Source organism: Fundulus heteroclitus, chromosome 13 (genome assembly GCF_011125445.2).
Source record: "Fundulus heteroclitus isolate FHET01 chromosome 13, MU-UCD_Fhet_4.1, whole genome shotgun sequence".
Lineage (NCBI taxonomy): Eukaryota > Metazoa > Chordata > Actinopteri > Cyprinodontiformes > Fundulidae > Fundulus > Fundulus heteroclitus.
The window spans coordinates 35882189-35954277 of record NC_046373.1 but is presented as its reverse complement, the minus strand read 5'-3'; the positions used below and the strand labels follow the sequence as shown (position 1 = coordinate 35954277).

At 40.7% G+C, this 72089-nt stretch overlaps 2 protein-coding genes and 2 long non-coding RNA genes across 5 annotated transcripts; 1 reads left to right on the top strand and 3 right to left on the bottom strand.

The window, feature by feature from the left end:
* Positions 1-350: 350 nt before the first annotated feature.
* LOC118565353 lies at positions 351-1085 on the bottom strand. Its single transcript, XR_004932329.1, has 2 exons — positions 629-1085; positions 351-530 (listed from the first exon to the last, which is right to left on the bottom strand). It is a non-coding gene; the product is annotated as an uncharacterized LOC118565353 (long non-coding RNA).
* A 4569-nt stretch (positions 1086-5654) lies between these two features.
* On the bottom strand, positions 5655-6421 carry LOC118565352. Its single transcript, XR_004932328.1, has 2 exons — positions 5933-6421; positions 5655-5834 (listed from the first exon to the last, which is right to left on the bottom strand). It is a non-coding gene; the product is annotated as an uncharacterized LOC118565352 (long non-coding RNA).
* A 14690-nt stretch (positions 6422-21111) lies between these two features.
* On the bottom strand, positions 21112-28285 carry LOC118565350. Its single transcript, XM_036145621.1, has 2 exons — positions 21358-28285; positions 21112-21282 (listed from the first exon to the last, which is right to left on the bottom strand). The coding sequence occupies exon 1, from the start codon at positions 27474-27476 to the stop codon at positions 22545-22547; it is 4932 nt and encodes a 1643-aa protein (XP_036001514.1). The 5' UTR covers positions 27477-28285; the 3' UTR covers positions 21112-21282; positions 21358-22544.
* Positions 28286-29756: 1471 nt separating this feature from the next.
* On the top strand, positions 29757-66173 carry ilf2 (interleukin enhancer binding factor 2). 2 transcript variants are annotated; one of them, XM_036145623.1, is made up of 16 exons: positions 29757-29899; positions 30392-30451; positions 39508-39550; positions 39817-39921; positions 40015-40092; positions 40197-40299; positions 43018-43083; positions 50705-50821; positions 51368-51446; positions 51560-51647; positions 52775-52836; positions 60188-60302; positions 60504-60594; positions 61068-61223; positions 61848-61890; positions 65692-66173. In XM_036145623.1, the coding sequence occupies exons 1-14, from the start codon at positions 29805-29807 to the stop codon at positions 61217-61219; spliced, it is 1254 nt and encodes a 417-aa protein (XP_036001516.1). In that variant the 5' UTR covers positions 29757-29804; the 3' UTR covers positions 61220-61223; positions 61848-61890; positions 65692-66173. The 2 variants fall into 2 exon arrangements, with proteins under 2 accessions (XP_036001516.1, XP_036001517.1); XM_036145624.1 differs by lacking the exon at positions 61848-61890.
* The last annotated feature ends 5916 nt before the right edge of the window (positions 66174-72089 follow it).

Genomic DNA, 72089 nt, shown 5'->3' with positions numbered 1-72089 from the left:
CTTGTTACATTATGTGAGAAATGAGCACAATTATTCAACCAGGCAGGCAGCTTCTGGTCATTTGACTCGACCCATTCCAAGAACAGAAGCAGTGTGCAGGTCTGTGCTGTTCAGAGCTGTAACTCTGTGGAACAAACTGCCACATAACATCTTGACTGCTACTACGAAAGGCGCATTTAAAACACTTAAAAAAAAAAAAAAACTTTGTTGAAAGCCTTAATATTTGAATAATTGTGTAACAGATTGTACTGTAATGTGAAATAAGTTGAAATGTATAGTTGTTCTTATGATATGATCATTTGATATTGTAACAAACAGCCGTTTGTTACATCTAAGAATGAACATTTAACTTTGTATTTAAGCACTTTATTTAGCACTTTAGATAGCATACAGCACTTTATGGATGCATATTTGCACATTTAAGAAATAATTGCACACAGTTATTTGTATAAATGTTTATTGAATGCATTTCCTTTTCCTGGTTTTAGATCCAGTGGCACTGCAGCACTTTATAGTAGAGTGGTTGGGCCCTGGAGAAGAGGGTGACAAATTAGAATGTCAACATGTGTGCAATATCTATTTTATCCTTAGTGTTGTATGTGGAAGTGAAATGTTGGTTTGTACTCACCTTGTCCTTGTGTCCAGGTCCGTCCCCTAAAAGAGGCCGGGGCGGAAACGACTGCCTTAAGAAGGTTCCGGGCTGGACCAAGGCAGGGAAATGTGTAGGGGAGCCAAGTTTAGCTTTTTATATGGTTATGAGGTTTCTATTTATCTTTGGTGTTTGGTTTAGGATTTTATGTAGATAGCTTGGTGTTTTACATGGTTTATGGTTGTTGTTATGGTTTATAGAGGGTTTTAGATAGTTTTTAGGAAGTCATCTTTAAATGTACACCCCTGGGAGAGTTTTATGGTTTTAACCAGTTAGTCAGACAGTATTTAAAGGCGCCTGTTTCATCATTTACTGTGCTGCTGCTGGAGAAGACACATTGCTCCCTCAACCTCCTTTGCACCTTGTAAATAGGTATTAGAAAAACAAGTAATTAAAAATTGTGGACCACGACATCTCTGCCTCTGCATCCATCCATCCTTCCACACCCCACGTACTCCAACCTCTTAAGGCCAGCCGCGTGACAATTGGTGTCAGGAGTGCTCCCTTGCTGTGGAGAGAAGAAGATGAAGAGAGGTGGACGAAGGACCCCGGAAGAGCCAGACGATGGAGTGTTGGCCGAACCCGAAGGAGCAAGTGCAAGTGGTCCCAAAGACAAATTGGAGGAGCTGACAAGCATGATGAGGTCGCTAATTGACTCCCAGGCTGCAAGGGACAAAGTGGTGGAAAAAGACAGGTCCACGCAAGAACAGCGCTGGAAGAGCATGCAAAACAAAGTCCAGCAGATCCAGCAGCAGGTAATGGAGATGCAGTCAGACCGATCAGCACATCGAGAGGACAGGCCATTGGAGCCGGAGGTTCCGTGTGATGGTGACATAGAGTCTGAGCCGGAGTACCAGTACAGGCCCCGGAGGGAGCCCAAGCTGCATCCACTGTCCCCTGATGATGACATCGAACACTTCCTCACTACCTTTGAAAGAATGGCCCAGTTGTGTCGATGGCCATGGACTGAGTGGGCGGTTCGTTTGGTCCCTCTGCTTACAGGCAAAGCCAGAAGTGCCTACGTTCAGATGGACATGAGAGACTCTGATGACTACGACAAGGTCAAAGAAGCCATCTTGGCCAGGTACGAGATCACAGAGGAAACTTATCGTCGTCGATTCAGATCACTGAAGATTGAGCCTGATGAGACGCCGCGAGAGCTGTATGTTCGTCTGAAGGACCTCGTCACCAGATGGATCAAGCCAGAAAGAAGTACAGTGAAAGAAATCTGTGAGAAGTTGATACTGGAACAGTTCCTGCGGATGGTCAGCCCCGAGCTGGAGATCTGGATCCGGGAACACGACCCCAATTCTGCTGAAGAAGCCGCTCGCCTTGCTGAGACCTTTACATCCGCACGGAGGGGGACAAGAACTACCTACTACGGCCGAGAACCTCGCCAAACCCTACCAAGTAAGTCTGTTGGGGGTCATAAGGTGTGTGGTCTGGGTCAGAGTAACAGCGGTAGTAAGACTTCTCCATATCCCCATCATTTTCGCCCAGCTAAAAAGCCTGCTAGAATGGCACAAGAGGTCAGGTGCTATAACTGTAATAGGTTTGGTCACACCCAACACTTTTGCCCCGCTTTGAAAACCAATCAGTCTTTACTTTGTTCTGTGCCTAGGCCAGCAACCAGACAGAGTGTTCAGAAGTCAGTGCGTACAACACCAGTGCTTATTAATGGCCATAGTACGGAAGCACTATTAGACTCTGGTTGTTGTCAGACAGTAATCTTGTCTAATTTGGTTCCATCTGAGCGTCAGTCCTTAGACAAGACCCCATTAGTCTGCATTCATGGAGATGAACATTCTTACCCGACAGCTGAGAGTTATTTGACTGTTGGAGGACAAACCTATTTGCTCACAGTTGCTCTAGCCAAAAGCTTACCTTATCCAGTCATTCTTGGTAATGACATTCCCACACTGTCAGATCTCATTATCCAGGCAGAAGGAAACCAGCTTGAGGTGTTGGAGCCCAATGTAATTTCCAATCCTACAGAATCCACACATGTTCCGGTAAAACATTGCAATGTCCTTACTAGAGACCAAATTGCCAGGGGTGTGTTGGAGGAACTACCATTTTTTGATGTGGAGTTAGATTCCAAGCCAGGCAAGACGAGAAAGTCCAAGGCCCAAAAGAGAAGGGATAAATTTGTTGGAACGCAACAAGAGAAAGAGGAGCTCTCCAAACCGCTAAATCCTGTGGAGTTCTGCATCCCTGCAGATTTAGGGGCTCTGCAGAAACAGGACCCCACTCTTAAGCCCTGGTTTGACAAAGTCCCTCAGCAGGTGGAAGTCAAGAGAATTAGCTGTTGGGAGGATGCCAGCTACATCATAGAAAATGGTCTCCTTTATCAAATTAAAGACAAAAACAAAGCGCTGGCTTTACCAGAGAAGTATAGAGTGAAAGTTATGGAGCTTGGTCACTCTATTCCCTGGGCAGGCCATATGGCTTTTCAAAAAACATTGAGAAGAATTGGTAGCCGGTTTGTTTGGCCTGGCATGTATGCTCAGATCTCAAAATTTTGTAGTTCTTGCAAAACCTGCCAGCTAACCTCGGGAAAGGGCGTAGCACAGGCCCAGTTGCAGCCTTTGCCAATTATCGGCACTCCTTTTGAAAGAATCGGTATGGACATTGTTGGCCCCCTAGAGAAAAGCTCCATGGGCAATCGTTACATCTTGGTGATTTGTGATTATGCTACACGGTATCCTGAAGCCTTCCCACTTAGGTCCATAAAAGCTAAGCAAATTGCAAACTGTCTGCTTCAGCTCTTCTCACGGGTGGGGATTGTCAAAGAAATACTCACTGATTGTGGTACAAATTTTTTGTCCAAACTTCTGCAACAAGTATATTTGCTTTTGGGGGTAAAGGGAATTAGGACCACCCCTTATCATCCCCAAACAGACGGGTTAGTTGAGCGTTACAACCAGACACTCAAAAGTATGCTGCGCAAGTTTGTGTCTTCAACAGGAAAAGACTGGGACCAGTGGCTGCCCTATCTATTGTTTGCATACAGGGAGGTCCCGCAGTCATCAACGGGTTTCTCACCGTTTGAACTGTTATATGGACGCCAGGTGAGAGGGCCTCTGGACTTGCTAAAAGACCACTGGGAGCAAACTGAGTCCAAAGGAGACAACATTGTGGCATATGTTCTCAAAATGAGAGAGAGGCTGGAGGCGATGACAACTCTGGCACAGGCAAACCTGAAGGCAGCACAGAGACAGCAGAAAACCTGGTACGACCAGAAGGCAAAGGACCGAGCCTTTACCCCAGGTCAAAAGGTACTGTTACTTTTACCAACCAGTGACAATAAATTGCTTGCTAAATGGCATGGGCCATATGCGATTACAAAAAAGCTTAGTAATGTTACATATCAATTATACATGCCTGAAAGAAACAAGAAACACCAGGTTTTCCATATAAATCTACTAAAAGAGTTTCAAGCCCACCAGGAGCCTTTACAGCAGTTGTTGGTACGAGCTGTACAGGATGAGGAGGTGACCGAAAAGTTTTTTCCCACCCCTGTTGTGGAGTCTGTTGCCATTGACCTGTCTCATCTCTCTCCCCCTCAGCAGGAGGAAATAAAACCTCTGCTTGATCCAGAGTTGTTTCAGGAAACCCCTGGTTTCACTTCAATGGTACAGCACAGGATCCGACTAAAAAAGGATGCTCCAGTGAGACAGAGAAGCTATCGCATTCCTGAGCGGTTGGGGCCACTGCTGAAGAAAGAAATTGAATTAATGCTGGAGCTTGGAATTATTGAGGTCTCTAAAAGTGAGTGGTGTAGTCCTGTTGTTCTGGTCCCCAAAAAGGATGGCTCGCTACGGTTCTGCATTGATTTTAGGTACCTGAATGCAGTATCGAACTTCGACCCTTACCCGATGCCCCGCATTGATGATTTGTTGGAGCGAGTCGGGAGTGCAACCTTCATAACCACGCTGGATCTCTCGAGAGGCTACTGGCAAGTGGCACTGGCACCAGAAGCAAGAGATCTGACTGCTTTCCGAACCCCTTTTGGCTTCTACCAATTCCGGGTGATGCCGTTCGGCCTGCAGGGGGCCCCAGCTACTTTTCAGAGACTCATGGACTATGTGTTGAGAGATGTCTCTGAATTTTCTGCTGCCTACCTGGATGATGTGGTTGTCTATAGTCAATCCTGGAAAGAACATCTTCACCACCTCCAGGAGGTCCTGCAGAGAATTCGTGAAGCTGGACTCACCATTAACCCCCGTAAAGTTGCAGTGGCCTACAGGGAAGTCGAGTACCTGGGATACACCATTGGTTTTGGCAGGATCAAGCCGCAGGTGGAGAAGATGGAGGCCATCAGAGCGTTTCCAATTCCCACCACCAAAAGGAAGGTCAGAGGATTCATTGGCTTGGTCGGGTGGTACAGGAAGTTTATCCCGCAGTTTGCGGAGAGAACAGCTGTCCTGAATGACCTGACTAAAAACTCAGCCCCCAACAAAGTTTGCTGGACTGACAAGTGTGATAAGGCTTTCAGAGATCTGAAGGAGGCCATTTGCACTCGGCCTGTCCTCCACAGCCCTGATTTTGACCAGCCCTTCATCCTTCAGACCGATGCTTCGGGGAGGGGGCTAGGAGCGGTCCTCCTACAGGAGAAGGATGGAGAAAGAAGACCGGTTGTGTTCCTCAGTCGTCGCTTGCTGGACCGAGAGACAAGATACTCAACTATAGAGAAGGAGTGTCTTGCAATGAAGTGGGCCATTGATTCACTGCGGTACTACCTCCTTGGGCGTCCCTTCATCCTTGAGACTGACCATCGGGCACTTCAATGGTTGCACCGCATGAGAGATGCCAACACCCGCATTGCAGGATGGTACCTGTCCCTGCAGCCCTATAACTTCACCGTGCAGTACCAACCTGGCAAGACTAACACTGTGGCAGACTGTCTGCCCCGAGTTGCTGAAGACTGAGGCTTCGTCTTCCCGAGAAGAGGGGGGAAATGTAACAAACAGCCGTTTGTTACATCTAAGAATGAACATTTAACTTTGTATTTAAGCACTTTATTTAGCACTTTAGATAGCATACAGCACTTTATGGATGCATATTTGCACATTTAAGAAATAATTGCACACAGTTATTTGTATAAATGTTTATTGAATGCATTTCCTTTTCCTGGTTTTAGATCCAGTGGCACTGCAGCACTTTATAGTAGAGTGGTTGGGCCCTGGAGAAGAGGGTGACAAATTAGAATGTCAACATGTGTGCAATATCTATTTTATCCTTAGTGTTGTATGTGGAAGTGAAATGTTGGTTTGTACTCACCTTGTCCTTGTGTCCAGGTCCGTCCCCTAAAAGAGGCCGGGGCGGAAACGACTGCCTTAAGAAGGTTCCGGGCTGGACCAAGGCAGGGAAATGTGTAGGGGAGCCAAGTTTAGCTTTTTATATGGTTATGAGGTTTCTATTTATCTTTGGTGTTTGGTTTAGGATTTTATGTAGATAGCTTGGTGTTTTACATGGTTTATGGTTGTTGTTATGGTTTATAGAGGGTTTTAGATAGTTTTTAGGAAGTCATCTTTAAATGTACACCCCTGGGAGAGTTTTATGGTTTTAACCAGTTAGTCAGACAGTATTTAAAGGCGCCTGTTTCATCATTTACTGTGCTGCTGCTGGAGAAGACACATTGCTCCCTCAACCTCCTTTGCACCTTGTAAATAGGTATTAGAAAAACAAGTAATTAAAAATTGTGGACCACGACATCTCTGCCTCTGCATCCATCCATCCTTCCACACCCCACGTACTCCAACCTCTTAAGGCCAGCCGCGTGACAGATATGTTTTGTGTATCTGTATAATTTTAAAACGACCCCAGGAAGAGTAGCTGTCAAATTACTGACAGCTAATGGGGATCCAAATAAATAAACAATAAACAATATACTAGCACATCAACTACTACCATACACATTACACATAATGTAGTTATACACACTTTATGTAAGTTTATACATGCTCATGCTGCACTACACACACAATCATTTGCATTCATGTTAAGGGGATTTCCAAGTCTGTGCTTTTTTGAACATGTTTAACACCTTTTCACCTCACATCAACAAAACCCATTTTATTATCCCAAACAGCTTTTATGCACAGCTCCTTTGTTTCCTGCCTTTCATTTCTGGACAGACTGATTAATCCAGGTGTGTCTGACCTCATTAACCAGCCAGACACACCTGGATTAATCATCTTGTCCAGTAATGAAAGACAGGAAACAAAGGAGATACTGAAGTTCAGGAAGTAGTGGAGCTGTGCTTATAGCCCATTAGTGGGAGTAATTAATCTGCTTCTTTAAGATGCACAGGCTCCTGATGCGGCCAGTTGACAGTAAGAAACATATCATCCTTTACCTGCGAGCTTGACCGCTACTTCTTTTTGATGTTAACGCAGAAAAAAAACTATTTCTCATAGGTATGTAGATATGAACAGAATGAGTATTTGTTGCACTTTTTTGAAAAGGTGGGTGAACTCTGTCTCCACAGACAGCCACAGGCTAAATGTTTGTATTTACTGGTTTTTCTTTTCCTTTCACTCTCTCCTTAGGGGGCGACAGAGCTCTTTGGGCCCCACAAAATTGGAAAACCCTGCTAACCACCCTTGACCCCCCCCACTCCCACCACGTTGCCCCAACCCAGAGACACAGTTCTAGTTTTCTATTAATAACACTATTGATTTATTCATTTTATTAATCTTAGGTTATACTAAGAGTGTGGAGAGGCACATTCCTGGCTGTTATGCCATAATATGCCATGATGAATAATTGATCTCAGATTAAATTCTGAACAGTGGTATGGAGGAGGTAACAGGAATTCTGTCCTGCTGCAACATGAGACCCTCAAGGTTTGGATGGCACTTCTTCTCTCAGCAGGAGGTCAGCTGTGACCCCTCCTTACAGATAAAAGTCACAGACATAGACAAAGAGCTCTCTTCTCCTGACTCCAAGCTGCTGAGACACACACCTCCAAACCCTCTGACGACCATCACACAAGGAAAGAGGGTGGTTGGGTCTCTCTTTCCTCAGGAGCCATGTGACTGAAGGCCTCCAGGAACCATCCATGGGGCCTGGAAGAGGCCGCGAGCTGAGTGAGAATGAGCCTTTCTGAAACTCAGTTCCTCCCTGGCATAGGGAGAAACTGCCAGCCGATTCAAAGATAAGTCTCTCACTTCTGCTTAAAACAGATGCCGAAGTGAAGGAATCCGTCTATGCCAGCTTTGTCTTGCTTTCTCAGCGCACCACAGACGGAGCTGGTTCCAGGCAACGCAGAGCTAAAAATCCGGCACAGAAGCCACCTCCCATGCCAAGGAAAACCCCTGCTGAAATCGGACTGAATCCTGTTCAAAGAACGTGGCCTCGAAGCTACCCAGACCACGCCGTTAGCCACATGCTGCCGCAAGGCTAACGCTAGCCTGCCAAGAGACAAACCAACAACTGCCCTCCTTCAACGCTCCTTCCGCGAATGGCCAAACTGGACAGAACTGACACGAGACAAAGGACAGGTTTGGAAAGGGAGCTGAGGGTGAAGTAAAAGGTTTATTGGGAAATGTCTTGTAAACCGTGTACACCTGGTGTTTTGAACAAAAGGCTAACAATATAGCATTGCTTGCATTTGGTACCATAGACATTATATACGTAGACGCGTCATTGGGCGGGTTCTGCCTATGGGGCGATGCGTCAGAGCGTCCGCCATCTTAAATGTGGCAAATCTGCAGTTACTCAGTCACTTAAACAGTATCAGAGGGACTTTAATCTCTGAATATACTTTGTATTCGTAGTATTTTTGTTTTTGTAATAATACAAGTTTATTTTCGTATCCCTTTAGCTTCATTCTCCTGAATTTATTCTCGTAAAGAATAAAAATTAAAATAATCTAACCTGGCCCTATTGCTCCAGGAGTGAAATAATTCTGCAAACTGTGACTATTCTGGAAATGTTCCCTCTTAATTCTCATAATATGACGTTTTTCTCATAACATTATCACTTTTGTGTTTCTTTGTTTTGTTTTTTTTACTTTTTTGACCTAGGACTTTTTTTCCCTCATATTTGTTGTGCAATTATACACTGTTTAAAGTTATTTAATGTTTCATAAATAACTCTCTGTTAAGTATTGTCTTAACAGAGAGTGACAACTTCTTTTCAAGTTCAAGAATTTAATAACAGAAATAAAATGAACAACACTATGTAATGTTGTTTACCTGAATTAGCACAATATTTCGATTAATAAATCCTCTCTACTGGGCTAGTGAAACTTAACTAAACTACTAAGCAAAATGAAGATAAAAAGAAGCTAAGCTAAGGAACTATTCACAAGCAAAAGCAAACAAAAGACAAAACAAAAATGGTTGGTCATAATCAGAATACTTCAGTGAATCCTGGTTCACTGCAGATCTGATTAACAAAAACATGGAATGGATTTAAAACATTTGGCATGTATTTCAATCCATTCACAATGCAAAGCCCAAGTTAAACAAAACATTATTTGTTGAAATAATGTTCTGAGGACCGGTTTGTCCTGTAAAATCATTTAAACCCTTATGACTGAGTTTGTCAATGCGATTCTCCCTCCGGGCGCATGGGGTCGCCGTGGCAACTCGGTGGCTAAGAGGTTACAACATAATGTTGCCAAAATTGCCTTGAAAAATGGCATTAATATACCATATTGATGTGGGAATAAGGCAGATAACACCATCGAAGGATGGCAGAGCAGAACAGTTACGCTTTATGCTTTAAAACAAACTCCTGTTGAAATGTCCGAAACCGGATGTTAGCAAGGCTAATAGCAGTTTGGCTAGCGTGAGCTACCGGTCAGCCCTTTGTTCTGAACACAATGGGTCACAAAGGTTTACAAATTGTTTCCCAATAAACCTTTTAACTTCACCCTCATCTCGCTGCCCAACCTGTTGATGCCTCATGTGTGAGTTTTGTCCACTTTGGCCGTTCCAGGAAGAAGCGTTGAAGGAGGAAGTGGTTGGCTAGCGTTAGCGGGCTAACGCTTGGCTCTTGGCAGGCTAGCGTTAGCCTTGCAGCAGCATGTGGCTAACGGCGTGGTCTGGGTTGGAGGCCTGGTCCTCCAGGCAGACTCTGACCCCGGTTGCAGTCACGATTTAAGCAGATTTCTCCTCGGCGGGGAAGGCTCCGCTAACGGCGTTTCAGCTCTGCGCTGCCTGGAAACCAGCTCCGTCAGGGGTCCGCTGAGGAAGCAAAACAAAGCTGGCATAGACGGATTCCTTCACTTCGGCATCTGTTTTAAGCAGAAGTGAGAGACTTATATTTGAATCGGCTGGCAGTTTCTCCCTATGCCGGGGAGGAACTGAGTTTCAGAAGGGTTCATTCGTACTTAGCTCGCGGCCTCTTACAGGCCCCATCGATGGTTCCTGGAGGCCTTCAGTCACATGGCTCCCCCCTCTCCTTGAGTGCTGGTCCTCAGAGGGTTTGGAGGTGTGTGTCTCAGCAGCTTGGAGTCAGGAGAAGAGAAAGAGAAGAGGTGTGCTGTGGCTTTTATCTGTAGGGAGTGGTCACAGCTGACCTCCTGCTGAGAGAGGATAGAGGCCATCCATCCGGCCATGTCTGCAGCAGGACAGAATTATTTTTGTCACCTCTTCCTTACTGTTCAGGATCCAATCTGAGATCAACCATTTATCATAGCATAACATATTATTAATTTTACCTCTTTAATACTCCCCCAAAAAGTCTGTTCCTAAAGGTTCACATGTGACACGGTTTTATAAAATAATGACGACCACAATGTTTAGATTTAACAAATTGATCCTTATACACACACATTATATATATATATATATATATATATATATATATATATATATATATATATATATATATATATATATATATATATATACACACACATATACATATATACATATACACAAGGCACTTTACAAAATCAAGTTCAATCATTTTATACAGATTGGGTCAGATTATACAGATTGGTCAAAAATGTCCTATATAAGGAAACCAGTTGATTGCATCAAAGTCCCAACAAGCAGCATTCACTCCTGGGGAACAGTAGAGCCACAGGGAGAGTCGTCTGCATTGTACATGGCTTTGCTGCAATCCCTCATACTGAGCAAGCATGAAGCGACAGTGGGAAGAAAAACTCCCCATTAATGGGAAGGAAAACCTCCGGCAGAACCGGGCTCAGTATGAACGGTCATCTGCCTCGACCGACTGGGGTTACGGAAGACAGAGCAGAGACACAACAAGAGAGACAAACAAGCACAGAAGCACACATTGATCTAGTAATCTGTTCTACATTAGATGGTAGTAGTGGGTGAGCCGTCTTCTCTGGATGATGTCACAGTTAACAGAACGCCAGACCAGGTGTACCTACTACGAAGAAAAAGAGAGAGAGCAAAAAGTTAAAAGCTGAAATGACGACAGTCATTTCAATGTAATACAATGCAAAACTGGAGAACAGTAGACTGAAGAACAGTAGAAATCAGTAGAGTGAGAAAATTAGACCCTGGTGTCATCCAGCAGCCTAGGCCTATCACAGCACAACTATAGAGATAGCTCAGGGTATGAGCCACTCTAACTATAAGCTTTGTCAAAAAGGAAAGTTTTAACATTAGTCTTAAAAATAGATAGGGTGTCTGCCTCACGGACCAAAACTGGGAGTTGGTTCCACAGGAGAGGAGCCTGATAGCTAAAGGATCTGCCTCCCATTCTACTTTTAGAGACTCTAGGAACCACCAGCAGACCTGCTGTCTGAGAGCGAAGTGCTCTGTTAGGAACATACGGGGTAATCAGAGCTCTGATATATGATGGGGCTTGATTATTAAGGGCTTTATACGTTAGAAGGAGAATTTTAAATTCTATTCTTGATTTAACAGGAAGCCAATGAAGGGAGTCTAAAATTGGAGAAATATGATCCCTCTTGTTGATTTTCATCAGAACTCTTGCCGCAGCATTTTGAATCAGCTGAAGACTTCGAACTGCATTTTGTGGACTTCCTGATAGTAAAGAATTACAATAGTCCAGCCTTGAAGTAACAAATGCATGGACTAGTTTTTCAGCATCACTCCTGGACAGAATGTTTCTAATTTTGGCGATATTCCGGAGGTGAAAAAAGGAAACTCTGGAAATCTGTTTAATATGGGATTTAAATGACATGTCTTGGTCGAAAACAACACCAAGATTTTTAACTTTATTACCAGAGGCCAAGTTAATGCCACCCAGATTAAGTGATTGATTAAGAACTTTATTTTTTGAAGACTCTGGCCCAAAGATTACAACTTCGGTCTTGTCAGAATTTAAATGCAGGAAATTTAAAGTCATACAGCTTTTGATGTCATCAAGACATGACTGCAGTCGAAGTAACTGATTGGATTCATCAGGATTTATGGATAAATATAGCTGAGTGTCATCAGCATAACAGTGGAAATTAATCCCATGCTGTCTGATAATTTTGCCAATCGGAAGCATATATATAGTAAATAGAATTGGTCCAAGGACTGAACCCTGTGGTACTCCACAAGTGACCCTAGAGTTTGAGGAAGATTTATTATTAACATGAACAAACTGGAATCTGTCCGACAGATAAGATTTAAACCAGCCTAATGCTTTTCCCTTAATCCCTACAGTATGCTCAAGTCTTTGTAGGAGAAAATTGTGATCAACTGTATCAAATGCAGCACTGAGATCTAACAGGACAAGTATAGACACAAGTCCATTATCTGAGGCCATGAGAATATCATTGGTGACCTTCACCAGAGCTGTTTCAGTGCTATGATGAGCTCTGAAGCCTGACTGAAACTCCTCAAGTAGGTCATTACTTTGTAAATGTTCACATAGTTGATTAGCAACTACTTTCTCTAGAATTTTAGATAAGAAAAGAAGATTAGATATGTCTATAATTTACTAACTCATCTTGATCAAGAGATGGTTTCTTAAGTAAAGGTTTAATAACAGCTACTTTAAAAGCCTGTGGTACATATCCATTTACCAAGGATAGATTAATCATGTCTAAAATAGGACCACTGATCAGAGGGAATACCTCCTTAAACAACTTGGTTGGGATTGGGTCTAACATACAGGTAGAAGGTTTAGATGAAGCTAAAATTTTAGATAGCTCAGAAAGCTCTACTGCTTTTAAACAGTTCAGACACTGCGCAGGTTCTAAGGATTCCTCCAATGCTGCCTCACTTACTGAGGACGAGGTAATCATGTTTGGGAGGATGCCAATTATTTTATTTTTAATGGAATCAATTTTATTTATGAAGAATCCCATAAAATCATTACTGCTAAGAGCTAAGGGAATGGATGGATCAACAGAGCTGTGGCTCTGGGTAAGTTTGGCAACTGTACTGAAGAGAAATCTAGGATTATTCTTATTCTCCTCAATTAATGATGAAAAATATGCTGCTCTAACTCTGTGAAGGGTCTTGTTATACAACAATAGACTGTTCTTCCAAATTAGGTAGGATTCCTCTTGGTGTGTAGAGCACCATTTTCTCTCCAATTTCCTAACATTGTGCTTCAAGGAACGCAGCTCTGAATTAAACCAAGGAGCCAGCTTCCTGTGAATAATCACCTTCGTTTTCAAGGGAGCTACATTGTCTAATGCAGAACGCAATGACGAAGTCATACCGTTTACAAAGACATCTATTTGTGAATTGGAAGAAACAACATTGCTGCCATCTACAGGGCATTTCTGCAATACGGAGGATATTAAAAAGGGGACAGACTCTTTAAGTTTTGATACAGCATTATCCGATAAAAATCTACTATAATGGAACCCTCTTTTGGGGGTGGAGAACTCAGTTAGATTAAACTCAAATGTTATTAAAAAATGATCAGATAGGACAGGGTTGTGAGGAAATACTGTTAATTCTTCACAATCAATGCCATATGTCAGCACAAGGTCTAAAGTATGGAGCCAAGAGTGCGTCGGTTTATGCACATTTTGAGCAAAACCAATTGAATCTAGGATAGTTTTAAAGGCTACACTAAGGTTATCACATTCTGTGTCAACATGAATGTTAAAATCACCCACTATAATAGCCTTATCAGTATTTAACACCAAATCAGATAAGAAATCTGACAACTCATCCAAAAACTGAGTGTAAGGGCCTGGTGGACGATACAAAACAACAAACAGAAGAGGTTTTATTGCTTTGCAGTTTAGATGAGGGAAACTGAGGGTTAAATGTTCAAAAGAACTGTAGTTATTAATTGGCCTGGGACTAATTAATAAATCAGACTGAAAGATGGTTGCCACTCCTCCTCCTCTTCCCACAGATCTGGGAATGTGGAAATTTGAATAATTGGAGGGAGTTGACTCATTGATACTAACGTAGTCCTCTTGTAGCCAGGTTTCTGTGAGACAAAACAAATCAATCTGTTTATCAGAAATCAATTCGTTAACTAACAAAGTCTTTGGAGGGAGAGACCTTATATTTAATAGACCACATTTAATTGTTTTATTTTTAGGTTCAAGGTGAACCGTATTGATTTTTATTAGGTTTTTATGATTTGTTCCTTTTAGATAAGTTTTTGATCTGTTAAGTTTTGGCCGTGGGAATATATATACACACATACATACATACATACATACATACATACACATATATATATATATATATATATATATATATATATATATATATATATATATATATATATATATATATATATATATATATATATATATATCTCACTTTGGGCATCCAGTTGGAAGCAGTCTCGAGTCAGCTTTCCTGCAAAAGCTGAGAAAAGGTCTATGCTTTGAAACTAGATTGAATTAGCAGATTTCTTTGCTGGAAAATCCACAATAAGTCAAAACGTGTATGATTATCGTTTTTAAAATTAACTGAAGTCCTTTGTTTTATAATGACTCCATTCAGGAAAAAGTGTGACAATAATCAGTGGATGTAAACTTTTGACTGCAACAGTATAAACTAGTTTCATCAACTGTATTTCTACTATAGATGGTGAAGAAGTCACCAGTGGAAAGATCTGCCAGAGCTTGGACTTCTTCTGTGTTGAAAGAAACTCTTCTCATAATTTCTATATTTTTGATAGATCTGACCAGTTTACGTGGTAGTGAGGAAACCCATGAGGATTTGTCAGCTGATGACCAAGAGACCCATGATGATATTGGTGAGCTAAGCCATTTTCACCTAGTATTATGTGGGCTGTAGTTATGTCTGTAAATTAGTTTTCAGTGTAATAAAACTGCAGTTTTTTTTCTTGAAATAATTTATTTTAATTTCCGAACAGAATGATGCCAGTAATATTTAATTTTAAATCCTCTTTTTTTAAACCTCAAAATAGACACTTTAACGATGACAACATATTTCCTACATTACATCTTTATCAAACATTATAACTTGTCTTTTTTCAAAAGGCAAGCCAACATTTGTGGCTCTGAACAAGTTTAATTCAAGTGGACTGTAGGCAAAATGGCTCTTTTGCCTACAGAATATTTCTAATTTTGGCAATATAACACAGGAGGTGAAAAAAGGAAACTCTGGAAGCGTCATGATTTGGTGGTTATGTTAAGAACCAACGGTGCAGAAGAAGCAGTGAGGAAACGTCGGTATGCAGGTAAGTGATTTAATCCAGAAAACTCACCAGGATGGTAACAAAGGCAGGGCACAAACTGGGATGGAATAACAACGAGAGCCCTGACTGACATGGATGGTTACAGCCTAAGGATCCAGCAACAACTGAACAGAAACCCGGAACTTAAATACACAGGAGATAATTTAATTAAACAGGACACAGGTGTGGAGTAATCAAAGGTCACAGAAACGGCTGGAAGGTAATTTAGGAAGAAGCGTGAACAACAGAGAATGAAAAACACACATAAACCCCAAGGATTACACTCATAAATAATCAAAACTGTTTTGGGATCGTGACAGGAAGCCTGTTTAATATGGGATTTAAATGACATGTCTTGGTCAAAAATAACACCACGATTTTTTACTTTATTACCAGAGGCCAAGTCTCTGGTAATAAATCCCTGTGTGTCCATTTTTTTAGACACATTTTGCATTTCTGTAGTTTTACCCAAATCTTAAGATTTTCTGCTTCTGTTTTATTGTTATCTATAAAAAGACCTAAATATTTAATATGGGATTTAATAGGAATATTAAAGGCAGACGTTATATGACATCCCTTTAATGGTAAAATATCCCATTTATTTAAATTTTGTTTAAGTCCTGTGGCCTCAATTAGCTGAAGAATCTTAGGAATTTCTTTTGGATCATTTAAGAAGATGGTGGTGTCATCAACTAACTGACTGACAGAGAAATCTCTGCCTAGAATATTTAATGAACCAAATTCTGCATTTTTGATTAATGTAGAAAGCATTTCTGTGGCTGCTATGAACAAAAGCAGTGAGATTGAACATCCTTGCTTTATACCTTTGTTTATTCTAAATCTTGGTGAGGTGCCATGTGGTAGACACACTGAGCTGTTTGTATCTTTGTCAAGTAATTTGATTACATTAATAAATTTATCTCCAAAACCAAATAAGTCTAATGCTTGAAATATAAAGTCATGCTCTATCATATCGAAAGCTTTGTAAAAGTCTAGGAATAATACAAACCTTCATTTTTTATTAAGTAGCTGTAGTTAATTAGGTCAAGGATTGGCCGAATATTATTAGGTATAGAACAGTCTTTGAGAAATCCACATAGAGTGTCAGCAATTATTTGGGATAGATGTGAGTGAGAAGCTTGTAATCATTGTTTAACATTATAGGTCTTAAATTATCAAGAAGTATTGGATTTTTTGTAGGTATAGGAATGAGTGTGATTATGCCTTGTTTCATAGTGTGTGTTAGAGAGCCATTTTCCAATATTTCTGTTAGCATTCCAAAGACAAAGGTTCTGTTGTGGATCCAGAAATGTCTGTAAAAATTCCCTGTAAGGCCATCACAGCCTAGAACCTTATCTTTGGACAAAGCACCTAGAGCTTTATCCAGTCGTTCTATGGTAATTTTGCTCTCACATCTAGTAACCTCTATTATGGAATTTTTCCTGTTGAGTTGTTATAAGACAGTGATCTGATAAAGATGAGATACCAGTAGCCACACTATTTGCATTATATTGTCGGAGACTATAGCCAAAAGTCAAGACGTGATTTAGCTAAGCCATCAGGTTTAAACCAGGAGAAGGGTTGTTCGAGTGGATGCGCTTCTCTCCAACCATCTACTACGTTAAGATTCAAAAAAAGGTTATGTACATTTGAATTTATATGGTCAGATTGGAATTTCTGTCAAGCCAGTCATTGTACACCATGTTGAAATCTCCTCCTAAAATGAGATTTTTTGTGGAGTATTTTTGAAGGCGTTCTTGCATTTGATTAATCATTTCAGACAATATGGATTTGTTATGAGTAGCACTGTGGTAAACATAAATATTTTATAGAATCACAAAGCAGTTTTCAATTTTGAATACACAGATTATCCAGTGAACTAAGATGTCTTTACTTTGAGTTTCTATTTTGTTTTTTAAGTTTTCGAATAATAGGGCTACACCAGCTAATTTCTTAGTCCCATGGCAAAAAATACCCCCCCCCCCCCCCCCCCACTGATTAGACCAAAATTTCTCATCTGTTTTAATAGAGTGAGTTTCTTGTAACATTATGCAGTTAGCTTCCACATGTTTGCAAAACAAAAATATTGATTTCCTTTTAACTGGTGCTACAGTCATTCAGGGAATACTTGAACCCCATTGATGTAGTTGATGTGCCCCCGGTAGTAGACAGTTTTCCTCTCTTTCGTGGTTTGCTCTATTTTGGGCCAGACTGCGGCTCTTGCTTCCCAGTCTGGTTTGCTGAGATCTTCTTTGAAGTGGATGCCCATTTTCTTGCATGTTTTGGAATTCTTGGTGATCTTCATCATGGTGGTGTCTCATTTTGAACTGGATTATTATTGGACGATGTTTCCACTCGTCCTTTTTCCCTAAACGATGCACCGTATCTACTATGATCTCTTTAGATGAAGCTAAATTTGGAGCGATCTTGGCTAAAATACCAAGGATGACTGTGTGGATAACTTTGTTATTATTTTCTTTCAAGCCCTGGATTTTCAAATTCCATCGACGCTTGTCGATGAAATCTAGGACCAACAATCTTTCCTTTAGCTTCACGATTCTTTAATGAGTGCAGGCACCTATTTTTCCAGCACAGACAGTTTTACAATCTTTCATATTAGCTGCATTCATTTCAGCTAGCTTGGAAACGTTAGCCTCCATTAACATGATGTCACGTAGCTGCATGCAGAAGTCATCAATCTTGTTGGTTAGCTTGTTAATGGCTTCCAAAAATTGCATTGCTTCTATGTTCGTTTGTGGACACTATTACCTTGCTGGGTGGTGGTGTTGGTGCTTTGACCAGTGCTAGAGGAAAATTCCTTTTGGTGGAAGTCTTCATTGTTCTCTCCACTGTCACTTCATGCATACTCGGTATGAGGGATTGCTGCCAAGCCAATGAAAATACAGACCACTGTGACATTGTGGTTCCATGCTCTTTCAGGAGTGAATGTTAAGACTTGATGCAATCTGCTGGGTTTCCTTTGATAGGAAACGTTTTGACCAATCTCTATGACTTAACTGATTTGACTTTGTAAAGTGCCTTGAGATGACATGTGTTGTGAGCTGGTGCTGTATGAATTAATTGAATTGAATTGAAGAGAGAAAAGGCAGATGGTTTTATAGAATTCAGCGAGTACAGGAGAAATGAGGAGTGTTGGAACAAAAGAAATAATATCACGTCTCAGATTTGGACACACAGGATTTATTTAATGCTACCTTATTCATAATAGGAAAACACAATACAGCTAAATGTGATTATTTTCAATGTCAACTTTAACTTTATAGCACATTTAATACAGATGCCTGTGTCCAAATGCTGTACACATCAACAACAAAATATATAAATATGTATATACAGAGTGCGAAATACGGGGGGTCCGGGGGGGCTTGACCCCCCCCGATTAACCCATGAGTTCCTCTTAAAGCCTCAAAAGCAAATTTTTATTATTATTTTTTTTCCAGTGTCCTGTCTAGCAATGTGGCAAAAAGAATTGATGTCTTAATGCCAATAGAGCTCGACAGATTTTACTTTCACAAGTGTCAAAAAAATTTAAAATGAAATATTTTTTTTGTCACTAATGGTCTCTAAAATGTTTTTAAGCTCAACATGTCTAGTATTTAAAATTCAAAACATTTATTCACAAATATTTTCTGTTTTTGAGCCAGCCAATCCTTTTTGCGTAGGCAAATTAGCCATGTGCGCGCCAAACAGAAGAAAGACGTAACGTTGACAACAATTAATACTAAAAATGGCTAGCAAGCGAAAGCTAAATCAGAGTGTATCACTCGCACACTTTAGGTTCACGTCCAAAAAGGTGGCACTCAGAGAAGAAGAGATGGGCCTACTCGTCACCAAAACGGAGGATCCTATCCCACCCAGTGACTCCCCAGAAGAACAACTAGAAGTTGAGGCCGAGTACTCCGAAGAGGCAGCTGGTGCTGAGGTAACATTAGCTGCTACTGCTGCTAGCACAGTTGACTTGCCGGCTGGTTGGACAACGAAGCAGGTGGGCGAATGGAAAGACCGCAACCCTTGGCTTGACATTAAGGCAGGAAAATTGGGGTGTTTAGTGTGTAGAAAAGCAAAAACGTTGCTACTCTCAGAAAAGGGACTGGGTTTACACCTCACAGAACAATGGATCAACGGTGATGTTATTAGCTCTGAAGCAAAGAGGCTACGAAAAAAGATTTACAAACACAGGGACAGCTAGGCCCACACAAGGTGAGTGGAAATAACCAAGATGAAAAAGAAAGACAACCTCCCCAATGCTTTCATTGATATACAGTCCGATTTACTCAAGAAAACCACAGTCTCGTTCAGAACAGCTTACACCGTGGCAAAGGAAAGGCTATCGTATAAAAAGCTCCACCCACTCATGACAATGCAGGAGCTTAATGGAGCCGAGGTCGGTAATATTCAAATATCCGACCATGCATGCGCAGAAATAATCAGTCACATTGCCAAGGAAATGCGCTGCAATTTCGTCCGTAATGTGAAAGAAATTGATTTACGGGTGTCAATCACAATTGATGAAAGCACCATTCATGGCAGTCCCTATCTAATAATCTACATAAGATGTGATGTCAGCGGTAAGGGGGATGTAGACAATGTTTTCCTGGATGTAGTGGAACTTACAGATGGGGTCGATGCTGAATCCATTTATAACTCAATGATGGCGAGTCTACATAAGGCTGGAATAGGTGACGACTTTTTGAAGACGCACCTGATAAGCATTGCCACCGATGGAGCTGTGGTGCTCACAGGAAAAGCCAGTGGGCTTGTCGTTAGACTCAAAGAAACGTTTCCGAACGTGCAGTCTGTTCACTGCGTGGCGCATAGATTAGAACTGGCTGTCAAAGATGCTCTTAAAGAAGCATTAGTGTCTGGCACTAATCAGTTTGAGTTCTTTATTTCAAAGTTATACTCACTCTACAATCAGTCAACCAGGAACGCCAGATTGCTTAGAGAAGCAGCGGCCGAGCTCGACATGGAAATACCGAAAATAGGTCAAATCTTCACCATCAGATGGGTTGCCAGCCGCTTTAAAACAGTAAAAGCAGTATGGAAAGATTTCCCCGCACTAGCACTCCATTTCAAAACAGCCAGTGAGGACATATCACACATTGATCATGAGAGGCAAAAATACAAGGGACTTCTGAAGCACCTTGCTAACTCAGGATTTGTGGAAGATTTGGCTGTCATGAAAGACATCCTGCGTGAACTCCAGAGTCTGTCTCTCAAGCTGCAGAAAAGAGAAATGTCACTCGTGGATTCAAGTCTCGCCATCCAACAAACTATCGATGTTTTGATGGCCATGAAGATGACCGGTGGGGGGAAATCAACCAAGATGGCTGAACAGTCCATCTCATCTGGCCTTTATAAAGGCGTAGAGCAAGGCAGGGCGAAAATAAACAGGTCTCGGTTTTATGAATCAGTGATTGCGTCTCTAACAAAGCGATTACCGGAGTCAAATTTGGTGCTGATGCTCAAAGCTCTTGATAAGCATTTAGGCTTTTCCGCAGTTAATAACACGGCCAACCAGACGCGGAACAGATTGCGCGAAGACAGCATGTCTTCACTCCTGTTTGTGGACCTCAATGGACCTCCCCTGGACAAATTCGACCCAGTTCCATTCGTCAGAAGCTGGATTAAAGCAGGACATCGCCTCTCTTATTCCTGGAAACCAGGACGGCAACCACAAGAAGTTGAGCCAAGGCATTTTGGTCAATTCTAACTTAAGGTAAGAGGCAATTTTATAAATTGTCCTGTATGTAAGCCTTGTGTTTGGTTGTGGTCTTAGTGAAGCAGCCTAGCCTGCTGACCCCCCCCCCCCCTCCCTCAAAAAAGAATTACTCCGTGTTGCTCCAAAGTGACAACACTGGCACGGCTTCCTTCAAAACGGGCTCTTTAATAAACGCTGTGAAAACTACAAAAATAAAGACAAGCTTTAGAAATGGATACATTTACAGACAGTCAGGTGACACATACTGTAACAAAGTTACCTCGTGACCGCCTGCCACTTCGGAGGTCTTTAATAGATTAATTCTTCTTTGTCCACTCTAAATTAAATATTAAGTAATTAAAACACCATAACCAATAAATTTACAAAATATTACAAACATAAATACAAATACCTTTACAGCTACAGGAAATACGAGACTGCTACTCTTTCCCAGATTTCTGCTCCTTCTCTCATGCAAATCTCGCTACCTTTCTTATATACGCAAATCTCGCGATAACTTTCAACAAATGGTTTCAAAAGAAATAAAATACAATAATTTTACATAAACCTCAAAATTTTAACTAAACAACTTAAAATACATAATCTGAAATAAACATACATTTTTCCAAGAAATAAATCATTTCACTGTCACTTACACTCCCACCAAAATCACTAATTTGTTTCAATGTGATTTTTCAATGAATGTCAGAATTAAAGTCTGTTTTACTCTGTATTAGTCTCAAGTAACGTCACTACCCTATGAATAGGTCTTTCTAAATATATCAACCTTGTCAGTGGTTTTCCTTTGTCAAATGTCGTTTCACTTGTCTTTAGTTTCACCTTTCGAACCTTGCCGTCTGGGCTCTCTAGAGTCTCTACTACTAGAGCTAGCTTCCATTTACATCTTGGAGCATTATCATCTTGTAGGATCACAATGTCATTAATGTGGAGGTTCCGTGAAACTTTCTGCCATTTCTGTCGCTGTTGGAGATTTAGCAGATATTCTCGTTTCCATCTTTGCCAAAACTCGTTTGCTAGAAATTGTACTCTTCTCCATCTTTTGTTCAAGTACAAATCCTCTCTGCAAAACTGTCCTGGAGGGGGGAGAATAACTGAAGACTTCATCGTTAATAGGTGATTGGGAGTTAAAGGCTCTGGACCCAAGGGATCATTAAGATACTCCACACTTAAGGGTCTGCTGTTAATGATGGCCATTGTCTCGTAAAAGAGCGTTCGTAGACTAGTTGTATCAAGTCTGTTTGAGAATTTATCTAACATTGCTGTTAGTATGCTTCGTACTGTTCGAATTTGCCGTTCCCAGATGCCTCCCATGTGGCTAGCTGATGGAACGTTCATCACAAACTCGCAACCAATAGCTCTTTGTGGTTCTTGGTCCATATCCTTCATTAGCTCCAAAAACTCTCTTCTGGCTCCCATAAAATTTGTCCCTTGGTCACATCTTAGTTGTCGAACAGGACCTCTTATGGCAATCAGAACCCGAAGAGCGTTCATGAAAGCATCAGTTGATAAGTCATCAAGTGTTTCAATATGCACAGCTCGTGAACATAAGCAGGTGAACAATAATCCATATCTTTTGACTTACTTTCTTCCTTCCTTTACCATGAATGGGCCAAAACAGTCAACACCGCAATATGTAAAAGGAGGTGCTGTTTTTGTTCTTATTTCTGGTAACTCTGCCATCTGTTGGACATTTGTGGTCTTTCTATATCGCCTACATTTAACACAGTGGTAAATGTGCGAAGAAACCATACTTCCACATCCTAAAATCCATATGCCATTTGCACGCAATTCATTTATGGTCATGCCTCTTCCTTGATGATGTACACGTTCATGGAAGTGTTTAACGAGGAGAGCTGATACATGGGACTCCTTGGTAAGAATTGCGGGATGTTTGACATGATGATGCAAGGCTGATTGGGACAATCTTCCTCCCACCCTGAGAACATCGGACTTGTCCAAGAAAGCATTTAGTTGCTTTAGTCTCTTATGCTTGTGCAGAGAATTTTCCTTCTGAGATCTGATTTTCTGTATTTCCTCAGTAAAAGCTTCCTTTTGCACTAGCTTGATAATGAAAACTTCTGTGTCTCTTCTCTCTTCAAGATCTGTTGTTTTGTTTGTTCTTTCTTGAACACCTTTAAACTCTTTTATGCATCGTTTGAGTCTGGCAATAGCCTTTACAGCTCTCGACCAATCAGAGAACTTCTTTAGACGCTCTAGAACAGGGCTTACTTGTTTTGACTGCACGGTGTGTGCATGACCTGTACGGAGTTCAGGATCTGTCCCTTCAACTTCTCCCACCATTTCCTTTTTTATTGGAAGATCTTTTTTCCAAAGGAAATCTGGAACCTTCAACCAGTTTGATTCTTTCAGTTGTGCAGCATTTAAACCCCTTGAGGCGTGATCAGCCGGATTTTCCGCTGAGCTGACATGCTGCCATTTTTCAGGACTTGTACTTTGTCTTATTCGTTGAATCCGATTGGCAACGAATGTGTGAAATCTTTTAGCGTCTTTGCCTATATATGCCAGTACGACTTGTGAATCCGTCCAATAATATTCTAGTAGATTTTTGATTTCCAGTTCTTGTTTAATTACATCCGCGTTTCGGACTGAAGTTACAGCCGACGACAGTTCGAGTCTTGGGATGGTCATTTGTTTGATGGGTGTAACTCTCGCTTTTCCCATGACGAGTGAACAGCTTATCTGTCCTTCCTTGCTTATTGCTCTAAGGTATGAACATGCACCATAACCGTCGAGGCTCGCATCCGAGAGGTTATGCAATTCATACTGTATGATGTTGATGTCTTGTGAGTAGCTTCGTGGGATCTTCAGAGCTGCCAGCTTAGGCAGGTCTCTCAACCATGCTTCCCATCGTGGTAGAATGTGGTCTGGAAGATCATCATCCCAGTTGACCTTGTCTTTGCATAATGTTTGGAGTATTTGCTTTCCAATCAATGTGAAAGGGGCGACGAACCCAAGAGGGTCATAGATGGAAGCAACAGTCGAAAGTACCCCTCTTCTGGTCAATGGGTTTTCTTTAACTTGAACTCTGAACTGGAATTGGTCTGCTTCTATGCGCCATTGTACTCCAAGTGCACGTTCAATGTGGAGTTCTCCAAAAGCCATGTTCTGATCTTTGGACTGAGCTTGTTCTTCCTGGGGAATTGTTGCAAGCACCTCTTTATTGTTTGACACAAACTTATGCAGATGTAGGTTTCCTGTTTTGCAAAGTTCCCTTGACTCTTTGACCAGCTGTATAGCTTTGGCTGTTGATGTTACACTAGTAAGTCCATCGTCAACGTAAAAACCTCTTTGGATGAATTCAACAGTCTCTTTGCTGAACTTGTTTCTACCTTGTAATGCAATGTGTTTGAGTCCAAAATTACAACATCCAGGAGATGATGCTGCTCTAAAAAGATGTACTTTCATCCTGTAAACTGAAGGTGCGGAGTTTAAATTGCCTTTGTCCCACCAAAGAAATCTTAAATAATCTTGATGTTCCTTAATGACATAGAATTGGTGGAACATTCTTTCCACATCACACATAATGGCGACGAGGCCCTTTCTAAATCGGCATAACACTCCAACCAATGTGTTGGTGAGATCTGGTCCAGTCAATAGATGATCGTTGAGAGATGTTCCTTGGAAGTGTGCAGAACAGTCAAAAACCACACGTATTTTCTCTGGTTTGTGGGGGTGGTAAACCCCGTGATGCGGGATGTACCATGCTGTCTTGTTGTTTAGCTCATGTTCTGGCACCTTTTCTGCATCTCCGCGAGTTATAATATCGTTCATGAACTTGAAATAATCTTTATAGTATTTCTCATCCCTTCTTAGTCGACGTTCCAATGAAGACAATCTGTGTTCAGCACTTTGCTTGTTGTTTGGGAGATTCGGATTGTCTGTTTTGAATGGTAACGGGAGTTCGTAATGACCATCGTTCTTCTGTTTTATACCTTTGGTCACCTTTGACATGAACAAAATGTCTTCCTGTGAAACTGGATTTTCATCTGATGCATGTTCAGAAAAATCGGATTCCAAAGCCTTAATCACATCAGTTGGACTGGCTTCCTTTACTTGAGTTCTGCATACAAAATATACTTGTTTCTTGAGTTCAACTGCTGGTTGTGAAACAGGGAATACTTCACGAACAATTATTCTGTGACTTGTACCGATGACATCGTTGTGATTTTGAGATTGAGATGAGCAACCAACTATGCTCCAGCCAAGATCAGTTAACTGTGCGTAAGGTTGGTTCTCTTTGCCTGCAAGAACTTTGCGTGGTAGGAGGGCTTGTTGACAATTATAGCCGATAAGTAGACCAACTTCGCATTTGAGCAGTGGAGGTAGCTTATCTGCCAGCTTTTCCAGATGAGGCCACTTTAAGGCGGTTTCAGACGTTGGGATATGTGATCTGTTGACAGGGATAAACTCTCTTGTATATACTGGTGGCAGTGTAATTCTTTTTTCATCTTTATATCCTCTAACTTGAAGGTTTACCAGCTTGTCACATGTTATAACTGTTGACTTGGTGAACATAGTTGACAAGCACAGATTGACTTTACTTTTATTTGTGTCAAGACCTTGGGCTACTTCATCCAAGATGAAGGATGTATCACTTTGTGAATCAAGTAGTGCATAAACTAAAACCTCTCTGTCTGGGTCGTTCTTTGATGAAACCCATACAGGTAGAATAGAGGATGTCAACGTGCTTGAAGTTGCTTGAGTTACCCTGTTAGAGATCGCCACCGATGGTTTGTCTCCTTCTTCAGCGTCAGCTTCGTCGTTGTCTGGAGACTTTTCACTCACTGCAGGTATTACCCTGTTACGCTCAATGAACGCGTCATTGTGCAGACATGTTGGATGTCTCCTTTGACATTTTTCGCATGTGCTCTTTTTGTCACACTTCTTGGAATGATGTCCTCTCTCTAAACATCCAAAACACAGCCTTTCTGCTTGTGCAAACTTGATACGGTCTTGGAGTGGGGTTTCTGTGAATTTGAAACATTTATCAAGGGTGTGACCATTTCTTTTGCAGAAAGGACAGGTCACAGTATTTGTGTTGTTTGAGTTTGTTGTTAGCGTTTTTGCTTGGATGACTTGGTTGCGTAATTGTTTGGGTTTACTTATTTCCAAACCTCTAAGAGCTTGCACTGATGCTATAGGATCACATGCTAAGTCTGCTTCAGTGGATACAAAATCAGCAAACACATGAAAAGATGGATATTCTCCATCACTAGCCCTTCTTATTTTCATGGCTGTCCGGTTCCATCTTGTGGTCAACCAATCTGGAAGTTTTAGCAAGAGTTTCTGGATTTCCATACAATCATTGAGAATCTCCAGTGACCTTATGTGTAACATTGCAGCTTCACGATTCTTCAGGAAGTCAGCAAATTCTCTCAACTCACTTCCATCCTTGGAGTTTATTTTAGGCCAACTTTGAAGCTTGTCTCTGAAGCATTTTCCTATGGTGAATAGATCTCCAAAACGTTTTTCCAGCACTTTCCAAGCTGAGTCATATGCTTCATGTGTCCCCACTAGAAGAAAACCTTCAACTGCTTTCTTCGCGGGTCCATCAAGATACTTTCTGAGATAATAGAGTCTCTCATTCTTTGGAATGTTTTTCCTTTCTATCAGGGTTTCAAAGGACAACTGCCAATCTTTGAACTTTAAGGGGTCACCAGTGAACAATGCAGGTTCTGGAGTTGGAAGACGATTAGCGCTTATTGCTTCTGCTAGTATGCCAACTAGCTCATAATTTGACTGTTGTTGAGCTGCAACAGAGGAAACCTGTGTGGCTTGAGGGATGAATGGTGGACTTGATGCATTAAGTGTTTGGCTTATGGTGGCCTTAGGTTGTTCAGCAGGACTTTCTTGGGCTTGGTTTATTACTGTAGGATTATGTGGCATAGATTCAACAATTTTAGCATTATGGAAATGGGTAATATTTAGAGCTGGAGAAGAACTGTGTGCTGTGACAGGGATTGCTTGGATTTCACTTTCTGCTTTAATGCTCTGTGATGAACTCTGACTTTCAGAAATACTTTCAGCTTCATCATAAACCTTTACCCGTGCCTTTGCGGCATTCAATTTTTTAACTTCTTCCAAGCGTTCAATCTTTCTCCGCTGCGCTTCCATTGCTTGCTGCCTTTCCAAATTCTCGCGTTCTAGTTTTTGTAACTGAATCGTTTCTTTTTCTTGCTCTTCCATAACTGCTAATATTTCTTGAGATGCAGCTGCCTCCGCCTCTGCTTCCAATCTCTTGGTTGTTTGTGAACTACCTGAACTACCTTTAGAGCTTCTGGATTTTGACCTTGATGTCGTACTTTCAGATCCTAAGCATGACCCAAAATCTGGCCACGGCTCTTCGTCGCCTTCTGCAGAGTCTCCTTGCAGTTGTTTCTCAGCTCTTCTGACAATAAATGCAGAAAGTGATGTACATGCATCTACTTTGCGCCTTGCGTGTGTTTGAGACGTGTGCACCAGGAGTGTGTATTTGCCGTATTTCTTCATAAATGGTTTGCATATATATGCAGGTGACGTTTACATTGTTAATCAGCTCCTTTAATTCACTGTCTGAAGCTTCTTTTCTTAATATTACTTTGCTCAGTCTTGCTTCATATCTCCATTTTTCAAAACCGACTGCATATCTGTGTTGAAGCATTTTAAGTTTCTCCTCTTGAAGCTCTTTACCCTTTTCGGTTAACGTTCTAACTCTTTCACTTCTTCGAACAGTCTGTGGTTCTGAGATTTGCTCATTATCATTTTCCTCCACTTCAGTACTTGTTAGAGCATAGAGTTCTTTATGATCTTTGTCAGTCATTTTATAAGTCTGGTTAAATGTCACTAAATGCTCTTTTTAAATTGCAAAATACTCCTTCAAATTTCTAACTTATGTGACTTGAATATTACTTTATACTGTAGCTGTAATGAGATTCACTCTTAATACAGATGTATTTCAACTTAAAGAAATTTGTTAACTTCCCACTTAGTTTGACCTCAAGATACATACACAACACTCTTTCCTTAACAACAACACATCACTTTGAAGTTCGGTAGAGAATAAGTAACCTTTTGACAAATGTGTTGTAGAAACTTATGTGGCTTTAAACTTCACCTAATCCACTCTTATTCTACTTTTAACACTGTCCTTAATTCATTTCCACCGAACTTCTGATGTACAAGGTTGTTGCTGCTGTGCTTGGTTTCTTGAAAACGGTGAGCTTGACAAATGGCGCCCTCTTGTGTTACACCACGGCACCGTCACTCACTGCAGCGGCCGTCCTCTTTAACGGTCCTAACCGGCGCTGGCTGGAGAGTTACACTGTCACTCACTGCGGCTGCTGTCGTCTTAACGGTTTGTAACCGGCGCTGGCTGGAGGAGTTTTCACTGTTGCTCCAAAGTGACAACACTGGCACGGCTTCCTTCAAAACGGGCTCTTTAATAAACGCCGTGAAAACTACAAAAATAAAGACAAGCTTTAGAAATGGATACATTTACAGACAGTCAGGTGACACATACTGTAACAAAGTTACCTCGTGACCGCCTGCCACTTCGGAGGTCTTTAATAGATTAATTCTTCTTTGTCCACTCTAAATTAAATATTAAGTAATTAAAACACCATAACCAATAAATTTACAAAATATTACAAACATAAATACAAATACCTTTACAGCTACAGGAAATACGAGACTGCTACTCTTTCCCAGATTTCTGCTCCTTCTCTCATGCAAATCTCGCTATCTTTCTTATATACGCAAATCTCGCGATAACTTTCAACAAATGGTTTCAAAAGAAATAAAATACAATAATTTTACATAAACCTCAAAATTTGAACTAAACAACTTAAAATACATAATCTGAAATAAACATAAATTTTTCCAAGAAATAAATCATTTCACTGTCACTTACACTGCGGACAAACTGTCTCCTGCACTACTTTACTGTTAATTTGCAGTGTTACTGTTACAAATATATCTTACATAATTGGTAATAATAATAATAATAATAATTTTTCTGCTGTCTTTACCATCTGCCTTTGTGCACTAGCATAAGTATTGTATATTTTATATTATTGTACATTTTATTGTGAAATTGAATGTTTAAATTTTAGTATTAGAACCTGATCTTATCTGTTGTGCCTGTGCACTTTATCTGTTTCACTGTTGGTGAATGAGGAACGTCCTCTCGAGTCCTTGCATTTCTTGTGAATGTGAAGAATTGACATTAAAGTTGACTTTGACATTGTAATGTTATAGGCCTACTGCATATTGAAAAAATGTAGATTGGTATTGCAATAATCGGGAGATGGGGACCTCCCCCCCCACCCCCCCCCCCCCCCCCCCACACAAATATTGACAGGTATTTCGCACACTGTGTATATACATACAAAATAAATAACACAAAATGAAAATAATAAAAAAATTATACATTTCAAATACTAAAAAGCCTAAAAACAGTGAAAGAAAAATTATAAAAGAAATTGAGAGATTGTGGAAAAGGTGAACCTATAGAACAAATAGAGCAATGAAAGAATTCAGTGAACAGTCTTTCTACAGTGAAAACAAAGTTAAATCCTGTTAAAACGTTACAGTGAAGTTCAACAACAATAACTTATAGTCAATAACTCAAGCTTTTATACATTATTTCAAACATAGTCGTTCAATTTGGAAATTTGTTTTTTGTTTGTTTTTTACGTCGTTCCAGTCCACACTCCATAGCAGCTGGTGGCGGTAATGCACACCACTAGTTATTTGCCAACTATCACAAGAAGAAGAAGGTGGACGTTTCCGTTTCCGGGACAGAACAAACAAAGGTGTCTTGTGCTCTGACGCCGCTACATGTGTTGTGCTAGCTTTCCACACATTGAATCTGTTCAGTGCAGTTCTCTCTCTATTTTGTTTATTTTAACATTCAAAACGTCGTACGCAATGAGGTAATTATAATTATATTCGGACTTGTATAGTTGATTTTGGAGCAGGTTATGTACTGATCTCGGTGTTTGTGTTTAGGTAGCTTAGCTTGGTAGCTGCTGCAGCTGAAGGCTAAATTGAAGTTAGCGTCGCGATTAATGAATGACGATGCGGGAAGCTGGAAACTCTCCTGAGAATTTTTTTTCTCATTCATCATTTAATATAGACTATTCAGCGGGTTATCTTTAGTTCTTCCACGTAGACATAATGGACATATTTTTTTAGGCTAACGTTTGTTAGCATGTCTTGTTAACCTCCCAAGACGATGGTAGTTCACCCCAGTGAATAAAGTAACAATTTTATGATGCATACATTGAAACGAGTTTTATTTGATTTAGCATAATGACCGCCTTTTTTCTTAAAATTGGGTGCTATGATTTCTTTCCTGCAAACTACCATTAGTTGCGTGTATGTTTCTGTGGATTCGTATGTAACATGTTTGTGTTAATATGCAGAGGAGACCGCGGCAGAGGCCGGGGGGGCCGCTTTGGTGGCCGCGGAGGACTTATTCAGGGGTGAGTGTGCTGTAAAAGAATTACCAGAAATGACACCATGTGACTACAATGTGACAAATGCGCCAGTAGTATGCATTGAGCCTGGACTGCTGCAATGTCTTGCTCTCTCTACACTGTTAAGCCGGGCATACACTGTACGAGTTCTTCAGTCGTGGTACTTATATACATCTCAAACTGCGATGGAACCGCGGGGTTTAAAAGTTCACCGCTCACGATCTGTGTACGGCGCGACGCTCGGACTCGACCGGAGTGCTCACACTGTACGTCCGAACATAGACAGAAGAAGACGGGAGTGTCGATTGCTACTGTAAACATTACCGGAGAGAAACGCGCTGCTTTGGCAATATGTGCAATTTTGTGTGCAGAAAGCCCTAAAAAGAAAAGGCGACAACGTATTTGGATAAAGGCATTACTGAGCAAACGTGACTACTACGGTCTGTCAGTTTTACAGAAAGAACTTGCACAAACGTGCACAGCCATGTCTTTGTGTGTGTGTGTGTGTGTGTGTGTGTATGTATATATATATATATATATATATATATATATATATATATATATATATATATATATATATATATATATATATATATATATATATATATATAATACATACCCACGACTCGTCATGTTTTCGTCATCAAAGATCCATGTTTAGCTCATCAGTTATCTTTATGAAAAAAAGGGGCCTCAACAAAATATTTTCGTCATCGTTGACAAAAACGACACTGTGCAATAATCAAAAGCCAGAGAGGAGATGGCATCAGACAAGCAAACTTCTAGATGACCATTTAAGGCCCGTTTACACTACACTTTTTTTTTAACCGAGCCGAGACCAGTCCGAGCTCGGTAAAGCCGGGCGTACACTATACGAGTTTTTCAGTCGTGGTACCTATATACATCTCAAACTGTGCGACGGAACCGCGGGGTTTAAAAAGTTCACCGCTCACGATCTGTGCAGCGCGACGCTCGGACGCGACCGGACTGCTCACACTGTACGTCGTGTCCCCTCTGGGACCGCTCACTGTGGGGACAGAGGCAGGCGAGCGACGGTAGGTGACAGGGACCCAGAGCAGGGGGTCGAGCCCAGGTCTGGCGAGGCCCGCAGGAGGCACCGGGCGTCGGGGGAACGGAGGTGAGAGAGGAGGGACGAGACGCACCGGCGGCCGCGCGGCCCGGCAGGTCGCCCGGCCCCCACCCCCCGCGAGCGGAGGAGTGCCGAAACAGGCGGCCAGCGCGTTGCCGCCCTCCCCAATGCCCCCGCAAGCGGACCGGGCGGAGGTCGCTTCAGGGAAGCCCGCTCCCCTCTCTCCGCTGGCGGGGACGGAGAGGAGGGGAGGGCGCCCCCTCGTAGCTCTGCTTGAACAGCAGGATGCGCTCACGAAAACCTCACGACAGCCGACTGAATTTCAAATCTGTTTGATTTTCACCGACCGTCCGATTCCTGATCGGGAGGTAGTCGTGAGAAGCCAGTCCCCCCTCCTCCCCCCCTCTACAATCAAGCTGAAATTCGGCCCGATTCAAAAAATGCTCGCACGACTGAAGAATCGGCCCGAAAAGGGGAAAAACTCGTACAGTGTACGCCCGGCTTAACAGAGATAACTCTTGTGTGTAAATGGTCAGCAGACTGAACTGAACCACGCTAAACATCACCGGACCGCTCTAACTGCAGACCAGTTCCTGAGCAGGTCTCGGCCTGTTTTTTTTTTTTGGCCCAGTTTTCTGATAAAGAGCGCATGAGCAGACCGTGTCATCCCCTTACAGTCAGCTGACTGTCCGAGGGTTTTCCGGCAGTCTGCTGCACGTCCCGATTCACACTCCATTCAGACAAATTTCAGACATTCATAATAATACTAGCTTCCTTACCGTCCCACACGGTTTCCAGTAGGGCTGGGTATCATCTGGGATGAGCCAATTCGATGCGATTCTCGATACATAGCTCACGATGCGATACGATTCTCGATATAGCTCAGCATGCTTTGATTTGACTCCAATATTGATATTTACTACTATTAAATTAATGCTCAAAGTCATTCAATCAACAAAAACAGCTAAATATTCTATTAATGTTCAATTTATTGAACACTGTGCAATAAAGTGCATGTGGTTCAATACATTTAATATATTACAGAAACCAAAATTTTGCCCAGTTTTCTAGGACAATGTAGTTAGCTTATAACAACTTTTTGTGCAAAAGAAACCTAGAAAATGTTCATCTTCAGTTTTTTAAACAAAGAAAAAGTGCTACTATATTGCTTTTAACACACTGAAAACCAGGAGTGACACCCACTTTCACTAGCCTATCAAAATCTGCTGGCTGAAACATCAGTACTGAAGAAAAACAGAACAGAATGTCAATTTGACATTGTCAATGAACTCTTCCTCAAAAAAATTTGTAAAAAAAGTTACTACAAATGCAACTCTACTCCGTAATATTTTTGTTTAGAAACAGTAGTTGGTCAACATGTTCTGGGTTAAGTGCCCTTCTCTGTGCAGTGACTATATCTCCTGCAGTAGAAAATACACGTTCTGAAGAGACACTTGTTACTGGAGTACACAGGTAGGTTTTTGCAAGACGTGACAAAAGTGGATATTCTGTCTGGTGCTCTTTCCACCAGTTGAGTGGACTGTCACCTGCAAGAGACATGGGAGCAGTTTCTTTGTACTGTGTCAGCTCCTGTTCAGCCTGGTCCTGTGTGGTTCTGTGTCTCGCTGCAGTACCTGTACTGTACGTTTGACCTAGAAGATCTGCTAGACTGCATGACTGCCTTGCTTTCTTTGTGGGCAGACTAGTAGCAATGTCTTGCTTGTCGATATTCACGCAAGTGTCGTCCTTCACTGGCACCTCATTAGGCTCAGTTTTGGTTTCAGCCCCTTCCTATAGAAGTAAGTAAGAAAAAGCATTATGGAAGTACCCATTATAAGCATTTTATTAAACCTAAACATTCAACTATACATTTTAACAGGGTTAAAAAAAATATATTTTTTTTATAAATTAGTAACTTAGTGAAAATTTTATCAAGATGTCCTGGCGTTCATCTTCGGAGAGGAAGGGGAGGGCCTTGAATCTTGGATCCATAGCTGCACACACATACAAAGTCTCTCTCTGCTGATCCTTGTATCTCTTGTTCAGGTCCTCACAAATGGCTGATTTTATTTCTTTCACTAATGAAGAATCAGATCGGTTTTCTTGAAAGTCATGGAGGAGATGAACATGAAGTGGTGCCACAACTGATAAGGTTGGGGAGGTTTCCTGAGACATTACAAGTGTAGCTGTCTTCATGGGCTTCATGGCATCCACAATCTCCTCAGCAGATGTTATGTCTGACTCACTGAGGGTGCAGACCTCTTTCTCTGTCTTCCTTACTTCACCAAATAGTAGAGCGGCAGATATAGCGGGTTGCTGCTCCAGGAAACGTTGGAGCATGTCATGAGCGCTGTTCCACCTCGTTATGACTAGGGCTGTGCATAAAAATCGATATAAAGATTAATATCGATATTTTTAAAAACGATTTAATATCGATATTCTGGCTTTCAATATCGATATACCTCCCAACCTCTAGGGGGCGTTATTACAGCGCAACCATTACAGTTCACAGCGAAGGAGAGCAAGTGAGACGAATTTGTGGAACAGCCGACAGGATTTTAGAAGCTCCTTTGTCCCTAAAATCAGATGTTTGGGCACATTTTTGGTTTCTGTGACACGTTAAATGCATTGAAGCAAATGCACTTTATTTTCCTGTTAATATGTCTGTGATCAATAAATAGAACATAAACATAATATTTGGCTGATTTTGGTGATTGAATCACTGAGCATTAATTCAAAGTAATAAATATCGATATTGGAATCAAAGCAAGCTGAGCTATGTATCGAGAATCGTATCGAATCGGCTCATCCTAGATGATACCCAGCCCTAGTTATAACATCAGTTAGTTTATGTTCAGGCAGCTGAAGTAGCTTTTGTTTTTGTCGCAGGACATTGCTTGCTGTAGCACTCCGCCTGAAAAAGCTGGTTATCCGCCTCACTCGTCCTAACAAACGGGCCACATTGGGAAGCTTTAGTGCACGTTGTGATGCCAGGTTAAGAGTGTGGGCAAAGCACTTGAAATGCAACATGCCAGTTAGCTCAGCTGCGATGGTCATGTTAGCTGCATTGTCTGTGACAATGGCTGGGTCTTTGGCTGCTATGCCCCACTCATCCAGCGCCGTTTTCAGTAACTCCGCTATGTTGGTCCCCGTATGGCTCTCATGCATGGCTCTTGTTTGTAAAACGAACGCCTTCAGCTCCCAGTCCTCGGTAATGAAATGACACGTGATCGTCACATATGATTCTGTGGCTCGAGACGTCCACCCATCACACGTCAGGGCCACTCTTGCAGCTGAACTTAGCGAAGTTTTGACACGTTCTTTCACTTCTCCGTACTTCTTTGGCACAGCTATATCGGTAATATAGCGACGGGTTGGGATGACGTAACGTGGCTCCAGCGTATTTACCATGTACCGAAATCCTCTATTTTCAACCACGCAGTAAGGACGCAAATCCAGGCAGAATTAAAAGGAATAGTGAGTCAGTAATCCTGATGGCACGGGGTGAGGTAGATGGAAACTTATATGTGGCGTTGTCCAAAGTCATTTGCTTCGAGTCTACGGGTTTCTGTTGCATCTTTGGTGCTTCTAGCTTGTCAGCGTGGTGCCTCTGTAGGTGAGCCCGCAAGTTGGTCGTGTTTCCAGTATAGCGTACTACACCATTACAATACTTGCATATTGCATTTGTTTTGTCAAGTCCATGGCTTTTTTTCATTGACTTTAAAACCAAAATGTGCCCAAACGTCGGACTTTAAAGATGAAGGCGCATCAACTATTCTTTCAGCCATTATGCAAATTCTTCCTCGCTGTGAACAGTAACGGGGCCTTTAGGCCAGAGGTCACGGATTACTGGACCAGGGTCCGGATCTGGACCCAACCTGATTATAAACATTTATATATTATAGCATGTTGTCCGACTGTCTAACATCACTTGTGCCGCTTCTTGTGTTAATATGGTATAGCCCTGCATAGTGTTTGGCCCCTGGCTGCATGTGATGCAAAGTCCAGTTATATAACTGACAAAGAGATTCGTTAACAAAGAAAAATATAATGTTTCTATACCTGTAAGGTGTAGCATCTATAGAGAAGAAAACAAGGGGGGAGGATATCTACCAAGCAATAAAGAAGATGTTAACAGGGTAATAGATGTGAGAAAAGTAGTTTCAATCACTACAGATGGAGTAATTGAAACAACCCCATAATGTTAAGTAGCTGAGTAAGGGCAGAGTTTTGGAGGGCTTTTGGTCCATTTGACAAGAAATTCAAACTTTCTTGGAACATTCGAAGCAGCAAAAAGGCAACACGATTCCTTTTATTTGCAACATAGAAACTATTCCTGGATCAGTGTGTGCATTTCTCTGCTCTGTCGTCTCTAACTCCCAGTCGGTCGAGGCAGATGAGTGTTCACACTGAGCCTGGTTCTGGTTCTGCTGGAGGTTTTCCTTCCTGTTAAAGGGGAGTTTGCCTCTCCATTGTGGCTTCATGCATGCTCAGTACGAAGGATTGCTGCAAAGCCATCGACAATGCAGACGACTGTCCACTGTGGCTCTACGCTCTATGAGGAGGAGTGAAAGACTTGATGTGATCTGCTGGGTGTCCTTAGATGGGAACCTTTTGACCAATCTGTCTGGATGATTTGTGTGAATTTGACTTTGTAAAATGCCATGTTTTGAATTTGTGCTATATGAATTATATAATTGTGTAAATTGAAAATGTAATTGAATGGAGACAATGGATTATGTAGCTTTCTTGTTGACGTGACATCTCACTTAAATCAACTGAATTTCAAAGCTACAAGGCAAGGACAATTCAGTGTGTGATCTGATGACAGCTGTCCAGGCATTCCAAAGAAAACTAGAAATTCAAAGATGACCTGCAGGGGGGCTGCACACACTTCCTGGCTGTCAAGGGACAGGTCAGGGGAAACAAGGCTGGATTTGTTGAATTTGTGGACAAACTGATCACCAGTTTTGAGAAACGGTTTGACAGTTTCACCCTAGGATAGCAGCTCAGTCTGTTCATTAGGAACCCATTCCTTATCACTGAGATCTGAGGATTTTCCTAGCAGGCAGGTGAGACCTTTAAGTGGGCAAATGTAGGATCTCTTTAACTGGAACTGGCAGATTTTCAATCTAATGTCATGCTATAAGAGCAGGTTGGAGTGTGTGATGCTACATCTTTCTGGATCCAAAGAGTCTGAGACAGCCTTTCCAACTCCAACAAAAAGATGGCCCTGCACATTTTGAGTATGCTTGGCTCAACCTACTGCTGTGAAGCAGCATTCTCCACCATGAACGTAATAAAAAAAAAATCAATCCAGGCTCACGAATGAGCACTTTGATATGTGCTTGCGAATGGCTTTGTCGCCATTCAAGCCCAGGTTTAGAATCCTTGCAAAGCCCACTTCTCTCATTAAGCCATAAAAAAAAAAAAAACAGTTCAGGTATTTTCTAAAAGATGTGAATGTCAGGAAATTGTCTGTGCCAAACTGTTAAGGATTGTTGTTCTCTAGTTCAAAAAGCACTTTAGATTTTAAAGGCATACTATGCAACATTTTTCAGTTAATTAATATGTTCCATACCGTTTTGGATAATTAAATGAGTCATTTCAGGTCGAACAAAGGTTTTCTCGGCCACCCTGGTGGTCTGTGGGGGAAATACCGTACTTGCAATGGCGTACCGCGAGCGAGCTATTTTTAGAAACGTAACGTCACGATGACGTCACATCACGTGGTACGCAGTAGGGCAAGCTTGCATAGTCCGCCGCTGTGTCGCTGTAAAAGAGACGTGCGTTACCCTTGGTTTTACTCGGTAAACGACTGCTTTTTCCAAATCTAAAACCATGGTTTTTAAACATTGTTGCTATGGAACGTGCAACAGCGACTCGAGGTACGCTGATCGGCCGCATATGAAGGATGTTTTCTTCAAGAGTGCCAAGGAGAAATGTGTGCGCTGGGTACACCGGTGCGGTCAGCCTACACAACAGTTCAACCCGGAAAAAGTTACCAAATTCACGTACATATGTAGCAAGCATTTTGTTGGAGGAAAGGGCACAACCGAAGAACATCCTGACCCAATTCCATCGACATCAAGTAGTGAACAGGTAAGAGTATTTTGGTGGCCGACATGTTAATATTGAAGCGCCTGCTACTATGATAGCATGTAGGCTATCATGGTAGCAGGCGCTAACTTGATACCCTGCTACCAGGATGGCTTACTCAAAAACATTTCAAATAGGACAAACATTAAACATATACCGATCCCAGGACGGTTATTACAAAAAAAAAACGGCCGACGACGCCATGACCGCCGCGCAGGAAAAAAAACAAAGCTTACCGTTCGATCAACTCGGCCCTCGACACTCAAGCCATCGTTTGAGCTGAAGGTTGGTGTGTTCTTCCACAGTGCGACCAGTAATCCGTGCGCCTGGGACATCGTCTTGGGAAAGTTTAATGGCTGCAAAGTCGGTTATATCGCTGTTTCTGTTGTGCGTGTAATAGCTGGTTGCTACGGGCGTTCTCTACCTATATGCCCTACCTAAGCGGCAAAAGGGGCGTTGCTCTTGAGTGGGTGACGTCACGTGCGCGGTACGCCATTGCAGGAGCCCTCGGCCCGCACACACAGGCTCAGAAGTCTCGTACAAGACCGCGAGAGTCGGCCTTGCTTTACGGCGAGAACTCCATGTGTTTTTGCCCTGCCATTCACTATATGCACGCGCGAAAGCAACAACAAAGAACCGCCTGTTAACGTCAAATAAACATGCAAGCATATCGAGTTTTATTATTATTATTTATTTATTTTTTTTTTATGTTGGCGAGACGCTACTGCGGCCGGGGTAGCGTCTTGCCAACACATAATAATAATAATAATAATAATAATAATAATAATAATAATAATAATAATAATAATAATAATAATAATAATAATAATAATAATAAAACTGGCGAGGCCGCGGCGGTAGCGTCTCGCCAACATAAAAAAAAAAATAATAATAAAACTGGCGAGGCCGCGGCTTGGCGAGGCGGCCGCGGTAGCGTCTCGCCAACATATAATAATAATAATAATAATAATAATAATAAAAAAACAACACTATAGCACTGCGGGAAGCTTGATGTTCATACTTTCACTGTGTTAGTCATTGTTTGTACTGCCGTTTTTTCGACTTTTCGTTGCGTTCGCCTGTCTGCTAAGCTCAAAACAACCGCGCCTGGCTTGACGGAGAAACCAGAACAGCTGAGCATCCTTACGACAGTGCACTTTTACTTTCGCCCTCTGGGGGGAGCCTCGCTGGAAAATCAACCCCGGTTGCATAGTATACCTTTTAATATGGGAGAAATGTTTCCAGACTTTTATGGGTTGTTTTTTATTTTATTTTTTATATTCGGACCCTGCTGATTTTTAATCAGTGACCCCTGACTTGGGCTATGGATACTGGCATCATCATGCACAATACAACCAATACCTTTTCACATCTTTTGTTGTCTAGAATGTGTTTATGTACATATTTTCTATGGACTTTTTCCAATTCATCAAAAAAATTTATTATTGGGATAATTTTCTGTTAATATTATAGAACTTCATTCTTAGTGTAGTGCATACATCACCTTTCTCTTGATGATTGTCCAATAGTTTTCCTTCTATTTATTTATCCTCAACAAATTGTTTTGTTGAGGGTAAATGGTTAGCCAAGTGATAACCAAGAATGGTTATCACTGTAAATATCGAATTCTTAATATTAAAACATTTGCTAATCTAAACCTGGACAAACTTTAAAGTGTTTTATTATATTATAAGCATTCCAAAAAACATGAAGCCCCAAAATAACACTACCAAAATTGTGCCCTGACTAAACGGTTGGAAAAAAGTTAATAGGAAGAGTTGATGCTGCAACACTTTGTGAACCCATGGTTGATGGTCTTTGGAAGATGTATGAATACTAAACAACTAATTCTTATTTATTCTTTACTGTTTAGCTACCGCCCATTTGTACCACACATCCCGTTTGATTTTTATGTGGTAAGTGACAACGTCATCACACTGTGATAATGGACAATTTCATGTTAGAATAATTAAATGTAGATTGCTAAGATATTTTTTAGACGTTGGTGGGTTATTTCTAATGTTTTAATATCTTGACATACAGGATTACCATATTGTATAGTGCTAGACAGTGATCACCATTATTCATGCAACAGCTGTCTGGTCCAACAATAAGCTGTTAATAAAGTAGAGGCAATGATAAGCAGCTAGGAGTACTGAACCAGATTTTTCTTTGGCACCAGTGTGAGATGGCGTTCCCCAGAGTAAAACCTATGCCTGATGAGACGGCTTTCAGTGAATGTCTGCTGAAGAGAAACCAGGACCTAAGCCCCACACCTGCAGAGCAGGTGCACCCCCGTCAATGTACCATTGTATGTTGTTGTTTTCGCCCAAATGTACTGTCTTAATCAGATTGGTTTCCTATTCTGTTTCCACCTTAGTCCTCCATCTTGTCTTTAGTCACAAAGATTAATAATGTCATCGACAACCTGATTGTAGCACCTGGGAACTTTGAGGTGGTAAGTCACACATCTCACATTTAGACCAGTTACTTCTTCCTAAACATTCCTGATAACATAAACAATTGCCTTAAGCTCTTAATAATATCTGCATTCCTTAATAGCAAATTGAAGAGGTCCGTCAGGTTGGCTCATACAAGAAGGGTACCATGACAACTGGACACAATGTTGCTGACCTGGTTGTCATCCTGAAAATCCTCCCAACCTGTGCGTAAAAGGAATACAATCTCTCTTGCTCTCGCTCACTCTCATATTCATATGTGTTTGTGTGTGTGTGTATATATGTGTATATGTATATATATGTGTATATATATATGTATATATGCTGGGTGCGATTTGCCGGGGGGGATGGGGGGGATTTAACCCCCCTCTGCTTGTGACGCCCCCCCTCTGGTCATTTATGTTTTATCCCTGGGGGGGATACATTCCTCCCCCCTTCTGGTCTAAATTTTAAAAATGTATATAAATTAGGGCTGTCAGTTTTAACGCATTAGACCACAACGCCGACATTTATTTTTTTTTTTGTCGCCGTTAATTGCGCGTCAAAACACACACACACCGTTCCCTAATGTTTTTCCTCACCGCGCTCTCCGGACTGAGGTTTCTTTTACCCTCGGCGCTTTCCGTAGTTTCAAGAGAGCTACAGACAGTAGCAAAACAGACCCGCGCTCACTGTTGCACAGACTGTTCATTTCATGTGACTTTGGGCTTCTTTTATTCAAAAGGCGCTTGTAAATTTTATAAGTCACTGGGTGCGGTTTTTTGGGCACATTTCTGAAAGTAAAATAGCTTATTTGTGCTCTAAAATAAGTGACGAGACAGCGGTTATTAAGAGACCTGCCTGCACTAGACACTTTGTATCCAGCTGAAATATCCTTCCGCCATAGGAGCCGACGGTAATAAAGGCAGACAGAGCAACTCTGCACGTATTTTCCGCAGTTTACGGTGCAATAACCGGTGATAACTGCTGAAAGTAGATTACTTGGTGCAGATCACCATTTTGAGCAGACATGGGTTCTGAAGATGAGCTTTTAACATGCTGATAACATTGCAGAAACCCAACCCATAAACTGTACTTTAATGCTTATTAATTTATTTTCTCTGTATTTGCCAAACGAAGGACCTGGAGTTACTAAACAGTTGCTAAACAGTCTCATTCAGGGTATTAAGCTCCTGCCTAGTTGCAAGCAAACAGTAAGACTGGAATGACCTGGAGATTTAAAACCTTTTTCCAGGCTTAAACTATGAATATGGATATAAACAGCAAGCAAAAATATTCAAAGAAGTTATTGTTGGTGTGAAAGCTCAGAATTAGATGTTTGTGTGTGTGTGTGTGTGTGTGTGTGTGTGTGTGTGTGTGTGTGTGTGTGTGAGAGAGAGTGAAAAAACGAACAATAAAACTTATGACTTTATTGAAATGTAAATTTTTTATTAATGCCTAATACCATGTCTATCTTTGTTTAAGAGGCAAAAAAATATATCGGCATGGTATTTATTTACACATTTATTTACACATTGTGTAAACATCAGGGCGGCATGATTAGTCATTTAGCCATCATAGTCCAGAGTTTAACATTTGGCATTAGGATGTTTTCATTTCAATTCTCAAAAGTGCTTGAAAAATAACAAAATAAAAATATTTTTTGTACAAGCATGTATTTTATTAGTGTCATTTATTACAAAATTGCATATTAAAATGCCCAAACAGGCTATTACACTTTCAGAAATAAAAGGATAAAACATACAATTAATTTGCAATTAATCTCGAGTTACCTATCAACATTATGTGATTAATCGAGGAAATGATCCCCCCCCCCCTGTTTTTTTTGCAAATCGCACACTGTATATATATGTATGTGTGTGTGTGTGTGTGTGTATATATATATATGTGTGTGTGTGTGTGTGTATATATATATGTGTGTGTGTGTGTGTGTGTGTGTGTGTATATATATATATATGTGTGTGTGTGTGTATGTATGTATGTGTGTGTGTATGTGTGTGTGTGTGTGTGTGTGTGTATATGTATGTATGTATGTGTGTGTGTGTGTGTATATATATATATGTGTGTGTGTGTGTATATATATATATGTGTGTGTGTGTGTGTATATATATATATATGTGTGTGTGTGTGTATATATATGTGTGTGTGTGTGTGTGTGTATATATATATGTGTGTGTGTGTGTGTGTGTATATATATATGTGTGTGTGTGTGTGTGTATGTATGTATGTATGTGTGTGTGTATGTGTGTGTGTGTGTGTGTATATATAGAATCCTTGAGGCTTGTGTATCATGGCTTTAAAGACGACATGTAGTTCAGGTTGCATCTGAAAACGTTCATTCTAGCTCCTGTCCCTTGACCCTTCATGAGGTCAACAGCAAGAACTCTATGGGGAGGAAAGGAGCATCAGACTGCTGTGCTGATTTCGGACAGCCTTCAACTTGTACGTCATTGTGATGAAAACGCATATGGATGATCCTGGTCACACTCCTTTTCCTACCTCTTTAACTGACTACACTATTTGAACAGCACTTATGTCAAACTCTGACACGCTTCTGTTTTGGCTGAAGAGTCAGTACCAATTAGACATTTATGGATGCAAGCTTAGCTTTAAAGAGACAGCACTAAAACGAGTTGCTCTCAGGTGCATCCCAGAATAGCAGTAAAAAGGGGGGAATGTGAGGATAAATAAACATTTCAATTTCAATCGGAAAAGGAACAGCTAAAAAACTAAAGTTCATTGATGATCTAACTTTCTGCTTTTTCAGTTACTGAACTGCAGAGAAATAGCAGTGATGGATTAGTTCAGTCTACAAAATTGCAATGCTGTATGCAACCCTTAAATCAACTTGATGTGATAGTCAAGAGTTTCCTTGGACAGCAGTTGGTAATTTGGTAGTAATGTGTGTTTTTAATTTTCAACAGTGGAGGCAGTAGCTGCTCTTGGGAACAAAGTGGTGGAGACCCTTCGCACTCAGGACCCCACAGAAGGTAATGACAGTGGGAAAGACAGGAGGTTGTAATAAGTCACCAGCTTTGCCTACATTCCCTTCACTGTTTTTTTTTTTTTTTTTTTTTTTCATTAATATTATTTGGTACAATTCAAACAAACTGTGGATACATTTGTATGAGCTCATACTGATGGCGCTCTAAGAGTCTGAATAGATGGGTTTTATTCACTCTGGAGATTTTCTATGGATGTTAGAGATAAAATAAAGAACACCTTGAAGCACCATAAAACAAAGAACTTTAAGAAGTGCAATGTGCGGGTATAGATTATTAACCTGACCCTCGCCAGATGGATGCTGCTCCGCCTAGCTTCACTCACATACATCTGGGACATCTCCCATAGAGAGTGATTTCTCCAACCAATTTTATTGTCTAGCCAATCAGGATGCAAGGCTGGAGTTTCATAGATGTGACGTAGTGGAGAAGCGACCGTGACGTGAGACTGTTTTGATTCAGATAGCAATGGCGGCTCGCATCGAGGAAGCAAGCGTTAAAGGAGAAGTCCGGTCAAAATCAGAATTCAAACTGCTGAAAGTACTTTAAATATAAAACTACTACATACTGTGCAAAAAAATATACGTTTTTTTAATTATGAATAATTTTCATTTAATCATGTTTATGTGGAGGAATCCATCTTGGTCAAGAATAGTACTGTCACCTCCCATTTTTTGACGTCACTCGGCGGACCCGCAGTTGAGCAAGTTTCAAGCTTTGTTTGTCACGGCGCACTATTTTCCAACATGGCGACGACTGGTGCTCTGTACGAAGCAGAGAGTGATGAAGTACTAAGTGACAGTGATGGGAGCTCCGTGGAGCTATCATCATCTGATAGCGATATGGATTTTTTTAGAAGAGTTTCTTGACAGAAACCGGACTTTTGACGGAATCCAGCGTACCCATTTCCAGTGCAAACTCAGTCGGGTCCTACAATATATATGTATACACGCGTGTGTGTGTGTGTGTGTGCGCGCGCTCCGCCGCAGGACGGCTTTGCCGGCGCTGCAGCAGAGCGCGCGCACACACACACAGCGGAGGAGAGATCGCGCTGAAGTGACTTAAGTTATATATTTGCCCTCTAGTAAATAGGGCAGGTGGTCATTATTGTATAAATATTAAAATATAAAAGCGTTCCAGCACATGCCGGGGCGGAGGGATACCACATCACATGTGGTATCCCTCCGCCCCTCTGCTCGGTGACCATCCCCGCAAATTCTAAATAAAAATTCTAAAATAAAAAATAACTTACCGAAAATCCTCGCTCTCATGTCATGTTCAAAACATTCTTTTTCAAAATGGTTGCTGCATATGACGTGTTTTCTCTCTGGCCAGAACTTAGATGGCAAATCCGCTCTGGTCAAGTTGGCAATCCAGCAATGAGCCCGGTGGCTCATGAATCGGGAAGTTGAAATAAGCAATGTTTTTTCCACTTTTACCAGTTGTGTTGGAACATCCGATGGCCATGCACGTGGGCATTGTTTCTTCAGCAAAAGCTCTTGGGAATGTCAGTGGTGAAGTCTTCTGGAAATCCGAAAAAATTGTTGATGATCGCAGCTATGTAGAACGGCTCCTATTGACTTTGCATGGAAAGCGGAGAGAAATGCTGTCGCCGCTTCCGCTTTTCCACACCCCAGGATGTGATGTCAAACGCCCCTTACTGCCCAAATATGGGCAGTAATGTCAGCCCCCATACACAGTGATTCAGACGACAATTTATGTTTTTATTTTCTTATTGATTAAAGATAAGTTCATTAAATAACCACAAACGTATTAGTTTTAGTTATAGCTAATGATACCCTGATTTTTCCTTGTTGACCGGACTTCCCCTTTAACATTGATGCTGCTATTTCTTCCATGTTGTCCAATCTACCTAATATTGTTTCATTAAAAGAACATCAGAGAACGGCTCTGAAGGCTTTTGTTGGTGGAACTGATGTTTTCGACCTTCTCCTGACTGGATTTGGCAAGTTTTGTTTTCTGGGGTGCATCCGCGTCCTCTGCGGAGCGGTTAGCGCGAACCATATTAGGAGGCCTTTAGTCCTCAACGCGGTCGGCCCGTGATCGACTCTGACCCGTGGCGCTTTGCCGCCTGTCTTTCCCCCTCTTCCTGTCAGCTCACTGTCAATAAAACGTGTGCCACTAAAGCCGCAAACACATTAAAAAAAATATATTTTGTTTTTTTTCCTGCGTCGCTCTCACAGCATCACGGGTTAGCTTCAGTGTGAGTGGTTTATCCAATCATATGCAAGGATTTTTGATAAGGCCCAGCCTTCAAAAAAGGCAATTCCTATGGAATGAGTGAAGCTAGGCGCAGCGAAATACATCTGGCGAGAGTCAGGTTAATAGATTATAGCTATCTTAAAAATTATATCTCTGTAATTAGACTTGGGCTACATCTCAATATACAATATATATTTTAATATTTAAAATTAAAATCCCAATCACCTAAACCCTTTAACCCTGTAATACTGTAGTAAAGGATGGACAAAAACAGCAGGATAAAAACACACATACAATTATCTTTCCACTTAGTGCAACACTAGAGATTAATTTTAACCAGTCTAAGTCTGCAAACGTAGATTAGCTCCTCAAACAATACTGTAAAAAACAACCAGTGACCAATAATATCAGAAAAATACCCATCCCCATACAAAAAGTCTGACCACACAGAGCAGGGCAGTCAAAAGTAGCCGGTCAACGGCGGCAAATCGCCGTCTATAGCAGCTCTTGTCGCCGCCTACATTTCCCCGATTATACATCCCAAAAATCACCTTTGCATCCGTCTCCACTGAGAGCAACATTAACGAGTGATTGGGTTCCTTGTTCCAACCGAGATGCTACTTTTCCGATCAAAACACAGACCGGTGTTATGCCGAAAAGTGCATCCCTGCTGAGATATGCGTCCCCTGTCGCGGGAGTGCGCCTCGCTCTGTACAACTGAATATCGACGAAGAAAACTGATTAAAATGTGACCAACGCAGTTACTTGTTCTTAAATTAATGATATCAAAACGTTTTATTAAACCTCTTGGGGGGAAAAAAAAAAGTTATTTGGCAGATTCGTTTACAAAATTACGGGTGTTATCCATCCATCCATCCATCCATCCATCCATTTTTTGATCCGCTTAATCCCTCATGGGGTCGCGGGGGTTGCTGGTGCCTTTCTCCAGCGTTCACCGGGCGAGAGGCGAGGTTCACCCTGGACAGGTTGCCAGTCTGTCGCAGGGCTACGGGTGAGTCACAACATTAAATCCAAAGTTTTTATCCGAGGTACGGCTGATTTATTTGCTGTGGTCTCTTGTCATTCACACACAACAATAAACCGTGAGAGCAGACATGAGTTTTGAAACTGCAACGCTTTGTCTTAAGCGGAAGATCAAACGTGCATCTACACAGCACAGCGTTCATAGACCAGTGTGATGCCTTCGTGAGCGTCAGAAAGCTATGGTGCATTCAGGAGCATGGGACATTTCAAACTTACAAGGAAAGAGGCATAAAACGGAATAGAACTTAACTCGTAAAGTAATGTATTTATCCAGAAACAGCGTGGGCTTTCTTACAATACTGAATGCTCTATAATTGTATTTCTGATATTTTTTGATTATGCACATCTGTTGGCTTTTTATTCTGAAAAATCTATAATATTACATATAATATAATATTACAGCAGCAAATTATCAAAGTTTTTCAGGGGATGCATTTTGTGTTCGTCTTTAGAATCCTCGCCGATGATATATCGTGTGTGATGAGTGCAAGTGAAATTAAACTGAGATAAGAGATTTCGAAAGAGCGATTTGACTGAAATAAATTCAACATGTAAATTCAATTTCAAATTCCGACCCAGTATTTTTATCATAAAAATTCAACTTTGTTCGTGTAGAAATGTTACGATCGTTTTTAGAACAGAACTGTGAGTAATAAGATGAATAGGCCTCACCTAATCTGATCTGTTTTATGTGGTGCTACTAATTCAAATTAAAATAATTTTATGCAAATGGAGATTACCTTGGTAAAACATAACATCATGTGAAAAAATAATGTTTTAAGAATAATAATAAAAAACAAAGGTTGTTTTTGAAGAATTGATCATTCAAATTTTTTGCCTTTTTATTCAATTTGAAACATGCACTCTGACTCTATTGTTTAAATAATCACCTGTCTTCCAAAAAAAATGAGGGAGACTCTATTTTTCAAAATTCTCCCCTCTGGGGCTCGGGCACTGGCATAAGTGTACCCTTCTACTTGATAGTGTGTGGCCTGCTACTGTAAAAAGTTTGACTGCCCTGACAGAGTGGGTCTACTGACAACTGCCTAGAGCACAAAATGATCAACCATTAAAAAAAAACAACAGAATAGCATTGAACACAGCCACAAACGGATACACTAAAAGTTGTACGAAACATAGGGCTCGGTACCAAATTCAGGACTTCGTAATACCAGCGGGATTCGGTCGGTATATATGAGTACCAATTTCACGTAAATTCAAACATTACCACGTTTTGGTACCTAGGTGTATCACCATGACACTGTCAGCTTCCTGCAACAGCTAAAAAAATCCCAAAGACTGGTTTCAGCATAGATGGATTATTTTGCTTTGGCGTCTGGTTACACAGAAGAAAGACTGCAGAGTCAGAAGATTCTCTGCATCACTCTCCCTCATAATGTCTTCCAAAGGTTCCTGAATGGTAAATTTCCTCTTCTGTGACAATACGACTGCAAATGTTTTCCGAAACATCCACACTGCTGAAGAGATGAAGTAAAACAACAAGCCATCTGCTCCGGGCGTAATGAAGCCTGTGCGCAAAGCAGCTGCGGCTGTGAGTTGTACAGTCTCCAGTATACACGACAATTCCATTACCGAGACACATCCAACAAACACGTGCTATACCTTGTTGGAAAGGCCAGAGTCTCTAATTTCCAACAAAATCAGCCATGGTGCGATGGGGTGGAGCATGTCCTCGCAGTGACGCTTTTTTGTAGAGAGTATCAATTTTTGATAGCAATTTAAATGGCACCTTCTGTGTTTAAAGTGCTATAAAACCAAAATTGTGTATGAAAAAATTTTTTGACTTTTTTTTAGAAACTTTGAAGCCTGTTTTTTAGAAGGATTTATAAAAAAGGATCTGGATCACTGTATGGGGGCGGCCATTATTATTGCCCTAATATGGGCAATAATGGCCGCCTGACATCACATCCTGTGACGTAGAAGCGTGGAGAGTCGACGGCAGTTCTCCGCGCTTTTCAAGCAAACTCAATAGGCGTTGTTGTACACAGCTGCGATCAACGACAATTATTTCGGATTTCCAGAGGACTTCATCATTGAAATTCACAGGAGCTATTGTTGAAACAACAATGATCACGTGCATGGCAGTTGGATGTTCCAATACATCGGGTAAAAGTGGAAAAAACATTTGTTTTTTCACCTTTCCGATTAATGATCCACCGGGTTCTTTTGTTGGATTACCTACTTGAAGAGAGAGGATTTGCCATCGTGCTTCTGGCCAGAGAGAAAACACGTCATCTGTAGCCAACATTTAGAAGAATGTCTTCAAGATGACATGAGAGCAATGATTTTCAGTAGGTTTTTCTTTTTTATAATGTAGAATTTGCCGGAACATTTGTGTACCGACCAGAGCAGCGGAGTGATACGACACACTTGGAAAGCATGCTCACTTATTTTATGTAATTTTGGTTTTATTTTTTCTAAAGTCACTTGTAAATTTCATGAGTTGCGGGTTACAGGTTTTTTTTGGGCTTGTTTTTGAAAGTGAAGTGGCTTGTTTTGGCTCTAAACTAAGTGACGCCGAAATATCCCGCCGCCTCATAACGCACTGGAGCTCATCCTGACAGGAGCAGAGTAAACTCAGAAAGAGCCGCTCTTCCCGTATTTTCTGCAGTTTACGGCTGCAATAACTGATCGTATCACATCGTATAACATTGCTGAACCCATAAACCGTACTTTAATGCTTATTTGTTTTCTTTTTATGTCTCTAAAATGTAAAATTAGTATTAATTTAAATTCTTTATGCCATCTTTATCTTTGTTTAAAAGGTTTTTAAAAAAAAAAAAATTGGCATGAAAACGGGTACTTATTTTCAAGGGGACAGGGCATTGGGACTTGCTCTACAGCTGGTCCCGCAACCTGACGTCACAAACTGGGAGGAGGCAGTACTGTTCTTCACCAAGATGGCTGCCCCCATAAAAGGACCTTCAAATGAAAATTACTCTTAATTAAAAAAGCTTATCATTTATTAAACAGTATAATAATTTGATATTTAAAGTACTTTCAGCAGTTTGAATTCTGATCTTGACTGGACTTCTCCTTTAAGGGGTTATATATTATCATACAAACTATTACCAGAAACAAGCTGACATCTTTCTCCTCCAATGTGTTTCAATAAAACAGTCTGGTTGTTTAAACTTGTAGTTATCATCCCCCCTCAATGCAGAACGGTTTTTTTTCTTCACAGATAAGCCCTTTGTCTATTGATGCAAGTTCTCAAATTGAACACTGTAATTCTTGTCATGATATATAATTTTTTTCTGTTGATGCCAGGATTTGGTAACCTGACTCCCCCAGATGGATTTGCTCTGCATATCCATCTGGAAACCTTCTGTTGAAGTAATTTTGGGAAGGGGCGAAAATACTGGTTAGCTGATTGGCCTATGTTGGTGATAGACGGGCCAAATAAACCAATCAGATCAACGAAGCTTATGACGTACTAACAGCGACGACGAAAACACAACCACAAGCTCTTGCCGAAACCAGTCGAGAGAAGAGCAAAAACATCTTTTCCTCTGAGAAAAGCCTCCAGAGCAGTGTTTTGCTCTTCTTTCAGTGAAGAAATACTCTGTAATTCCGATAAAACTTGCTCGATAGCCACGCTAACGCTAGTTTCATCGGCTGAAGCCGCCATGTTCTTTAGACTGAACTGTCGCGCTTCTCGTTGCGTCACACTTTAACCCGCCTCAAAGCCAACGCTGATTGGACGTTCGTTTGGTGAACTGCTCCAAATTTTCTTTAACGGAAAGTAGCCAGACTGATCTGCGAGTGAAACCTTGAAAGCTCGCGAGATCAGGATGGTCTCACGAGGCTAAGGATTTGGCAGCTCACCTGAAACAGATTGTGGGCTCAATTTTCAGGCTCAGAAGCATTAGGAAAAACTAAGCATCCTGCAAATTAAGTTTATGGGTAAAGATTTTTGTTGAAAGTTATATCAATATTACCAATTGAGTTATTTTCACGTCTCTTGTGGCTTTGTATGTTTCCCATGTATTAAAAGACCCAGTGTTAGTAGTATACATCTGGATCTAAAGTTCTCATACATTTAAACTATCACTGGGAAATTTCAGATGGAATGCAAATGCTTTGTTTATTGTAATGTACAATATGGAAGATAATGGTAAGTATTTCTAATATATTGTAAACCTGTTTTTTTGTTTTTTTTTTCTAAAATACTAAAGTGTAATTTTACACTTTAATGTATTATTGTGTGTTATTGCTTTTAATTGTGGATTAAGTTTAAAATATCCTTGTGAAATTGTTGACCAGGCTTGAGTAAATCGATTTGCTGGTGTGAATGTCCTGACTGACTGTCTTTTTTCAGTGCTGTCCATGCTGACCAATGAGACAGGATTCGAGATCAGTTCAGCTGATGCTACCGTGAAGATTCTCATCACCACCGTTCCACCCAATCTGCGCAAGCTTGACCCAGAACTGCACTGTATGACCATCCATAAGACGACACACCAGACCTCACACCAGACCAACATGAACTGTCACACATTGTGCATATCCACCATCTCTGGGGGCGACTACCCTGCATTGTGGCAGTGGATGAATTTGGTTATATCAGATTTGGCACCTGAAATATAGGAAATGATTATAAAGAATGCTTGCAGCTTACAATTAGGATGCAATGTTTGTGCTAAACAATTTCTAGCAATTAGGTTTTTTTAAAATATAATGGTCATAAGAAAAAACACATGCCCAAATCTGTACGTCTTTTTAAATATGCAAAAATCTGTCTCATTGGGGTTTGAAATTTGTCAACAGTGGAATACATAGTATACCTGTAAATTACATTTTTTGTGAAACCTAAGAATATTGTTAGTTCTGTTTTTTATTTTTTTGTGAAGACCTGCAGGGTTCTGGTAGATGTAGGACATTGAAATTACAATAATCTAAATGAAATATTAAATGTTTGTGCTGGTTAGATGTATACTGATCTTTGTCTTTTCATAAAAACCAAGTGTTCCTTTCCTCCTAGTGGACATCAAGGTGCTACAGAGCGCCCTGGCTGCCATCCGCCACGCCCGCTGGTTTGAGGAGAATGCATCTCAGTCAACGTGAGAACATTTCTGTTAACACACATCAGGGCTGTTGTTTCCTGTTGGTGTGCTGGCTTCTGAACTACACCTCCTCTCACCTGAACTCTTCTGTTTTGTTCTTTAACCTTTAGAGTCAAAGTATTGATCCGCCTTCTAAAAGACCTCAGGGCCCGTTTCCCTGGTTTTGAACCTCTGACTCCATGGATCCTGGACCTGCTGGTAAGTTCCATTGTTCCATCTGATATTTCAACATAAAGTTCATGTTCAAAACGTCTAGGGCAACAAAAGTTACCTCCACAGTTGGTAAGCGAGGGCTGCTCAGACTCCTACATTAGAGAAACTAAACGGCTACATAAACACATGGCAGAGCACAGGAGGGTCAGAAGCTTGGAGCAAGATTCAGCAGTCCACATGCACCTCAAGAACAAAGGGCAACTTTTGATGAGAACTATGTCCAGATTTCTGAAAGGGAGAACAGATGGTTTGAAAGAGGGATGAAAGAAGCCATCTTGGTCAAAAGAGAAAAGACATCACTAAACCGAGGGGGAGGATTGTGTTTCCAACTCCCCAGTGTTTCCAGCTCTGTCCTCCAACACATTCCAAAAAGATCATTACCCCATTTCCACTCCCCCTTTTTAACCGTGCTGAGACCAGTCCGAGCTCGGTAACGGAGATGACTATCGAGTGTAAATGGAAAGCAAACTGAACCGAGCCAGACACAACCGGACCGCGCCAAATGCAGACCAGTTCCATTAGTGGGCTCGGCCCGGTTTTTCAGTAGTACCGCAGATGGTCACTAGGAGGCGAGGAAACCAAGAAACCGAGATAGCGTGTTGTGTAAACGTTCTTCAAAACCAAGCTCTGCTTGGTTAACTGATCCAAGCTCAGACCAAGCTCGGCATGGATTGGTTTAACAAGGGTAGTGGAAATGAGCCTTAGAAACTATTGCTTGGTGTGATTAGAGTACTTGGTCACCTGAATGATGAGACTGCTGATATAACGACCCAGGACAATGACGGGTGGGTCATTGATTTGCATCTGACTTTGAATGTACCTAGGAGGATGGGCCTCCATGTCCTGCTGGTTGCTCAAGTGCAACCCACCAGAATTGACAACGACTCCTGGATAGATGTCGAAACGTTTTCAGAAAGAACAGAATGAAAGTCTGATTGCCTTCGATATAAGGCTCTTTGCTGTTTCTGTGTTCTGTAGAAAACACTCACCAACATCTTCACATGTGAATACCTCTGTAGCAGAACACATCCCACTGAATTGTTTGAGCTGTCCGTTCATAAAATTAGTTCTGATTAGTTTATAGTGGTAATTTTATGTTCATTGTGTTCCAGGGTCATTCTGCTGTGATGAACAACCCATCCAGGCAGCCCCTGTCCCTGAATGTGGCCTACAGGTTTGTTCTTAAGCAAATGTTCTTAAACCTGTCCCAAGGTCAAATTCAGCTCCTTTTTAAGCATTTCAAAGCATGTTTGTTTTTTAAAAATCAAGGAATTAATGGTGGTGATAAATTGGGGGTACAATACAAAAAACATTATTTAAGTTTTCATCAGTAAGTCCTGGGCTTCTTTACCCTGCTTCTCAATAGTGGACATGTGACCAAGTAGGCCTGGGCGATAACAGAAAATTTACAGACACCGAAATTTATGTCAATAACCAACGTAATTTTTCCCATGTTGTTTTTTTTGTTTTGTTTTTTAATTAAATGAAAAGTTATTATAGGTAAAGGTAGGCAATCCCCATGTCCATTTTTTTAAGATGCAGCACTGCATGTGCAGTCTGTAGTAATGTGACTCCACTCCGTCCAGTCTGAAAAAGAAGCAAAAGAGAACATGGAGGAATTTTCTAATGTTTTAGCACCAGCAGCAGTAGAGCTGGTTGTGGAGTAATAGGAGCAGCTGTTAAACCTACATTGCAGCCACATCTGATCTACGCTTCAGTCGCATGATGGACCCGTATTTTAGTCTGACTGTACATTATACCAGTGACGAATGGAGACTGCACACTAGTGTTCAAAACGGCATATTTTCCCGCCGATACCGGGCGGATTGTCGGACAAGGTTTAAGCACGATGCTGTCTGCCTGGGAGATTAAGAAACGGGCCATTGTAGCTATTACTACTGACAACGGTGCAAACATAGTTAAAGTTGCTGAGCTTAATAGATTCAATTCAATTTTATTTATATAGCGCCAATTCATGAAACATGTCATCTTGAGGCACTTTACAAAGTCAAATTCAATCATATTATACAAATTGAAGCAATCAACTGGTTCCCTTATATAGGAAATTTTTGACCAAAGTCCCGACAAGCAGCATTCACTCCTAGAGAAGCGTAGAGCTACAGGGACAGTCGTCTGCATTGTACATGGCTTTGCTGCAATCCCTCATACTGAGCAAGCATGAAGCGACAGCGGAAAGAAAAACTCCCCATTAACGGGAAGGAAAACCTCCTGGAGAACCGGGCTCAGTATGAACGGTCATCAGCCTCGACCGACTGGGGGTTACAGAAGACAGAGCAGAGACACAACAAGAGACAAAAAAGCACAGAACCACACATTGATCCAGTAATCTGTTGTACATTAGATGGTAGTAGCGGGTGATCTGTCTTCCCTGATGATGTCACAGTTAACAGAACGCCAGACCAGGTGTACCTACTATGAAGAAAAAAAAGAAAGAGAACAAAAAGTTAAAAGCTGAAATGATAACAAGCATTGCAAAACTGGAGAACAGTAGACCTGAGTAGAGTGAGAAAAATAGACCCTGATGTCCTCCAGTAGCCTAAGCCTATAGCAGCATAACTATAGAGGTAGCTCAGGGTAACATGAGCCACTCTGACTAGAAGCTATGTCAAAAAGGAAAGTTTTAAGATTAGTCTTAAAAGTAGACAGGGGGGGCTGCCTCACAGACCAAAACTGGGAGTTGGTTCCACAGGAGAGGAGCCTGATAGCTAAAGGATCTGCCTCCCATTCTACTTTTAGAGACTCTAGGAACCACCAGCAGACCTGCAGTCTGAGAGCGAAGTGCTCTGTTAGGAACATACGGGGTAACCAGAGCTCTGATATGATATATGATGGAACTTGATTATTAAGGGCTTTATACGTGAGAAGGAGAATTTTAAATTCTATTCTTGATTTAACAGGAAGCCAATGAAGGGAAGCTAAAATTGGAGAAATATGATCCCTCTTGTTGATTTTCATCAGAACTCTTGCTGCAGCATTTTGGATCAGCTAAAGACTTTGAACTGCATTTTGTGGACTTCCTGATAGTAAAGAATTACAATAGTCCAGCCTTGAAGTAACAAACGCATGGACTAGTTTTTCAGCATCACCCCTGGACAGAATGTTTTAATTTTGGCGATATTCCGGAGGTGAAAAAAGGAAACTCTGGAAACCTGTTTAATATGGGATTTAAATGACAAGTCTTGGTCTTGGTCTGCTTCAACACACCTGACATATGAGCTCGTTAGCCAAAGAATCATTAAGACAAAAACGACACTTTAAACTCAAGACATATCAGTGGCAATTAGTATTCTATTTGTTTAAAGAAGATACCAAAGAAAACAGTCTGACTATTAAAATTTTTGCTCAAAAGAACCATTAGTTTCAACTTGGCATACAGTACATTATTTACTAAAGAACAACGCATCTCTCAGGTCTGACACTTAATACTGTAAGTTAATAAATGAGGATTGTGCAAAGCTGCCGTTAAGTAGCATGCCTTTGTGAAACAGGAGGACACCAGTATGTAGGGCCGGACAATATGGCCAAAAGGTTTATCACAATATTCTATTAATATTGATTGTAGGGCTATTCAATAACAATATATATCGATCGATAGACCTATATCGATGATAGAAAAAAAGGTTAAATAAAAAGTTCAATAACAGTTTTCCCTCCTTTTACATTCTAGCCATGTAGGTTAATACTACAGTCATTAATCCTCCCGACCAATCACAAGCGCAGACTAGAGAGTGACACGGGAGTGGATTTTCACTCCTGTCCCGTCCCACTCCCACTGAAAACAATTGTGTCCTGTCCCAATCCCGGGCCAGAGTAGAAAAAAAAATCCTGTCCCGCTCCTGGTAAAATTACTCCCACTCCCATCCCGCTCCCACTCAGAATGACTCCCGCTCCTGCCCTACTCCCATTCTTGTTGTCTTCATTAAGTTTTCTGGAAATACATTAAACCTGAATGTCTATGAAGGGTCAGTTAAGTTCCTGTTTTAGCTGTAGTAAAGGCCAGTTAAAGTAAAAGGAATAATAATAAATAAAGTAACAAACACGGAAACAGACCATGCCTATCTCAGTTGAATAAACAAAATGTACAATGTTGCTTTTTACTAATTCATTAAGTAATTGTTTCACATGAACAATGAAGTTACTTTTATATTTCAAATTGTTGAAACTAAAGAATAATGCACCGAGAAAGAGATCTATACTCAGTTGAGAAAAAAGTGCATAAAGGCATTACTGTCACAATTTAGATAATGTACCAAAGTGGTTCAAAAACTGTTTAGTAAAAAAAAAAAAATTTTAAAAAGTTGACTATCATTCAAGCATATTAGTATTTTTCCATTTGCAATAAAATATCCACAAACTAATTAGGGTTTACTATCAGAACCAATACATTCATTGAACATTTAACACATTCTTAGACAGATCTCTCAACTTTTATCAAAAGTTAAAAGTGAGATTATGTTAATTTTCGGGGATGATGCGGAGCTGGAGGCGGAGCTAACTGGACCCAGGAACAGCCGGTCCAGTCGGCTCCGTCTCATTTTTACCCGACCAGACATGGAAGTAGATGTGTTTTACTTTTGTTAAATAGTGAAACAGAAGTGTTAACACATTGTTCAGTTATTGGGTTAAAACAGAAAAAAACACAACTGTTCAGACAATACTAAATAAAATAATAAAGTAGTTTTAAGTTATTGGCCGTATTATTACACTGTTGCACATTGGGAAATTAGTCCAGGAAACACGTTTTACAAGCAGGTACTGAGTGTTAACACCGTGACATTCAACTCTCGTCAAGTTTGTTAATATTTGCAACTTTACAGTTGCGCTGTGAGTTTAATAAATAAGTCCTTACTTTTGACTTTGCGTTGCCGATCCAACTTTTCCAGGTTGAGTTCGTCACTAGCGGTTGATTCCCCCCCCCCCCCCACCCCTCCTCCCATTCTGTTTTTTAAACGCTGGCGGAAAAAATAAACCGGATTCACTGTTGCCTTCTGGGTCGTGTAGTTCTTTGACCTGCATTATAGTTTCGGTTTCTTGGAAAAAAAAACTACAAAATGGCGGCGGCAAACCTACATTTTGATTTTCTATTTTATTTAATCTTTTGTCATCGATCCTAGTTAATTGTACCTGTTGTTGGTTTACTCCCGCTCCCGTCTGCTCCTGTTGATATTTAATCCTGTACCGTCCCAATCACGTGATATTTACTGATGTTGACTCCCATCCCGCGAGATTCCCGTGGGAATCACATGACCCGCGGGATTCCCGAAAAAATGTCAGTCTCTAGCGCAGACCCAGGAACCTTCGTCACCAAGGTCCTCCCCCTTCAAAGAGTTCAGAGAGCACCATTCTATTTTTTAAACTTGCAGATTTGGTAAAAAGTTGGTTGAATAAAGGGTTGAGTTTGAATTCGGTATCTGTGTCTATCTAACAGGTTGCTAAGCAACAGCATAAAATGGCCAGGGCTGCACTTAAAATGTATGTTTTGAATTTGTTGATAAATATATCGATCAGTATTTCTTTATCTGATTTTCTTTTTCTTTTTTTTTTCTTTCTTTTTTTTTCATATCGTCCATCCCCATTGGATCGGTACAATATAATTACGATACTGATATAAACAAAATAAAAGCCTCAAGAAAGTCTACCTAGAATGTCACAACAGATGCCTGTACAAACTTAAGACAGTTATTTTGCCATGTTTATAAAACTCCAATGGACTAACATAAAGAATGATGCAGCCACAGCTCTGTTGATCCATCCATTCCCTTAGCTCTTAGTAGTAATGATTTTATGGGATTCTTCATAAATAAAATTGATGCCATTAAAAATAAAATAATTGGCATCCTCCCAAACATGATTACCTCGTCCTCAGTAAGTGAGGCAGCATTGGAGGAATCCTTAGAACCTGCGCAGTGTCTGAACTGTTTAAAAGCAGTAGAGCTTTCTGAGCTATCTAAAATTTTAGCTTCATCTAAACCTTCTACCTGTATGTTAGACCCAATCCCAACCAAGTTGTTTAAGGAGGTATTCCCTCTGATCAGTGGTCCTATTTTAGACATGATTAATCTATCCTTAGTAAATGGATATGTACCACAGGTTTTGAAAGTAGCTGTTATTAAACCTTTACTTAAGAAACCTTCTCTTGATCAAGATGAGTTAGTAAATTACAGACCTATATCTAATCTTCTTTTCTTATCTAAAATTCTTGAGAAAGTAGTTGCTAATCAACTTTGAAACTCCTCAAGTAGGTCATTACTTTGTAAATGTTCACAGTCAGGCTTCAGAGCTCATCATAGCACTGAAACAGCTCTGGTGAAGGTCACTAATGATATTCTCATGGCCTCAGATAATGGACTTGTGTCTATACTTGTCCTGTTAGATCTCAGTGCTGCGTTTGATACAGTTGATCACAATATTCTCCTACAAAGACTTGAACATACTGTAGGGATTAAGGGGAAAGCATTAGGCTGGTTTAAATCTTATCTGTCAGACAGATTCCAATTTGTTCATGTTAATAATAAATCTTCCTCAAACTCTAGGGTCACTTGTGGAGTACCACAGGGTTCAGTCCTTGGACCAATTCTATTTACTATATATATGCTTCCGATTGGCAAAATTATCAGACAGCATGGGATTAATTTCCACTGTTATGCTGATGATACTCAGCTATATTTATCCATAAATCCTGATGAATCCAATCAGTTACTTCGACTGCAGTCATGTCTTGATGACATCAAAAGCTGGATGACTTTAAATTTCCTGCATCTAAATTCTGACAAGACCGAAGTTGTAATCTTTGGGCCAGAGTCCTCAAAAAATAAACTTTTTAACCAATCACTTAATCTGGGTGGCATTAACCTGGCCTCTGGTAATAAAGTAAAAAATCTTGGTGTTATTTTTGACCAAGACATGTCATTTAAATCCCATATTAAACAGGTTTCCAGAGTTTCCTTTTTTCACCTCCGGAATATCGCCAAAATTAGAAACATTCTGTCCAGGAGTGATGCTGAAAAACTGGTCCATGCATTTGTTACTTCAAGGCTGGACTATTGTAATTCAATTCCACAAAATGCAGTTCAAAGCCTTCAGCTGATCCAAAATGCTGTAGCAAGAGTTCTGATGAAAATCAACAAGAGGGATCATATTTCTCCAATTTTAGCTTCCCTTCATTGGCTTCCTGTTAAATCAAGAATAGAATTTAAAATTCTTCTTCTAACGTATAAAGCCCTTAATAATCAAACTCCATCATATATCAGAGCTCTGATTACCCCGTATGTTCCTAACAGAGCACTTCGCTCTCAGACTGCAGGTCTGCTGGTGGTTCCTAGAGTCTCTAAAAGTAGAATGGGAGGCAGATCCTTTAGCTATCAGGCTCCTCTCCTGTGGAACCAACTCCCAGTTTTGGTCCGTGAGGCAGACACCCTGTCTACTTTTAAGACTAGGCTTAAAACTTCTTTTTGACAAAAATTCTAACTAGTGGCTCATGTTACTCTCAGCTACCTTTATAGTTTTACTGCTATAGGCTTAGGCTACTGGAGTATATCAGGATCTAATTTTCTCACTCTATTGAGTTGTACTGTTCTTCAATTATGCATTATGTGTTGTCATTTCTGCTTTAACTTTCTGTTCTCTCTCTTTTCTCTTCATAGTAGGTACACCTGGTCTGGCGTTCTGTTAACTGTGACATCATCCAGAAAAGACGGCTCACTCGCTACTACCATCTAATGTAGAACAGATTACTAGATCAATGTGTGCTTCTGTGCTTTTTTGTTTTTTTTTGTTGTCTCTGTTCTGTCTTCTGTAACCCCAGTCGGTCGAGGCAGATGGCCGTTCATACTGAGCCCGGTTCTGCCGGAGGTTTTTCCTTCCCGCTAATGGGTGGTTTTTCTTCCCACTGTCGCTTCATGCTTGCTCAGTATGAGGGATTGCAGCAAAGCCATGTACAATGCAGATGAATCTTCCTGTGGCTCTACGCTTCCCCAGGAGTGAATGCTGCTTGTCGGGACTTTGATGCAATCAACTGGTTTCCTTATATAGGACATTTTTGACCAATCTGTATAATCTGACCCAATCTGTATAATATGATTGAACTTGACTTTGTAAAGTGCCTTGAGATGACATGTTTCATGATTTGGCGCTATATAAATAAAATTGAATTGAATTGCAGATATCAGTGTAGACGTTTATCAGGATTTGCTGAACTGCTTTTTCAGAAAGCACTGACCCTCTACTATGAGATGACCTAATGCAATTAGAATCTGCCACTTTGTGTGTTGATTTGTTGAAACTACTGAAAGTAGTGATAGACTTTGTTGTAAAAAAAAAAAAACTGTCTGCTTTTGGAATTTTGTCAGCACTGGCAGGTCTGAATAGACACACAAAACCACTTCGGTTTTAGATTTAAGCACTTTATTTAAGACTTAAGCTTGTGCCAATCTTTAGCTCTTGTTTTATGATCAGATCATACAAAGTCTGAGATTTCCTGTGCAATTTGTCCTGAATTTGTTTAGGCGTTGCCTCCAGATGCTGGCTGCTGGTCTCTTTCTTCCTGGCTCTGTTGGTATTACTGACCCTTGTGAAAGTGGAAACTTCAGGGTGCACACAGTCATGACTCTGGAACAGCAGGTATATGCTTAATCCTGAGGATTAGTGTAGTTTTATATTGAGGATTTATGATTTAATTTTGTCTTTATATGGCATTCTGATAATTTCCAATTAAGAAAAATTAAACCTGCATACAGAACTGTCCTGGATACAATTCTGCACCATAGCACCTGAAGAAAAGTTGAAACATGGTAGTGATAATAATTCTGTGTGTTACTTCAGGACATGGTGTGTTTCACAGCCCAGACATTGGTCAGAGTGCTTTCTCATGGAGGTTATAGAAAGATCCTCGGCCTGGAGGGAGATGCCAGCTGTAAGAAAACTTTTTTTTTTTTTTCGTTTACCGTCCACTAAAAACCAGCTAGAGTTCTGATTTAAAACAGATCATTACAAAATGCCTTTCAGTTTGAATTTCCCCATTGGTTGACCAAAATATATTCAGATGTATGCACATGAAGCTTTTGCTGCGGTCATACTGTGGCTTTCAACACTTTAATGTAGTCAACATTAAAGTTTAAAGATATAATCCAGAATGTTGAGATGGGAGCACTACTGACTGCCTTTAGCATCACCAGTCACCATTCCACATCAGCAGCACTAGAAATCAAGAGCTGTTTCCAAATTCACTATGTGGTCCTAGGTTCAGGATGAGTGGCCTGCAGGGTTTTTTTTGTTTTTGAAAAATGTTAATATTTTAGTTTCTTCTCTCAACCTTTTCAATATTCAGTTGGATGTTTCATATTTAATCACAACTCTGAACTAAAGATTGAATGTAAAATTTCCCAGACCTGGCTGTTGAGATGTCTACATGGGATGGTGTGATTGTCACTCCGTCAGAGAAGGCATATGAGAAACCCCCAGAGAGGAAAGAAGAGGAGGATGAAGCTCTGGAAGAGGGAGGGGATGGAGAGGATGAGAGTATGGAGACCCAGGAGTAAGGAGGTAAGAGCAACTTGATATATTGCTGCCAGAGGTGGGCAATCTGGCTTCAGGCCTGGTTTTCCTTCATCCTGTTCAACCAGGTAATTTTTATCCCTTGCTCCATCCAAATACACTTAATTATAGCTCCTAGTTCCTGTTCCTTGACCTTTCATGGGGTCAACAGTAAGAATTAGGGATGGGAATCGAAAACCGGTTGCTGTTCAGAACCGGTTCCGTGTATTCCAATGCCGTGGCGCCGTTTGGCAGCTCGCTAAACGATTCTCTTTTCGATTCCGTCGTGCCGCGGCTCTTAGCAGCACGTTAGCACAACGGGTTTTTTTTACGCAAGTTACGTCACATTTTATAGGCAAGTTACGCACGCGCCGTTCAGTAAGCACGTGTGCGTAACTTGTGCACGACGTGACCAGGCTTTAAAGCGAAACAAAAAAAATGCCGCCCCATTGGGGGAAGCGGTCGAAAGTTTGGTTTCATTTTAAGGAAGAGAACGATGGCAACGAGGCGCTTTGCAATCATTGCAAAATGGCATATACATCCGCGGGAGGAAATGGATCCAACAGGCAGAAACACCTGCACACACAACATGGCATACAATTTAATGAATGCTGTGTTTTTGATTCTTTCCAGACAGAAGCTAAAGTTACGACCAGCATGGAAGGCAACTCTGGTGGTAAGTAGCTAGGCTTCACTGGCTGGTTCCTAGTAAATCATATGCCATTTCTGGAAATAAACCAATTTCCTACCTCTCTTTGGGGTTATTAAGGGAGTGTGCCTTTCTCATTAATCCAGCCCTTCATTGCTAGCATGCTTAATTATAACTACTGGTAGCTGGAATTCTTACATGATTCTAGCTATTGCAGTGGATGTAACAAAACATGCTACGAAGTTGCTCCGCAGTTCAGGGAGCGAGAGAAAGGTGATGCTTGTTTATTTAAATCAGGGGGAGACGAGTTTATTTCCTAAAATTGTACAGTAATTCTTTTTCATTAAACGGATGGCTTCTCTGTTAGATTTAGATGACTGAGGTTATCTAAAGAGAGATTAATAAGCAACTGTCACAACAAACTTACATTTTCTTGTATTCTAAACAACTCATCTACTTTATTTAAGTTTGGTCTTATATTCCTTTTTTTATTTAAACAAATATAAATGTTACTCCAGTTGCACATTTGCTATGGACATTTTGACCTTGTTAGTTTGCAAGGTCGTGTGATAGTTAAGTAAACAAAGTTGATGCTGCTCATCAAACTGTTCTCCTTTTTTCCCCAAATTGGAATCGAAAAGGAATCGAATCGTTTCACAGAATCCATAAGGGAATCGGAATCGTGAAAATCTTTACAATTCCCAACCCTAGTAAGAACTCTATCATTGAGAGGAAAGGAGCTTCAGACGGCTGTCGATTTCAGAAAGCCTTTAACTCTGAAGTCATTATGTGACCGAAATGCACATGGATGATTCTAGTCAAATCTGTGTCTACAGCCTTCTGAAAATGAACTACAAAGTGCGTGTTCTCATCTCTCTGGACATTTTCTTTGATTTTCACGAGATGGTCTTTGGTTATACGTCATGTCACACTCACGGATTGTGGGATACCTTATAGCTCCTTAGCACCAGTAAGGGGTGTCGTGAAGTTCCTGCGCTAAACTAGCTGTGAGGGGAATCTTACAGGTTCATTTTCCTACCTCCTTCCGTACTGACTACACTATTCAGACAGCACTTATCGTGGTGACCACGCACGCACTTCAGCTTTGGCTAAAGAGTCCTTACTCAATAAAGGAATTCAGATGTCTACTGCTGTGAAGCTGGAAATGCAAATGGTTGAAGCTAATCTCTGGAACAGCTTTTTACTTTCTGATGCTGGATTCCCCCGCCGCTGAATTTAATAAAACCTGCAAGAACCCTGTCATATAAACAAACCACATGATCTGCTTTTTAATCCCATATCCTTCCAAAACACAACCACAATCAAATAAGTTTAATAATAAATAGTCCAGTAATAAATTCAAGAGTTCTCTTTGGGTGAAGCTATTCAATAAAACTTCAATGTCCTTTTGTAAATAATAAAAGAAGTTCAGCAAAATGTCCTTGGGGTGTCAATAAAACAGTTTTGTCAGATATAAGCAATATAAACGCTGAACTGCTTGCGGTTGATCGTAAAGCCATATGTTTTTACAATGTTGGGAAAAGAAGCTCGATGCGTAGAAAGAGCTAGAGAATGGGGAAAATGCATATTTCAACAAAAGTGGGTGAAAAATGAGGAATTCGGGACATGTCTGCAGGCTGTCAGCAGTAAAGATGACGTGTCTACTTGCGTGCTCGACCTGATCCTTCCACGCTCAACACCAGCTGGTTGTCGCTGGATTCTGTCTGTGCGCTTGTGACTTCAATAACTGTCCACCTCACCAGCCAATCACAGACAGGTTTCTTTCCATCCAATCAGAGTATGGCTTGCAAATGCTGCATTCAGATGGATTAAATCAAACTGCTGCATCTTTTAGCAAACGTTACTAAACATAACGGTGGGATTGAAGAAACAACAATAACCAATAAACAGTTTAATATTTTAGGCTAAAATATTTAGTTTAAAATAATTCCTTAAGTTACTAAGTGAGGTGTGAAAAATGTTTTGGTCTCTTTTCTTTCCAGCTTCTGGGAGGTGATGCAAATGTTTCTTGTGATCATAATCATCATCATTTAAAGAGCGCTTTAACACGAGGTAAAACAAAATAACATCTAATAAAATGACTTGGGTAAAGACTCAACAGTTTAAAATAATAATAATAATAATAATAATAATAATAAAAACTTTATATCAAACATAAGAGAACCAGCCGGCACAGCAGAAATACAAGAACTAAGAAAAGTTGAGAAAGATAAAATCTCAGTAAGGTTGAAGGCCAATGAGTAAAAATAGGTTATAAGACAGGTTTTAAAACTGGAAAGCAGAGTGGCCTGTCAAATGTACAAAGGTAAGTTGTTCTATAACTTAGGGGGACCCAATAGAGAAGGCCCTGTTCCCTCTAAGCATCTGGGCAGAACTGAGAATGACCGTAAGCAGTTGGTCAGCAGACGTGAATAAGCAAGCAGGGTTGTAAAGGTGAAGGAGAAGCTCATTTAAGCAAGGTGGGAAAGCTGTTTAAAACCTTAAAAACAAACAGAAGTTCTTTAAACTAAATTCTAAGATAAACAGGCAAACAGTAAAGGGAGGCCTTTGCTTTGTTCCTTAAATGATTAAAATGACTTAACTGAGGTCCTTTTTTGACTGTCAAGTTTAAAATCACCGTCCATTTTAAAATTGAGGTTCATAAATTGGGGCCAAGCTTTCATTCTCAGGATGTCTAAATCAACAAGATCAACACTTCTTTGGGTGTTTCAGCTGGTATATTTGACAATTAATGATTTGCAAAGACAAAGTGATTTGAGTTTTGACGTTCTCCTCGTCATTAACTTTATCTCTTTCTATAGATTCTCTTTCTCATTCAATTCAGGACTTACCATATGCCTTATTATCTAGGCCTATATTGAAAGACCTACAGTAAAGTAATGAAATGTTGATTCTGGATGTAGTGTAGGAATTCCTTCAATATAAACCAAAGAAAATTTTACATTACCTGCCAGAAGCCGTAAAAAACTTACAACAGTATTTTCACACCTCACGTAGTAGCTCAAGGAAATATTTTAAAATTGGTAAACGTTTCTGATGGATTTTTGGGTAAACTAAATAGAGCAGTGTTACATGTCATTGAGCAGGGCAAACATTGAGAGTATACCCACTTCTCCAGTGACCACTACACCACTGCAGACAGCCACAGATCAACTGTAAGGGGCAGACAACGGCTAACAATGTCAAGTTACTTTTCTGTAACCAACGCAGTCACATCCGCATTAGCTACCGCAAACAGCACAGCAGCAGCTGGAGCAAGCTCTACTGCCACTAATGTAGGAAAATCAGACGGTCTTCGAACAACATTTGGATCCAATGCAACACTGCATGCGGAGGTGCTCTGGTGTCTGAACACAGCCATCAGTACCCATGACTCTCCTATATCGATCGATAGATAGATGTAGGAGAGTCATGGGTCATGGAATTAAAATTATTTCTAAGAGCATTAGGCATTAGTTACTCATTCCTGTATAAACCCTGTAATTGACATAGGTCGTAGCAGCTGTCACACTGGGATAGTCTGACACTCAGATAGTTATCGCAGGTTATCTTTATTCGGAGGGCCCTAACAGCCGTCCTTGAACCTGTCACACAGTGCGCCGTAAGACCGCAGAGTTTTCTCCACAGCCGAAGACATTTGGCACTTGGTCTAACCATAATATTTACACAAGATTATTTTATGCTGTTTGTGTACTATCAAAGTTGTGTTCTGCTGCAGAGTTACCAGTCATTATAAATCAAGTTAACTGATGGTGTCTTAACCCCAAAAAAATGACCTTGTTTTTATTGCTGTTCTTCTGTCCACAGTGAACTTTGCTGGGCTTAATAAATGTGTGGTATTCTGAAGAACCCACCAAAGGAGCTGCACTGGAAGCCAGACCTTTTTGAAAATGTAACTTTAAAAAAAAAAAAAAAAAAAAGTCCTTTTATAATTATGTCTTTCTTTTCCTTGTTTTTTCTCCCTTTTTCCTGTTCTCCTGTTTTTAGTTCTTTGTAAAGGATGAATAAACAGTTTTTGTTTGGGTTACGTATTTGTGCATGAAGCAATCAAGTGTAATAAAAATAGCAGAGCAGCTGTTTACTGCATCATCAATAACGGAAGTGGGTTTTCTCTAAAACAAAACCCTGAAGAAAAATAAATTCTAAAATCTCTCTGCATGTCTAACAGTTGGGGGACCCATAGAAAGTTGTCATTCCTTAGTGTCACCAAGACTAGGCTTTTAGCAAAGTAGGAATGTGTGGGGTAGGAAATAATTTGAATGTCAATAAAATACAGAAGGTTATCTGGACAGGTTCTTTGTTGAAATATTTTCAAGTGCGAGGAGGACGGTGACCAGTTCTACATCGCGGAAACAAAACAGCCACTGGTCAACAGGATTACCCAGAACAGCAACAACATCAAGCCAAGATTCTGGGGTTTACACTCATCTGCAGGCCAGAGGTCACTCTTTCAGTGAAGATGTTCTCATTTAAAGGAAGCCATTTTTGTGAAGAAAACCTGGTGTCGTTAAATGTTGTGGAGGACTCCAGATCCATTTGTCCGCCTCTGTTATTGTGAGCCTGACTCGGCTCTCAGGAACCATAATTTTCCATCAGAGTACTAACGATTGACTTGTGACTGAACACCATTCTGAAATAGCCAGTTCTTCACCGTAGTACCTCAGCTGTCACAGTAATGCTGGCAGCAAGTTCTCCACTAAATTATGTAAAGACCTCTTAACTTTTATCGAAAGTTAAGTGAGATTATGTTAATGTTTCAGAGCGCGGGCGCTCTGAAGTTAAAGTTAGCTGAATAAAGTTAAGACCAGGGGTGAAAACAGTTTTAAGTTCTTGCTGGTATTTCTACGCTCTTTATTTTTTTCAAGAATGGGGAACTGCTTTTCAAATTTAATCTAAAGTCCCACTCATGCAGAGTGTTTCAAGGCTACATTGGCTGCCTCCTCTCATCTCTTTATCCCGTCCCTTTGGGGTCAGATATAATAAATACTTTTTTTTTTTTTTTTTTTTTTAGACAGATGACAGACCTTTGACACTAAAAAGGAAAATAGTTACTCTAAAAATAAACTCGACTGCATTGCAGAAATCAGGGATGTCAGACATCTCTTACACCAGAACAATACAGAGGCTGAGTTAATGTAACGCGTGCAAGGGATTAAATGGGGGGGGGGGGTGCATAAATGAAGACTAAACAGCTGGAAGGAAGAAGAATGATGGGTTTGGGCTAAAGCCACCAATGTTGCAAGTGCCTTAAAATTACCCTTAAAATGTGTACCTAAATTACATGTGACTTACGTTATGTGCACCTGAATTCAAGTAAAAGGCAACACAAGCACGCCTTGTAAGACTTGAGAATAATTGACATAGAAATCGAAAAGTTTCTGGCACAGCTTCAAATACTTTCAAGGTGCATGAAGAGGGTAAATTCAGCAACACTTCAAGATTCAGGAGCAGACTTTGACAGACCATGGTGACCATGGCGCCTGCAGCGCAAACGCAGGGAGAGATAAGACTGCGGTCAAGTGAGCCCTCACTTGATTTTGTTGGTCTCGCAAACACTAAAGATTACGGCAGACTGAGACTACTTTTCAAAATAAAAGCAGTATGTTCGCGGTGTATCAATCACGTGTTTTCACACATATTTACATATATTAAAAATGTTTCCATGCTTAATGCAATACTTTATGTGACACTCTTTAGCCTAAAAAACTCTCAAAACACTGTTTTCTTTTACAGCTGACTACTTTCACCTACATATGACAGATGATGTTCTTCAGAACTTATTCATCAAACTGCATCTACATCATTTGTGTTTTAAAAATAAAGGCATTTAAAAATCTCTAGATTGACTAAATTTTTGCTGTTTTATACTACCATGCTGCATGGTAGCAGAACACCTCCAGATGTGGCTCAGTAAGTTTCAGCACAAAACTACACTACACTACTAAACTACAGCAACTAAACCGTAGATAATCAGTGGATGCAACCACTTCAGCATGATAGTAGAACACCCCTAGATGTGGCTCAACAAGTTTCAGACAATTCTGATGTGGAATTACAAAATAAGAGCTAATTGAAATTGCTATATATTAACCCATTATTAACAAAGTTGCTGTAGCTCTAGCACCTAAACTGTAGATAATCAGTGGATGCAACCACTTCAGCATGACATTAGAACACCCCCAGATGTGGCTCAGTAAGTTTCAGACAATTCTGATGTGGCATTTCAAAAGAAGAGCCATTTGAAATTGCTATATATTAACTAATTATTAACAAAGTTGCTGTAGCTCTAGCAACTAAATTAGATAATCAGTGGATGCAACCACTTCAGCATGATAGTAGAACACCCCCAGATGTGACTCAGAAAGTTTCAGACAATTCTGATGTGGAATTACAAAATAAGAGACATTCTAATTCTCTATATGTAAAGTGATTTTGACCAAAGTTGCTGTCATCATTTAGTCACTCTGAACCAAGTTGTTGTCAATTCAATTCAATTCAATTTTATTTATATAGCGCCAAATCATGAAACATGTCATCTCAAGGCTCTTTACAAAATCAAGTTCAATCATATTATACAGATTGGGTCAGATTATACAGATTGGTCAAAATGTCCTATATAAGGAAACCAGTTGATTGCATCAAAGTCCCGACAAGCAGCATTCACTCCTGGGGAACCGTAGAGCCACAGGGAGAGTCGTCTGCATTGTACATGGCTTTGCTGCAATCCCTCATACTGAGCAAGCATGAAGCGACAGTGGGAAGAAAAACTCCCCATTAACGGGAAGGAAAACCTCCGGCAGAACCGGGCTCAGTATGAACGGTCATCTGCCTCGACCGACTGGGGTTACGGAAGACAGAGCAGAGACACAACAAGAGAGACAAACAAGCACAGATTGATCTAGTAATCTGTTCTACATTAGATGGTAGTAGCGGGTGAGCCGTCTTCTCTGGATGATGTCACAGTTAACAGAACGCCAGACCAGGTGTACCTACTATGAAGAAAAAGAGAGAGCGCAAAAAGTTAAAAGCTGAAATGACGACAGTCATTTCAATGTAATACAATGCAAAACTGGAGAACAGTAGACTGAAGAACAGTAGAAATCAGTAGAGTGAGAAAATTAGACCCTGATGTCCTCCAGTAGCCTATGCCTATCACAGCACAACTATAGAGATAGCTCAGGGTAACATGAGTCACTCTAACTATAAGCTTTGTCAAAAAGGAAAGTTTTAAGATTAGTCTTAAAAATAGATAGGGTGTCTGCCTCACGGACCAAAACTGTGAGTTGGTTCCATAGGAGAGGAGCCTGATAGCTAAAGGATCTGCCTCCCATTCTACTTTTAGAGACTCTAGGAACCACCAGCAGACCTGCTGTCTGAGAGCGAAGTGCTCTGTTAGGAACATACGGGGTAATCAGAGCTCTGATATATGATGGAGATTGATTATTAAGGGCTTTATACGTTAGAAGGAGAATTTTACATTCTATTCTTGATTTAACAGGAAGCCAATGAAGGGAAGCTAAAATTGGAGAAATATGATCCCTCTTGTTGATTTTCATCAGAACTCTTGCCGCAGCATTTTGGATCAGCTGAAGACTTCAAACTGCATTTTGTGGACTTCCTGATAGTAAAGAATTACAATAGTCCAGCCTTGAAGTAACAAATGCATGGACTAGTTTTTCAGCATCACCCCTGGACAGAATGTTCCTAATTTTGGCGATATTCCTGAGGTGAAAAAAGGAAACTCTGGAAACCTGTTTAATATGGGATTTAAATGACATGTCTTGGTCGAAAACAACACCAAGATTTTTAACTTTATTACCAGAGGCCAAGTTAATGCCATCCAGATTAAGTGATTGATTAAGAACTTTTTTTTTTTGAAGACTCTGGCCCAAAGATTACAACTTCTGTCTTGTCAGAATTTAAATGCAGGAAATTTAAAGTCATCCAGCTTTTGATGTCATCAAGACATGACTGCAGTCGAAGTAACTGATTGGATTCATCAGGATTTATGGATAAATATAGCTGAGTGTCATCAGCATAACAGTGGAAATTAATCCCATGCTGTCTGATAATTTTGCCAATCGGAAGCATATATATAGTAAATAGAATTGGTCCAAGGACTGAACCCTGTGGTACTCCACAAGTGACCCTAGAGTTTGAGGAAGATTTATTATTAACATGAACAAACTGGAATCTGTCCGACAGATAAGATTTAAACCAGCCTAATGCTTTTCCCTTAATCCCTACAGTATGCTCAAGTCTTTGTAGGAGAATATTGTGATCAACTGTATCAAATGCAGCACTGAGATCTAACAGGACAAGTATAGACACAAGTCCATTATCTGAGGCCATGAGAATATCATTGGTGACCTTCACCAGAGCTGTTTCAGTGCTATGATGAGCTCTAAAGCCTGACTGAAACTCCTCAAGTAGGTCATTACTTTGTAAATGTTCACATAGTTGATTAGCAACTACTTTCTCAAGAATTTTAGATAAGAAAAGAAGATTAGATATAGATCTGTAATTTACTAGCTCATCTTGATCAAGAGATGGTTTCTTAAGTAAAGGTTTAATAACAGCTACTTTAAAAGCCTGTGGTACATATCCATTTACCAAGGATAGATTAATCATGTCTAAAATAGGACCACTGATCAGAGGGAATACCTTGTCAGATTTTTGGCTTTGAACTAAAACCCCACTTCCCCCACATCCTTCCTATTTTGGGTTAAAGCTCAAACTAGCTGGGGTTCTAAGGACCTCTGAATCTAACGAGTATTACCCTGTTTAGAATTCCTGTGAGACCTTTTCAGCTAGATGAGTAGGATACGACTGACCGGCTAACCACCTTCGTCCTAGGGCCACACCCTTCTGCAGTGGACAGGTCAGGCAACCTTAGAAACAGCATTAAGCAATTTAACAGATTAGAAATGAATATTAAATCAACGTCCTATCTCTTATCTAAGGCTGCTTACTAATATATTTAGGAGAGGATTTTAAATTTTGAGGAGCAAACCGACCCGAACCTCAGATGGAAACTTATAGTGGCTTTGATTGCTGGATAAGGAGTTGTTCAGCCGAACAACGGGCCTTCTCTCGATGGCAAACCCGATGTCCCGTTGATGCCCCACTCACAAAGACTCCCGCCTGGAGCCCTTTGCCTTGATGTCCGTGCCTGAGGTGCGTCTCCTTGGCTTGAGAGGTTGGTCTAACTGCAGAGCTGACATCTCATGGGTGCAACTCGCATCTTCTGGACATCTAGGATCTTCTCATCAACCAGGTCAAAACCACAGCAGTTCTTCTTGACAGGATTTGCAGATCGTTGGCCCCGAATTGTGGAAAAACACGAAAAATAGATAATCTGACTCAGTCTCGGCGGTTCTCAGAGACACGGGTGCCGTGTTCTTCCTTTGGCTCCACGATCGGCCTTCCGTCTTGGGTCTTCTTCTCTTCTGCTCCGCGCTGCATGTCTTCTGAGATGAGAATCTGAGCCACGAGTACCCAAATCACCCTTCTTTTATGTGCTGAGAGAACCGTTGGGAGGTTGCAAACCTCAACCCCCCCCTGTCTCCACCGAACACTTGCACCCAGTACCTTATCACCTCATAAACTTTTCACCCTATGCAGATCTCTGGCCGAGTCAAAAGTTTTCGCTCCTCTTTGTCCGACCCCAGGCAGCAGGTCATTGAACCAAACTGTCTGATTCCACTTCTTATTTTCTCCTCGGCAGATTTCCTGTAGCCAGCAGCTGCAGTCTCCTTCCAAGCGCTACTTCCTCTTTCCACAAACTATTTTCTCCTTAGCCTGTCTGACACTTGGACTGCACTAAAATAATCATCATTTCACTCATTTAATACATGAATGCTTGATCTTTGTAAGAAAGAAAAACAATCAGTCAAAACATGCAGTTTAATAAAAAGAAAACAATCAATTTAAATACACAATTAAAGAGCTCTTTATGTTATCTTTTTTATGTAATACCTTTAATTTCCAAATTATCTCTTAATTTGTGAATGATAGAGAATATGGTTGAGCTCACTACACCACCGATTTTAGAGGTATTTTGACAACCTCCTTAAACAACTTGGTTGGGATTGGGTCTAACATACAGGTAGAAGGTTTAGATGAAGCTAAAATTTTAGATAGCTCAGAAAGCTCTACTGCTTTTAAACAGTTCAGACACTGCGCAGGTTCTAAGGATTCCTCCA

Excerpts from the sequence above, each read along its gene's own strand:
- LOC118565350 (XM_036145621.1), bottom strand. The coding sequence starts at position 27,476 with ATGAAGAAATACGGCAAATACACACTCCTGGTGCACACGTCTCAAACA.
- ilf2 (XM_036145624.1), top strand. The coding sequence starts at position 29,805 with ATGTGTTGTGCTAGCTTTCCACACATTGAATCTGTTCAGTGCAGTTCT. Across the intron at positions 50,822-51,367 it reads GCTTGACCCAGAACTGCACT|TGGACATCAAGGTGCTACAG; the intron begins GTATGACCATCC and ends CTTTCCTCCTAG. Across the intron at positions 51,648-52,774 it reads CATGGATCCTGGACCTGCTG|GGTCATTCTGCTGTGATGAA; the intron begins GTAAGTTCCATT and ends ATTGTGTTCCAG.